Here is a 72,089-nt window from a genome sequence, read left to right as displayed (position 1 = left end):
GCTGAGCCGAAACGTACGCATACTGTTTGGAATGTGAAGAGAAATAATAAATTCTATTGAATTTACGCCCCAGGATCGGCGTCTTGACCCTTACTGCCCTGACTTCTCATTTATATATGTATATATATATGTATATATATATATATATATATATATATATATAAAAGCAAATGTCCCGACTGACTCATAAACGCCCAACGCAAACCCCTAAAATTAGAAACAGGAAATTCGGGGAGTATATTTTTCCGTTTAAGCTAGTGCTTTATAAAGTTCTTACTTTTTTGTGCATTTCCGGTATTTTTCAAATGTGTAACTTTGTTTAAAAATTTTGGTACTTTTGGCATACTGTCTAATATACTTAATAGCATGTGCTGGGATTAGAAAATATGCTGAAGACAGACTTGATGAGTATAACTTTATTATAATGCAAGTATATTACTGAAAAGACTCTTGTAAGCGATAACAAGCGTAACACAAGAGAGTAACAACACACAAGAGAGAGAGAGGTCTGTAAACTTTATGGCGTAAAAAGAACTACGGCATTTCAGTGCTGACAACACGCTTACACCAATATGTGTGTTACCAATATAATAAGTCTAACAAACTAATTAAGTGAATAATAATAATTTGAATGTAAATGAATTAATTCAACACTCCTCCTCATTCAAATTTCCATCAGACTGCAAGTCTCTCGTAATTTTACGATTCGATTGGCTGACAATGGTTTCGTCAATAGATCAGCAACCATGTTTTCTGTTGGGCAATAAACACATTTGATAGTTCCCTTGTCTACATGATCCTTGACAAAATATGCATGCACATCAATGTGCTTTGAACGATTTGACAGCTTCTCTTCTTTGATTAATTTCAAGCAGCTCTGATTATCCTCATAGATGGTTGTTGGGTCCTCTTCCGGCTGCTTAAAGTCTCTCAATAATCGACGAATCCATAGCGCTTCACTGCCTGCCTCTGATAGTGCAATATATTCAGCTTCCATGGATGATTTAGCAACACAAGTTTGTCTCTTGCTACACCAGCTGATCACTCCATCAAAATACTTAAAAACGTAGCCGGTAGTCGACTTGCGTTGTTGCAACGCGACGTCTTCTGCCCAATTTGCATCGGCATAGCCGACGAGGCCAGTATTACAATTGATGCCACCAAGCATCAACGAAAGGTCTGCTGTACCCTTGAGATATCGAAGAATACGCTTTAGTTCATTCCAATCTTCCTGTGTTGGTTTTGTCACCTTTTGTGCCAAGATTGTCACACTCGCTGATATGTCTGGTCTTGTATTCACAGCGATGTAAAGCAAACAACCAACTAATTTACGATAATTTTCGTTATCTATAAGTAACTCAGAATTTCCACCTTTGCCGTATGACACGCTGATTGGAACATTCGAAGTTTTTGCTTCCATCATACCGAAATCTTTGATGAATTTCATGATGTACCGCTTGTGATTGAGTGCGAAGTTTCCATTGGTGTCCCGTTTAATTTGCAAACCAAGATAATTACGGACATCTCCAAGATTTTTTATTTTGAATTTTGCGCTTAAAATCTTCTCGCATTCTTCTAACATATTATCATCTTCGCTGGCAACAATCAAATCATCGACGTAGATTAGTATGTAACAGATCTTACCTTTATTATACTTAATATACAGGCATGGATCATTTTTGCTTTGTATGTAACCCGCAGCTGTAAGAGTTTGATGAATTTCCTGATTCCACACTCTAGCGGATTGTCTCAAGCCGTATATACTCCTCCTCAAGAGACAAACCTGATGTTCTCTTCCTTCTTCTGTGAAGCCGGGGGGTTGTTTCATGTAGATTGTTTCACTTAATTTTCCGTTTAGAAACGCTGTCTTAGCATCGAGATGAATAACTTTCATTTGCTTTCTGGCTGCAACGGTGAATAAGATCCTGTATGTTGCATGTTTTACTACTGGAGCAAACACTTTATCATACTCGATTCCATATTTTTGGGAGAAACCTTGTGCAACCAGTCGTGCTTTGAATATTTCATTTTCTCCATATGATTTTATTTTATATACCCATTTGCATCCAATTGCACGACGATCCTTCGGTAGGTCTACAAGCTCCCACGTTTCGTTTTCCTTAAGTGACTTAATTTCATTCTTCATTGCTTGAATCCAATCATTCTTTTGTTCGGAACTGATTGCTTGATTGTATGTTTTTGGCTCGACTTTTTCTTCCTTGATGACGTTGATTCTTTTTTCAGTGTAACGACATGGTGGTACCCCTAAATTCGATCTTGTAGACCGACGAAGTTCTGGTATTCTGATTTCATTTTCATTGTTAACAGGGACGTGTTCATTAATATCTCGTTGAGCTATCGGTGATTGCTGAAGATCTCTAAATGCATCACTCGTTGCTGGATCGTTTTCTTCTATTGTTTCGTCTTCATCGGCACTGTAGAATTCATCTTCAGGTAGATGCGTAATTGTGACTTCATTCTCCTCCTTAAACTGATCTTGATTAATCTTCCAATCGCTGTCCTTGTAGACGAATTTGGCATCTCGACTTATGACTACTTTTGCACTTGATGGAACGTAGCACCTATATGCTTTTGAGATCGCATCATAGCCAACAAAAATTGCCTCGGTTGCTTTCGAATCAAGTTTCCTCCTCTTTTCATTAGGTACGTGTACGTAACATTTCGATCCAAATCGTTTGAAAGAATTTAGATTAGGTTTAGTACCATACCAATTTTCAAACGGTGTTCGTACAATGTCCCTGGCTGGCAAACGATTTTGTATGTAATTTGCCATTACGACTGCTTCGCCCCAAAATTTATTTTCCAGCTTAGCTTCCAAGATCATGCATCTTGCCATCTCGAGGAGAGTCCTGTTTTTACGCTCGGCCGCGCCATTCTGCTGTGGACTATACGGTGCCGTTCTTTGATATTGAATGCCTTCTTGATCCAAAAACTTGATGAATTCGACACTCATGTACTCTCCTCCTCTATCTGTGCGAATTAATTTTGGTTTACGATTAAACATCGTCTTGCACATCTCCACGAATTCTCTAAATCTACCAAAAACTTCCAATTTTTCTTTAATAAGGTAGACAGCAGTAAATTTAGAATAGTCATCAATAAAGGTGAGAACGTACCTTTTACCAGATGGTGTCGCTGTCTGCATGGGCCCACAGACATCAGAATGAATCAAGTCTAACTTTTCTTTTGCTCGATTATTCGAACTGGGAAATTTCATCCTGCTCATCTTACCTTTAAGACATACCTCGCAGTTTAATATATTGTTACATTCCTTGCTGCATTCGTCAAAATGAATACCGTTGACAAGATCGCTTGATGGCAATGTCTTCACTAGCTGGATGTCTCTATGACCAAGAATACTATGCCATTTGTGAACGCAGTTCTTCATTGGTTCCGGATCCGGATTACTTATTGCATATATTACATTTGGTGTTTTCAGCTTGTATAGATTTCCACAAGGTTCTCCTAATGCAACTTGTACTCCGTCGCATGCACGAACGATACAGCATTCATCATTGTGGAAAGTCACCGTATAGCCCATTTTGTTTAAACGTCGTACAGAAATAAAATTTCCTTGTATATCTGGTACATACAATACATTTTTAATCGTAACCTCAACAATGTCACCAGATTTATTCATAAATTTTGCATCGACTGTTCCTTTACCGACTGCAGTTACTTTATAACCATTTGCTACGTAGATGCTTTCGGAATGCTTTTTCATGTCGGTAAAAATTTCACGTCTACTCACTATGTGATTAGTTGCTCCACTATCAACCAACCAGCCGTCACTATTAAACGTCATTGCTGCGAATAAATGTTGAGCACTGCCGCTAGCTTCTGCCGAATTTACCTGTTGCTGAATCTTACTTTGTTGTTCTTGACTCTTTTTCTCTTTATGCGCAAGTAACTTACGGCAATCCTTTTTCCAGTGGCCTTTGCGCTTGCAGAAAAGACATTTCGACTTGCTCACGTCAAATGCTTCACCTTTTGCATTTGATGATCCTTTGGTTGACGAACTGATCCTTAATACAGCCTCAGTATTATTATCACGGCTTCGTTCGAGACGTTTTCTATATTCCGCAATCACAGCCGAGCAAACAACACTTGATGTTAATTCATCTTTGCGATTCTCTAAAGTTGTAACTAATACATCATAGCTTTCAGGTAGTGAACTGAGAATTGTGACACACAAAATTAATTCCGGCTTTAAATCATCTCCATAAGCTATGAAGCGTTGAAATAATTCCGTCATTTTAGTTACGTGAGATTCTACATTACCGCCTTCGTCTAATCGTGTTGTCATGAGCTGTCGCAGGATGCTCACTTTGCTGTTCGGCGTGTCCTTTTCGTGAAAATCTTGCAAGTTCTTCCATGCACTTTTCGCTGTATCGCAACTTCTGATGTGTTGAATCTGGTCGTCCTCAATGTTCAATGCAATTGCAGTGTGTGCCTTTTCATCCTTTTGCGTCCAGTCTTGTGTAACCGGATTTAGCGCATCTGCTGTAATTACTGTCCAAACGCCCTTCTCGATTAATAACATCTTCATCTTGTATCGCCAGTTAAAATAATTTCCATTATTCAACTTCGTTATAATATACTTCGATTCCGACGTCATCGTCTTTATGCAGTCTGTCGTTTTATAGGTTAAGTCAATTCACTTGAACTCTTTCAGTCTTCAAAGCACTACTTTCGAGGGACTGGGCCCATAACCTAATAGCATGTGCTGGGATTAGAAAATATGCTGAAGACAGGCTTGATGAGTATAACTTTATTATAATGCAAGTATATTACTGAAAAGACTCTTGTAAGCGATAACAAGCGTAACACAAGAGAGTAACAACACACAAGAGAGAGAGAGGTCTGTAAACTTTATGGCGTAAAAAGAACTACGGCATTTCAGTGCTGACAACACGCTTACACCAATATGTGTGTTACCAATATAATAAGTCTAACAAACTAATTAAGTGAATAATAATAATTTGAATGTAAATGAATTAATTCAACAATACTAGTGTCATCTGACAGTTCATTGCTGCTCGCTGAGGAGTTCATATCTTTTTTAGCTCTATTTTTTCTTGTTCTCTTGCGAGATCATCTTTCTCGGTATTTGATGTAAGATCAGACTCTTCTTCGGCTCGTTTACACTTTTGTCTTGCCACGTCATAAGTCACTGCAACAAAATAACATAATGGGAATAAAAACATGTACCATTGTCCTATAATTATTAATAGACATCAACAAACATTAATATTGCATGTGTAAAACAAATAATAATACACATATATTTCAGAAACAAATATAATATTACTTACTATATGTCCCATATATTTTTCGAATAGAATATTTTGACCATGTAGATTCCGGCTCCTCCATACGTTTAACTGCTTTGTCGTATCTAGCAGTACTAGTGTAAATAGGCCAAAAAGCTTCCTTCAGATCTTGAGTCAACCATTTGTATGGAACTACTGAGAGTCCATCTTCAAATTCAACGACTGCGTACATCTTCAACGTGCCAGCGATTCTGTCTCAATACATATTACATTTTGCTATGTATCAATGGAAAAACTGCATATTTGTCATTTTCATACGGCAACTTCACATATTTTCTAACAACATTTTTTAATGGCCACCATTTCAATTCTGAGCATGAGTGCACACTATAAATTTCAAGTAATGATGATGGACAAGGAATATTATATAAGTCGTTTCTTTCTAAAAATTCGCGACCTATAATGACTGGAACATTTCGCTTTGAACAGTGTGCTATATTTTCTATACATACAATGGCACCACAATTTAAGCCGCAACAACTATCCGCGAGTGTCCCAGCTTTCAATGTAATTCCGTTATACTTCACTATTTTATATTGTGGATTGTTACAATTGGAAACAAGTGGACCATCATAATGCAAATTTGTTAAATTTGGGTGTACCAAAGCAGAACGTGATGAAAGAGAAGTTGATAGTGATAAATCCGAGTTTATTTCTTCTTCAAAATATCTCCGCACAACTTGTTGTAAAGGTCTTTCTGTTTTCCTAATATATTTCTTCAATGTTTTCATATAATTTTCAAATTTAAATGCAGTAAAGTTGTCAAGCGGTCCAAATCTTTTAACGATATCAACAAGATGCACAAAACTGTGAATATTATGTGACATATTCTCAGTACCATATAGTTTCTTAAATGTTTCAATAAAGAAAAATATCAAATCTTGCGCATAATTTATGTATTGATTTAAATCTGGTGAAGAACGAATGCGAATAACCATGTAGCGTCATAAAATTGATATATACGTTTTTCTTTAATATCGATTTAAAAGCCAGTGGACCCGTGTATAATAATATCAGTCGATATTCTGTAGCTTTCCATAATTTCACACAATTCAGTGTTCGTGGCTTTCTTGCAAATTCTACAGGTATTGCAGGTTTCAACAGTGTTGTTAAATGTGTAGAAATTTCTTCAACAGCTCTATTTTGTAGCCGATAATCCAATTTCCCAGAAAGCCATAAATATATTATTTTGCGCATAATACCTAAGAACACCAAGTGCATAGGATCTAACGGAACATTGGTAACAGGCTTAAAATGTGGTATTTCTAACAAACTGCAGGTGATATCTGGCTTGTGATAATTATCGTCAGTCTTTCGAATGAAATTGTTATCTGTTCTAGGTGGTGCATTGATTTGTGGGAAACATATTCGGTTTCCTACATATTCTCCTTCTGTTTGACACTTAGTACAGCTGGAATAACCGGAATGTCCTTTTACACACATAACAAATGCTTTCGCTGGAGTATCACAAATTAAAGCCTCAAGCCTGCAATTTATATTACGACCATTAATGGTAATACCGTTTTCGCACATATCTTTAGCCTCGTCAACAAATTGCTTCAAAAAATCATTGGCATTTGTCGATTTTTCATATCCATAATAAAGTCCAATTACAAATACATTATCATATGGAAGAACTGAACCTAATATGGGCCAGAACTGTTGTGATGACGATTTCGACAGTGGTAATCCATCAACATTGATAGTTATTTTCACACAATCAATATTATCCTTTGCGGATGTCAATATATTTAATACAGATTTAAGTAATCCAAAATGGTGATATATTCCCGGAGTTACTGTGCGTATCTCTTGTTCTCTCGGTATTCTTAAAAGTAATCGTGCATCTGTCGACAATTTTGAAAAACAAGAGTGTTGTTTTAATATTTGAAGTAATGCTCTCAGAGCAGTATGTGAGACTTGATGCTCTGTAGCCCAGACAGCAAGGATATCTTTAAAATCGCTATCTCTTGTATTTTCAGATGCCACATAAGGTATTGAGTCACAAGAAATGTTTATAGGAGATTGTTCTGAATCCGATTCGTTTAACTGTCGACATTCGTCATCTTCATATGCTGCACATATATTATTCTCATTTTGTTCATTAATAGTGCCATTTTCAATTGCATGCGTTTCTGTACGTTTATGTATCGTATGTGAATATATTCTAGAATCATTATTTAAATATTTTGATTTTTTATCATTATCACTATGTGATGATACAGTTGTAAGAAACTATCATATACTCGTATAAGTTCTGATTCTTGTGCAGCTAATTGACGCAAGCGACTTTTTGATACACATGCAATGTCTTTTCTGGGCAAATTTCGTTTCATTATCTGTTAAATAATGTTATATTAATCATTATTTGAAGACGGAGACAGAGGGAGAGTATTAATACTTTCAGAGTTTTATATCTTATTTTTAGTTGATATTATTATACTGTTTTATAATTTTCATATTATATTGTACATAATATATTATTAATTAGTATAAATTCTATTAAAATTATGCATTATTATTTTAAATAACGTAACGATAAAAGTATTAAAATTAAAAAATATGTACAAATGTAATATTTTAAAAATGTTTTTTTAAGGATGTTCTGAAGGCACCGTCCCAATCAAAAGTATGCAAAAAATATTTAAAACATTGATATTAATTCTCCAGGGATACAAAGACAAAAAATGTATACAAATAGCAAATCTAATAGAACGTAAAAGACATAAATTCAGTAACTGTAAGGCTGATTCTACGATCAGTCGTATGTCGAAATCGAATGTCGGAACGATTTTCCAAATTTTAATTTAATAAACAAATATGATCCTCGTTATAAAACATATAAAATTCGTTATCTCTTCAGACTGGATTAATCGCACAACCTGGTCCAAATCCCGGGTAAATAACTTAAATGTTTTGACCCCAAAACGGACGAATTAACTTAATTTCGACAGAACGTGACATATGACACACGACTGATTGTACAACCGACCTAAATAACTGTTACTACTATTTCTTTTCCAAAGAAATGTAGAAAAAAATGTTTGTAAATTGTTTCAAATGTTATATTTTTGTTTTTGTTGATGATCTACTTGTATGTAAAATTTCATTATATTAGTAACATTTTTTACCCAAATTACACAGTGCAGTCAAAATGATATCATTTTGACGTCATATTGACCCAATATTACATCATTTTTTTGTCAACATGATGTCATTTTCTCTCTAAATCTGAATCAGTGGATATCACTGCCAATCAGTGCAAAGTATGCTAAATCAATGCCACTGGATAATCAGTGACAATCAGTGATTATTTAAACTGAAAAAATCAATAAATTTATCGTGTATTTATTAATGACTATTGCGTATTTATTACGATTTAAGAATGTATTTATTAATACACTGATCAATAAGAACTTTTCAATGATTACCAGTAACTTTTCATTGACTTTTAGGTTACAAAAATCACTGATTTATCAGTGCAAAGTATGCCACTGGATAATCAGTGACTATAATATTCACTGATTCAGATTTAGAGAGTTGACTGTGATGTACTTACTTGGGTAATGTTTTCGATTTTGGGTACACTTTTTTCCGTAACGCCACGAGGTTATAACGTGTTAAAACTTGGATAATTCATAAATTTACAACGCCGGTCGTCGACTCTAAAAAATATATATTAACAACAGTGACATTAATTTGTGCCGATTCTCGCTCGATTCACTATTTACGAATTATGATAATAAACTTACCAATATTTTCCGTTCTTTACAAATGTTTCTTGTCCTCGCTTGCGTGCACGTACACTAACAACTTCGACAACTCCACAAGATTCTTCTTCTTTTTTGTGTAACTCCACACAAGATGTCCGACCGCCGACGTCCGACTTAGGGACCCTCAAGAGAGGGATCGGACAACGCAGTGCAGGATGCGGCTTGGCTGCCGCCATTAGAAGGAGACTTCCTGTTAGGGCCTCTTTCGGCCAATCACGGTTAGAGCTAACCGAAAGGTTAGTCCATTGGAATTCTAGAAAGATGAACGAAACATGTTTTTAAAAATATTAATGAAGCAGAATCGCAATATTAATGGTAAATAATTTTATTTCTTTACGAAAAAGATATAGTTGTCGGAATTAGAAAGTGAATAGGAATTTTAATGTAATACAAATGCATTTAAATACTGCCGCGTTAGTTAAATACACTGCCTGTATCCCTATAATGGCGGCGGATTGTCCGATCCCTCTCTTGAGGGTCCCTAGTCCGACTTGTTCGTGGCTTCGTGCGCTTCGTGCCCGCTCGACTCTCATCGGGGCGGACTTCGGCTCGCCTATGCGCGCGCATCAACACGCCGCCTTCGGACTTAGCCGCGATTCGACGTCGTCCGTGAAAGCAACACGCCGCGCCGGACTATTCTGATCCGTATATTAATGTATATATTCTGAGTAGTATACAAGAATGGACGGAAAATAATATACTACTGTGAGATATTACTAGTACATCCTGAGAATTTACGAAAAATAATGTACTACTGTGAGATATTACAAGTACATCCTGAGAATTTACAAAAAATAATGTACTGCTAGAGATGTTATAGAAATGTTCCAGGTATATTATATACGGTACGTACATCTACAGTACGAGTACAGAACATTCGAATGATATCATGTGCTGTATGGGTGAGCGTTGTCAAAAGAATTTCTAACAACTTAGTAACACAGCTTAGATCCGTCTTAAAAAAAAAGAATACAACTTTGCTTATGATTTACGTATAATTCATATATACTTATATGGCTCGAAGGAGACTAACAATTGGATAAACTAAAATTGAGCGCTGTCAAAACAATTTCTAACAACTTAGTAACACAGCTTAGATCCGTCTTAAAAAAAAGCGTACAATTTTGCTTACGATTTACGTATAAATTCATATATACTTATATAGCTCGAAGGAGATCAACAATTGATAAACTATAAATGAGCGCTGTCAAAACAATTTAGTAACACAGCGTTATTGATAGCGTAAAAATTACATTTAATATTGTAATTAATGTACGCATCAAAACATACCTATGCTAAAGATGATTACTGTGGCAGCATTTAGTCTTGTTTTTGTACTATTATTGCATTAAAATATTGCACATTTCATTACTATGCAGTGATAAAATTCATTCATTCTGTGTCTTCTTCTGCGTTATTTGCATTATCATGTTCTCGTTGCCTGTCGAGACGTTCTTTAGCATGGGCTAAACAGATCTTGATTGGAGCTGAGATCTGGTTATCAGAAGCATCTGGATGTGTTTTTCGTAGCACAGCTATGAAATAAAATATATTTATAATAGAACATTTTATAATAGAATTTATAATATAAATATGAAAATTGCTTGTAATTAAGTAACTTACTCATAACAACTTTGCATAAATTTAAAGAAGAAAAGCTTTGTTTCTTTTTGGCTCCAAACCAACTATTTTACAGCTAGTTCGTTTGACAAAATATTTTACAGCTAGTTCGTTTGACAAAATAAGTTTTATTATTCGAACAGAAGTGCTTCTCATTAAATCACTGCAAATACGTGTCAATTGCTTAATCTGTAATAAAGTCCAATATTATTAATAATTATAATAATTAGTTAGATTTAAAACTATTGTCCTTTCTATCTTAAAAAATACTTTTACATTAAATACCAACTTCAATTTACCATTTCGTCTCAAAAACTTGTGTCATTTTGTAACTTCCGTTCTAAAATATCCAATTCGTGTTGTTCTTTCAACGGGAAATCTTTCAACGTATCAATGTTTTCTTTTTCTTTCTTGTCGAACAAATCAAGTGACAATTTTTCTGATATTTGCTTGACGCTCTTCTTGATATCTCGTATCGCTATTTCCAAGTGTATGATTTTCGAAATCATAAAGTGCCTGAAATTTTCTGTAAGAGAAATATTTCGAATCATATTTATGTAAAAGTTTTGAATCATATTTATGTTAAATACAAAAATTTTGAAATATTAAACATAAAGACAAAAAAAATATCAAACACTAAATAGTAATATTTAAAAACGATTTAAGTGTTCATGTATGTTGGGTAGATTAGGTACTAAGTATTTAGAGTTACATAAAATTGAAAAAGAAAATTATATCCATACTCACTTTCTCATGATTAATCTGTGGAGGTGCTACCTGTGTTTGAAGATTAGTCGGAACTGTTAATTTCCGTTCTTCGTGGACTACATGTCCAAATTCTTGAGATTCTATAACAGTAACATAATGTAATCAATTTACATTGTCAATTCTAAATTTAGAATTTATAATAATAAAAATAATATTGTGCAATATATAATTAAATTGTTAATGTAACAAATTTAAGACTAAATTTAGTTAAAATATTATTGCATACTAATTTTTAATACAATAACTTAGTACTACTCAATAAAACAGGAATCAACACAATGTGCAATATTTTGATCAATTTTCAGCTGGAATCCATGTATTGCTATTGTCCTTACCTCTATACCTCTATACTTTTTGAACAATCCAAATGCTGTTCAATACTGAGCATTCGTACATAATATCAGATAACATTATGTATGTGTACTGACATCTAATAATTTGTAACAAACCGCTTCCGCGCGACCCCCCCGACGGACCGGTCACCGTCCGCAAAACGCCGGCCGAACATCCGCCGAGCGTCACACAAGGCGCTACGCGCCGATAAACGACTTTAAACGCGCCAATACGAGCAGCGAGGCATCCGCGCGTCGCGGCTGCCGCGCCGCGCACGCGCACCGGCCCCAAACCGGCACGCGCTAGCAACGTGCTCACGCGCCTCCGTCCGCCCACCACGCAACCGATCTCGAGCGGCGGGGACGCTGGCTCCGACACGAACCGAACCGCCACCGAACGTTCCCGACGTCTCGAGATGCGGGTATAAAAGCGCCGGAGCAGCAAGATGCTGGGCTTCTTCTCCGCCGACTGCTCGGACCGCTACTCCGCCGACTAGTCTCCGAAGAAGTCTCCCGAGGTAGTCCTGGGGTCAAGAGTCTTGGCCTCTGTCGAGCGTTCTCGACGGCTACCGCTTTCGCACCCGTCTCTCCTCGCCGAAGCTGGGCTCAAGTGTCTTGGGCTCAGGCAAGCGTACTTGCCCGACCGGCTTTCCTCGACACCGACCCGATCCTACCGCGGCGGCTACAGAAAAACGGGGTAAAGCGTCTTTGCCTCCGTCGAGCGTACTCGACGTAGCCGTCGCATCCTGCCTGCGAGCAAGATCACAACACAACCGCCGCGGATTTAAAGAGCCGCTCAGCCGAGCGACGTCCCGCGCCCCGCTACCGTGCCGGCGACCGCGAAAAGCCGAGCACGCGACCTCGCAAGGCCGAAAAACACGGGGCCGCCCGCGCGCCGAAAACAAACGCCGACCGCGCAAACCACGCACCTGCCGTGGGAAGAAGCGGCAACCGCGCCGACGACGTTCCCCGCGCCGAACCCGTTGCCCGACGGTAATCCTCGATCACCGCGATCAAAATCGTCACCTCCCCGCGCGCGATACGGCCGACGACGTATCGGCGGTGACGCACCCTCTGTACATATTAGCTGTAAGACATTTGTATTCGTCACTCAATAAAACCTGTACCTATTTTACACGTTCAACCACACGAGTCTAATTCTCTCTTAACCCGGATCGTGCCCTGGAATTCCCGACGAGCTACGTCCGTGCGCGATATCTATCCAAGAAAAACGGGTTGTTACATGGCGCCCGAACAGGGACCGTTGCCGTCCGGAGAGAATTAGACCCGCGTTGGCCATGCCGAGAAGCTGGATCTACCGAATAGACCGTACCGCGCTAGAGTCGCACCTCGAAACTCTCAGGCTGAACACAACCGGGAACGTGGACGATCTCCGCCGCGGCTTACGGGAATACGCGACCGCGCATCCCGAATATCAGCCCGCGAACATGCCGCCTCCGGAGGACCACACCGAGATCCGCATCGAGATACCGGACCCGCCACTCGCTGGCGGGGGGCACGCGTCCGACGCCAAGCAAATGAACCAGATACGGAAGTGGGGATGCCACTTCGAAGGGAAAGACCCCATCGCGTTCCTTGAGCGGGTCGACGAACTACAGCGAGAGTACGGGTTCTCCGACGCACAGTTATTGCGCGGTCTCCCCGAACTGCTGCGCGGGGAAGCGCTCCTGTGGTACCGCAACAATCGCGACTCCTGGGACGACTGGCAGGCGTTCACCGGCGAATTCCGGGAATATTACTTACCACGGCGGTACGTCGCCAAATTAAAACGGGACATTCAGGCGCGAAAACAAGGTACCGACGAGCTGTACCGCAAGTACGCGACGGAGCTCCTCACCATGATGAGACGCGCAGGCGGGTACGAAAAGGAGGAGCAGCTCGACCTGCTGTACGAAAACCTCCAACCGCGGTACAAGTTGTACGTCCGCCGCGACGGCCTCCGCCGAACAACCGACCTGCTCCGTCAGGCGGAGGAATTCGAGGAAATCAGCGCGCAGTGCCGCGATCGCGGCGTCGCCCCCAAGCCAACCGCCACCAACACCGCCGCGACCACGTACGACAAGAACGAATGCTGCTGGCGCTGCAAGCAGCGCGGGCACACCCGGTTCGACTGCCGTCGCATCGCGAAAAAATTCTGTTCCCAGTGCGGGAAAGACGGCGTCTACACACGCGACTGCCACCCGCCGCCGGGAAACGCCACCAGGGCCGGGGAGGCCCCTGCCGCACCCCGGTCCTCCGAGTAATATTTAAACCGCGACCGTACATCTACCTCAGCATCGACCAGCACGAGCTCGAGGTCCTCCTGGACTCGGGCTCGGAAGCCTCCTTCGTGAGCCCGGCTACCGCAAACCGTCTACGACGCCGAGGGCGAGAGATACGACCCGTCACCGGCCAGGTCTACGTGGCGGACGGGTCGAGCGTACCGATTGGGGGATGCATCGTGCTACCGATCGTCATCAACAACCGAGCAATTTCGCACGAGTTCCAAATATTACCCGGACTCGACACCGACGTACTTTTCGGCGTCGATATCATGGCTCGGGCCCAAATCGCCATCCCGCCGCCACCGAAACACGCCGCGAGGGCACGCACTCCTCCGCACGCAACCCTCCCGATACGACCCGCGGCCGAAGGGGAGGGAGAACAGGAACGCCTGCAAGCCTTCCTCGCCGACGAACTCCCACGATTCGAAGCCGTACACGGACCGACCGACCGGCTGCAACACACGATACGCGTCAGAAATCATCCGCCGATTAAGCAACGGTACCGTCCTCGGAATCCGGCGATGCAGGCCATCATCGACCGCGAGGTCGACGAAATGCTTCGTAACGGAATCATCGAGCCGTCGCAAAGCGCGTGGAGCTCACCTATCGTGATCGTGAGAAAAAAAGACGGCAAACCACGCTTTTGCATCGATTTCCGCAGGGTAAACGATGTGACCGAACGTGACGCGTATCCGCTGCCACAAATCGCCGCGACGCTGGATAAACTTCGCGGCGCGCAGTACCTGACCACGCTCGACCTGGAGAGCGGCTACTGGCAGGTGCCGCTAGCACCGGAAAGCCGACCGATTACCGCGTTCACGGTGCCCGGACGCGGACTAATGCAGTTCCGCGTAATGCCCTTCGGACTGCATTCCGCGCCCGCCACGTTCCAACGGTTACTAGACGGCATACTAGGCCCGGAGTTAGAGCCTAGCGTGTTCGTCTACCTAGACGACATTATCGTCGTTAGCCGAACCTTCGACGAGCACCTCGACACCCTGCGAGAAGTCTTTTCGCGACTAAGGTCCGCCCAACTCCGGCTTAACCCCGCGAAATGCCGGTTCTGTACGACAACAATCAAGTATCTCGGACACGTCGTGGACCGCGAGGGCATACGAACCGACCCGGAAAAGACCAACACGATCGTAGAGTGGCCGGTGCCGCACACCGTGCGGCAAGTACGCCAATTCCTCGGCATCGCCTCGTGGTACCGCCGATTCATACGCGACTTCGCGACCCTCGCCGCCCCGCTAACCGCACTCACTCGCAAAAACGCCGCCTGGAGGTGGGGAACCTCGGAGCAGGAGGCGTTTGACGCCCTGAAGAGAACGCTCACGACCGCGCCGGTATTGGCCTGCCCGGATTTCGAGAGACAATTCGTCTTACAAACGGACGCGAGTACGACCGGCCTGGGGGCCGTACTCACACAATACTTCCCCGAGGGCGAGCGCGTGATCGCATATGCCAGTCGTACCCTGAATCCCGCCGAACGAAACTACAGCGCGACGGAGCTGGAGTGTCTCGCGATACTGTGGGGAATACGCCGAATGAGGGATTACCTCGAGGGCTATCGCTTTAAGGTCGTGACCGATCACCAGTCACTACGCTGGCTACAAAAACTCGATTCGCCCACCGGCCGACTCGGACGGTGGGCATTCGAGTTACGACAATACGACTTCGACGTTCAGTACCGCAAAGGAGCGTTGAACAAGGTAGCCGATGCCTTGTCCCGCCGACACGCCGTCAACGTCATCGCGGAGCCCCGATGCCCGTGGTACCGGAAATGGTGGAGAACCGCACGCAACACGCCGCACGACGCCCCCGACTTCCGCATCGAAGACGGGAAATTATACAAACACATGCTACATACCCTCGACTTGTCCGAAACGCCGAGCGACGCACAATGGAAAGAGTGCGTCCCCCGTGAAGGACGCTCCGAGATCCTGCGGCGGTATCACGACGAGCCGACCGCCGGACATCTCGGGATCGCCAAGACGATCTCGCGCATCGCCGCACAGTACCACTGGCCCGGAATGTTCCGCGACATAGCCCAATACGTGCGGCGGTGCGAGACATGCCTGGCTCACAAAGCGGAGCAGCGCCGACCCGCCGGACTGCTCCACCCGACCGTAATTACGCGACCGTGGCAACAAGTTGCCATCGACCTCATAGGGCCGTTACCACGATCCTCCCGGGGCCACACGTGGCTCCTCACTATGCAAGACCGGTTCACCAAATGGCTCGAGATGCGTGCTCTCCGCCGCGCCACCGCACAAAACGTGACCGCCGCCCTCACGGAAGCTATCGTGCTCCGCCACGGATGCCCCGACGAAATCCTCTCCGACAACGGGACCCAGCTGCGTTCGGCCTCACTGACCCAGCTTCTGCAGAAACTGCAGATCCGCCACCGATTAACGCCGGCGTACGCCCCGCACTGTAATCCGGTCGAACGCACGAATCGGTCCGTAAAAACAATGATCAGCCTGTACGTAAAAAAGGACCACCGCAAGTGGGACGCATACCTCGCTGAACTACAGTTCGCTTACAATACCGCAGTGCACGAAGCAACGGGGCATACGCCGGCGTTCCTAAACCACGGCCGCGAACTACGACGTCCGGGAGAACGCGCGGCATCGAACGACGCAGAGGCGCCGCACGCGCTGCAACGACGCCTACGCGAGGCGTACGAAGTCGTGCGCATAAAGCTTGCCCGAGCGTTTCAAAGGCAAGAACGATACTATAATCTGCGCCGCCGGAATTGGCGACCGCGGCTAGGCGAATGGGTATGGAAACGCGACCGCCCGTTGTCGCGGCGCGCGGATGCCTTCAACGCAAAACTCGCGCCAAAATACATTGGCCCGCTAGAAATCCGGAAAATCATCTCACCCGTTATAGTCGACCTCCGGAGCAAAAGGGGGAAGTGGTACCGACACACGCACATCCAAGATCTGAAGCCAGCCCCCACTCCACGAGCCGACGGTGACACCGACACCGAGGATGAAAACAATGCGGCCGAAGATGACAACACCGATCTGGGGGAAGGACGTCCGCCCGAATTTGAACATAACGGCCCAGGCATCGCAGAGCTCACTTTGACGCGAGCCATGGCAAGCGACGCAGCATCCGACGATATCCTGAGCATCATCCGGGACTTCCTGGGCGAACCCGTGGCCGAATACGACCCGGAGCGACCCGGCATGGACGAAGCCGGACCAAGCCGGTCACGGCCAGCCTCCGGAACTGGACCCAGCCAGTCCACCGAGCCGAGGGAACAGCCGCGGAAACCAGCCGCTATAGCCGGTGTCAGACGGGGCCGGCTACGACAGCCGTCCGACCGCCAGACGCAGACCAAGATCTCCTGGCTCACAACGACACCACCGCCGCCAATACCGCGGCCGATAGCGACACGACCGGAAAAGCCACAGCCGTCCCTCAACCCGATCCGATTGATGGGGCCGCTGCCGCCACCACCTGTGCCAGTGGAAGTCGCACCGGGCATCACGGTAGAGGTACCGTACTTCGCCATCCACTCCGGCCGCGAGTACAAGGCCAGACTCGGAGCTCGACGGTGGCACTTGCGCTTCGACCGGGCCGGACGACTCCGATCATGTCGAGAGAAGTCCTACGACACTCCCCGCACACCGGGAAAATGAATAGTATGTCTCTAATTTCAGGCATTCTTAGGAAGGGGGTGGTGTAACAAACCGCTTCCGCGCGACCCCCCCGACGGACCGGTCACCGTCCGCAAAACGCCGGCCGAACATCCGCCGAGCGTCACACAAGGCGCTACGCGCCGATAAACGACTTTAAACGCGCCAATACGAGCAGCGAGGCATCCGCGCGTCGCGGCTGCCGCGCCGCGCACGCGCACCGGCCCCAAACCGGCACGCGCTAGCAACGTGCTCACGCGCCTCCGTCCGCCCACCACGCAACCGATCTCGAGCGGCGGGGACGCTGGCTCCGACACGAACCGAACCGCCACCGAACGTTCCCGACGTCTCGAGATGCGGGTATAAAAGCGCCGGAGCAGCAAGATGCTGGGCTTCTTCTCCGCCGACTGCTCGGACCGCTACTCCGCCGACTAGTCTCCGAAGAAGTCTCCCGAGGTAGTCCTGGGGTCAAGAGTCTTGGCCTCTGTCGAGCGTTCTCGACGGCTACCGCTTTCGCACCCGTCTCTCCTCGCCGAAGCTGGGCTCAAGTGTCTTGGGCTCAGGCAAGCGTACTTGCCCGACCGGCTTTCCTCGACACCGACCCGATCCTACCGCGGCGGCTACAGAAAAACGGGGTAAAGCGTCTTTGCCTCCGTCGAGCGTACTCGACGTAGCCGTCGCATCCTGCCTGCGAGCAAGATCACAACACAACCGCCGCGGATTTAAAGAGCCGCTCAGCCGAGCGACGTCCCGCGCCCCGCTACCGTGCCGGCGACCGCGAAAAGCCGAGCACGCGACCTCGCAAGGCCGAAAAACACGGGGCCGCCCGCGCGCCGAAAACAAACGCCGACCGCGCAAACCACGCACCTGCCGTGGGAAGAAGCGGCAACCGCGCCGACGACGTTCCCCGCGCCGAACCCGTTGCCCGACGGTAATCCTCGATCACCGCGATCAAAATCGTCACCTCCCCGCGCGCGATACGGCCGACGACGTATCGGCGGTGACGCACCCTCTGTACATATTAGCTGTAAGACATTTGTATTCGTCACTCAATAAAACCTGTACCTATTTTACACGTTCAACCACACGAGTCTAATTCTCTCTTAACCCGGATCGTGCCCTGGAATTCCCGACGAGCTACGTCCGTGCGCGATATCTATCCAAGAAAAACGGGTTGTTACAAATTCTGTATCGAGAGACTATTTGAACTGTTCATGGGATAATGAGGTAAAGGGAATAGCAGTACACAAAACCGATCTGGAAATTAGTCAAAATGTGTTACGACCGTATTCATAGTTCTTCCTTGAGAAATGAGGATTCCTTGTTATTGTCTGTCTTTGTCTCACGTACTACGTTTTACCCTATGCAAAACAAAGATAGATAAGAAATCCTCATTTCTTAAGAAGGGACTATGAATACAAGTATAACTCGTAACAAGTACAGAGTCCTGCTGGGGCATCGCACGATTGGACATCATCACTCATAGTGGCCGATGCGTAGAGTTTTTCCACTGATTAAGCGCTGTGAGTGGTGGTGTCTAATCGTGCTGTGTCCAAACGGGTGTTACCCGTCCTGCAGTGTAAAATATAAAATTTAAAAAATCATTAAATTGAATGTATAATAGACAAAACTTGCTTACACACCTTGAGAATCACATGTTGTTGGAATTTCATTATTGTCATTTGAGAATGCTTCGTGGAATATATATGTTGGACTGAGTGTTTCTGAAAATAACAAAAGATGTTACAATTTTTTAGCATCGATGTAGTTGTATATTACGTTGTCTTGAAATATTTACGTACCTAAGTTAGTTTTGCGGTTTAAAGGAGTTATGGTATTCATATAGCCATCAAAGACAACATCGCTGATCTCTTATAATTCTAAAAAAGTCCAATGTGCTGTTATTTCCATATTTTATTTATATACCTAATACATTTTCAGATCAATAAATCTTGTAACAAAATGCAAGCAGTAAACATGTTAGTATGATAAATTATTTAATCCTTGTTAATGTTAAACAATTCCTAAATAATTTGTTGAGAAACACTGTATCATCTATGATGCAAAATGTAAATATTTAAAAATGTTACTGTTTCCTTTAATGTTACATATATCTCAATTATAATTTTTATTATAATTGCATGAAAGTTCATTGAACTTAAAAAATGAGAATAAAATTGTTATATATATTTACAAACTTAACACTATAATAATATAAAGCGTATAAAAAATTAATGTTAAAAATTTATTTCTATTTTAACTCTATGAACAAAATGTTTGTTTTGTTTAACAAAATTAATTCCATATTTTTGAAAGTACATACAAAGAATATGTGAAAAAGTATTTATTCCTTCAATAGAAGTGGCAAAAAAACAAAAATGTGCGTGTGTTGAATATTTCAGCGTGACTATATATACGAGGTGTGATCAAAAAGTAAGGTGACTTTTTGAATTTCGCGCGCTCTGTACACTCTAATTTCAAAATTTTTTTTTTTTTGTGTTAGTACACTCGTCACGATCATATGTTCACAGTTTTGACTATATAGCATGTGTTGTTTTTATGTGAGAGGCATAAAGGTTAGACTCGTGTTTGCGTGCTCGGCGATTTTTTGCTGTTGAAAATAATGGAGCAGAGAGTTTGTATTAATTTTTGCGTAAAAAATGGTATTAAGTGTTCAAAAACTCTTAAAATGTTGACAGTGGCGTACGGTGAGTCAACTTTGAGCAAAAAAAAATGTTTATAAGTGGTATAAGTTATTCCAAGAGGGTCGAGAAAATGTTAACGATGAACCTCGCTCTGGACGCCCCAGCACGTCAAAAACCGACGAAAATGTTCAGGAAGTGAAAGAAATTGTGTTGAAAAATCGTCGAATCACGATTAGAGAAATAGCTGATAATCTTAACATATCGTTTGGCTCATGCCAATCAATTTTAACGGATGTTTTGGGTATGACACGTGTGTCAGCGAAATTCGTCGTTACTAGTGAGTACTTTTTTAGCCAAAAACAATACTGTGTAGCCAACAACAACAATACAATCATCATACCTCAGCCACCGTATTCACCAGACTTGGTCTCCTGCGACTTTTTCCTCTTCCCAAAATTGAAAAGGCCTATGAAAGGACGAAGATTTGCGACGATTGAGGAGATTAAGGCTGCATCGCTGGAGGAGCTCAAGGCAATACCCAAAGTGCATTTCAGAAATGTTTTGACGACTGGAAAAAGCGCTGGCACAAATTCATTGTATCAGAGGGGGATTATTTTGAAGGGGATAACATAATTTTGGATGAATAAATGAATATTTTTTTATAAAAATGAAAAGTCACCTTACTTTTTGATCACACCTCGTATGACTGTATGCATGTTCAATGCAAGAGTGATCTGACAAATATTGTACGTTTTTTTATTTTTTTTGCTACACAAATCCAAATTGTAAAAATAAAAAATGAATCTTACTGGAATATTTTGTCGCAGATTTTTCATTTTCATTTTGAATGATAGAAATCGGATGATTTATTTGTTTTAAAAAGCTGTCATTGTCATTGTCCTGAACATCTGCAATGCACATAAATATAGTAAAATAAAATATGAACTTTTTTTGTATTATTGTAATTCTTTCTAAATATGCTCTTACCTTTTCGTGTAAATCTCTCAACTTTTCTCTTTTTTGATACAATTGACACTTTCTTAGTTGGAATTTGTGGAAGTTCTGAAATAAAACTGTCATCTGATTCATTGTTGCAACTCGATGACGAGTCCATTTTTTTTGCAGCTCTGACTTTCTTGGATCTTTTTAACATTTCTTCTTTTTTTGCACCAGAATTAAGGTCGGACGTGTACTCTACTTCTTTCAATTTTTTTCTTGCTACTGTATACTGAACTGCAACAAAATATTTAAAATACAAACGTACTGCTAAACTATATCTGTATAGAATAGTAGTAGTAGTAGTAGTAGTAATTGATTTATTCGTTCCTTTTTAGGTTACAAATCTTTCTTACTCTATACTTAATTCTAATCTTATACACTATTCTTATCTCTACTTCTTAAACTTATCATAATCCTATCCTATCTTCCCCTATCGCTCTCCTTATATAAACACACGGGACCTCCGTTTTCGTCGCCAGTATCGTGCCTCTACAATTCCTCCTTACTCGAATCTACATATTTACATATTTACATTTTCATCCTCCCCTCTAGGCAGCACTCACTCACTCACTCTCCCCCCCCCCTACAATCCCTACCTCCGATCCACCCCCTTCCCTAAATCTCTCTAATTTCGTCACCCATTCCTTCCCCCCCCTGCTGCTTTCCGCCCATCCTTTCTTTAGATATTCCGGAATCCCTTCTCCTTTCACTTTCTTAAACCATCTATTATACCTCGATCCAGCAATTCTGTCCCATCTCTCCCTCCTTTGCTCTTCTCTATCTTTCTCCTTAAAGTCAAATCTCCCCTCTTCTCTTCTCTCTTCCACTTCCTTCATCCCCGCACCCCTTTCTTTAAAAAATTCTTTCCTCTCCTTCTCCCACCCGACACCTATCCCTCCTTTATTATTCTCCCCCTCATTTCCTCCCAACGCCTCCTCGCTAGCTCACTTCCTCTCCCATCCGCCAGCCTCTTTTCAAATCCCCATGCCTTTCTGCCCACCCTTGTTCTCAATTTCTCCCGTTGCAGCTCCTCCCTGATCATGTATCCTGGCGTCCCCCAACTTACCCCCAGTAGCCATCTTAAATACTTTTCTTGCACCTATTCCACTCGCTCCCTTTCCCTCCAACCCCACACTTCCACCCCATATGCCATCACTGTCCATACCAAAGTATCAAACATCCATACCCGCTTCCCCTAATCTCTCCCAAACTTTCTCTTTCCTATACCCCATACTTGTCCCATTGCAGCTATTCCCCTCTTTACCCTATCCCTCACTTGCTCCCCCTGTCCCCCGTTTCTCTGGAATATGTACCCCAGGTACTTGTAACTTCTAATTTCCTCCACCTCTCTTCCCTCCCATCTCCACCTTACCTTCTTCCTTCTTTCCCCTCCCTTTTCGAATCTCATTATTTTTGATTTTTCCCCATTCACCACCAGTCCCTTTCCCCTCATATACCTTTCCAACCTTGCCATCATCGCCCTTATCCCATCCTCATCCTCAGCCAATAGGACTATGTCGTCAGCGTATGCTAACGTGTACACCTTCCCCCCCCCCCCCTTACCCCTCCCCATAATCCCTTCCTCATGTTCTCTTCCAAGTCTGCCGTCACTAAATTAAATAGCCCTGGACTTAACGGGCACCCTTGTTTGACCCCCCTCCCCGTCCAAAAAACTTCGCTTACTTCCCCTCCCACCCTCACCCTGCTTTTGGTCTCCCTCATCATCTCCTCACACCTCCATTCGATCCTCTCGCTAATTTCCCTCTCCCTCATCGCCCTTCCCAACACCCCTCTGTCCACAGAATCAAATGCGGCTTTCAAGTCATCAAAGAAGACCACCAATTTGCCTCTCTCCCTGCTAAGCTGCCTGTTCACCAAGTAGTTCAGCACATATATATTGTCCATTGTCCCCATTCCTTTCCTAAACCCCGTTTGATTCTGTGGCACTTTATTTCCCTCTTCCACCTCCCCCTCCACCCTATCTGCTACTATCGTTGCATATACCTTATATAATGATGGCATCAACGTCACTCCCTATAGTCCTCTACCCTTTCCCTCTCACCCTTCTTCCTTATCGGGACTATCATGCCCTCACTCCAGTCCTCGATCCACTCCTCACTCTTCCATACTCTATCGCATATCTTCCATATCGCTTCCTCTAATCTTTCTCCTCCGTACCTCCACACCTCGCTCGGAATCTCGTTCCCCCCTGCTGCCTTCCCCTCTCTTATCTTTCCTATCGCTCTTCTTATCTTCTCCCTTGAGAGCTCCTCTACTTTTCTTTCGTCCTCTCTCTTTTCTCTTCTTGTCCTTCTTACTACTCTCTTTTCCACTCCTCCCAACAGTCCCTTAAAATACTCCACCCAATCCTCCATCCCAATCACCCCCTCATTCACATCCCTCCTTTTCCTTCTCTCTCTATTTATCATCTCCCACACCTGCCCTTCTGATCTCGCCCTTTTTGCTACTTCTGCCCACCTCTCTCTTTCTTCCTCTTTTTTCCTCTGACACAATTTGTTATGCTTTCTTTTCGCTTCTCTATACCGCTCTCCCCCCCCTTTTCTCCTCCACTCCCTCAGCTCTTTTCTCACCCTTCTTTTACTCTCCTTGCATTCCGAGTCCCACCATCCTCCCTTCTTTCCTCTCTCCTCCTTCTGTCCCCCTCTCAGTATCCCCTGTACCTCCTCCTTCAATTCCTCCCAGTCCATACTGTCTCGGTCCCCCTTCTTCTCCCATACCTCCTCCATTCTCTCCCCAAATTCCTTCTTTCCTTCCTTTGTACACCTCCATTTCCTCTTCCCCCTCCCCTCTTTCCTCCTCCTCTCCCCCCTTTCCTTAATCCCTACCACCAGTGGAAAATGATCAGATTCCACCCTGTCCTCCACCTTTACTCCCACCACCCTATCCCAAACCTCCTCCCCCCCATCACATAGTCCAGCACCGAGTCCCCTCGTCACCCTGAATATGTCCATTCCCCTTCTTCATCCCCCTTCCCGCAACCATTAAATATATACCAACCCATCTCCTCCAACTTACTTACCAAAAATCTTCTCTCCGCATTCACCTTTTTGTCTTTCGATCTTCTCCTCTCTTCCTCTTTTCTCTCATTTCTCCCCTCCCACCATCCTCCCATTTCCCCGGTTCTCGCATTGAAATCTCTTCCTATCATTGATCGCACCCCCTCCTCCTTTTCTTCTGCCCAATTTTCAATTATCTGCCACTTTTCCTTTAAGTCCCCATTGCTATAAACCCCCACTATTCTCTATATCTCCTCTCCCACTCGTACTTTTCCTACTATCAGGCCCTCCATTAGCTCTCCGTTTTCCACTCCTATTACCTCTATCTCTTTCCTTATCCCATCAACATCCCTCCCATCGCCCTCCCCTTCTTATTCCTTCTCCCTGTCAATTGCACCTCCAACCTATACCCCCCGGGCAGCCTCTCTTTTATTCGCTCCCACCCTCTTTTCTCTAGCCACGTCTCCAATAAAATCACTATATCCCATTCCGCAATAGCTCTCCAATACTCCACTTCCTTGTTTCCTACCCCCGCCACATTCCAGAACCTCACTTTCATCTCTCTACTCCTACCCTCCTCCTCCTCTCTCCCTCTCTCTCCTGCATCTCTCCTCCAATGCCATCCCTTTGTTTCCCCTTCTCCTATCCCCCTTCCACTCCTTCCTAAGCCCACTCTCTTGTTTCCCCCGCGTTTTCCTTCCTATTTTCATCCCTTTGTTTCTCCACCTTTTTTTTATCCCTTCCTCCTCTTCATCCCAGAACCACCATTTCCCATTTACCAATGCCTTATTCTCTCCTATCCAAACCTTTGCTCCCTTCCTTTCCTCTGCCCTTACCATCTCTCTAAACTTCCACCTGTTCTGCCTTTCCTTCACGTTAGATCATCTCCTATCCAAATATCTCTCCCTTTTAGCCCTCTCTTTTTCCTCATAATTTCCTTCCTGTCATCTTCCGATCCTAGCTTGACCACCACCAGGCCACCTTAATCTCCCCTTCCCGCCCTTACCTCCCTCACCTCCTCCACCTTTACCTCCGCTCCTATCTCTCTAAATATTTCCCCAATTCTCCCCCCCCCACGCCTCCCTCCTCCCCTTAACACCTTTCACCACGTTCTTCCTCCTCCTCAATCTTTCTTCCCTTTCCCCTGTTCTTTCCAGTTTTCTCACCCTTTCTTCTATCTCCGTCCTTCCTGTATCTCCTCTTCCTCTCTCTTCCTCTCCTCCGCATTCCAATCTTTTCAATCTTCTCTCTAGCTCCTCTATCTTTTCCCTTCTCCCCTCCTGCCCTTGTCCTTTCTCCCATTTTTTCTCCAACTCTCCTATCCTCTTTTCCATCCTCTCCTTTTCCTCCCCCCAAGCCTCCTCCCTCTTACTCATATTTTCCAACTCTACCATTAATACTGTCATCCTATCCTCCATTCTCTCCTCCATCCTCTCCCATTTTCCCTTGAGTTCTTCCATCCATTTCTTTACCATTCCCATCATCATTAACCCTTCTCCCTCCTTACACGGTGATCTCGGCGTCTTTTTACTTTTGCTGAACAATTCCAGCTCTTCCTCCCTTCCTGTTTGACTTATCTTCTCTTTCCCTCCCTTCTCCTCCAATTCCCTCTTCCTTTTCCACAAATCCAGTACACCTACACTCCCCGTACGTTCCCTTCCCCCTCTTCCTCCCCTTCCGCTCCTCCCTGCCCCTGTTTCCTCTTTCTCTATCTTCCCACTTTACCTTTCCTTCTTGTCCTTTTCCTACGTTTTCGCTCCGAGTCTCCTCTCTATATCGCCTCGCACACTCTGCTGTTGCGTACGCGCCTCTCTCTTTCCGCCGCAGCGCAACGCGCGCCACTCTACACTCTTTCCTATTCCGCGCCTGTGCGTTCGCGCTCTTCTCTTCCCCTTCTGCCTCCCACCTCTCTTCACCACCCTAGCGCTTACCTCTCTTCCTAACCTCTCACTCTCACTCAGATTATCTCTCGCTCTCTTTCTCTCTCTCTCTCTCAATCACTCACCCCGTTCGTACCCCGTTCACTCCACCACTCTATTCCACTTGCACTACCTCCTCGCCCACCTCACTTCTCCAACTCTCTCACTCCGCTCACTCTCTGTCTTCTATAATGCACACCGATACTTGCACGCTTCTATCCCCACTTGCTCCAAAAACGGAAGTCCAACTATATCTGTATGGAATAACAATATAAATAAAGTAAATGTGCACACAAATAATACATTAAATAAAACGTTGTTTACAGTATGTCCCAAAAATCTTTTTGATTGGATGAGTGGCCCATGTACGTTCCGGATCTATCATCATCTTCACAGCTTTATAATATGTCTTATTATTTGTAAAATTCGGCCAGACGGCATTTTGTAGATCTTTACTTAACCAATTATTAGGCACAATCTGAACTTCGTCCATAAATTCTACGATTGCGTAATGTGTTTTTTCTGTCATTCTGTGTTAATAAACATACAAATTAGGTAGTTGTATGTATCAACGGAAAAACTGCACATTTATCATTTTCGCAAAATAATTTGACATATTTGGTAACGACATCTTGTAATGGACACGATTGTAAATTTGAATGTGAGTGCACGATGTAAATACCAAGCAATGAAGATTGACAAGGAACTTGATATAAATCTTCTTTTTCCAAATTATGTCCATAATAAGTGGAATATTTTGCTTCGTACAGTATGCAATATTTTGTATTGATACAATGGTGCCACACTTTAATCCGCAACAATTATCTGCCAGTGATCCACCTTTAATAGTCATTCCGTGATATTTAACAGTTTTGTATTGCGGACTGCTGCTGTTGTCTACGAGCGGACCGTCAAAATGTAAATCCAAGAAAATAGGACGGTTTCTAACCAGCGGTAAAGAAATGTTCATTGATAATGATAAATTGGAACAGTTTATGTTTTGCTCAATATATCGTCGGATAACTTGCTGCAAAGGTTTGTCATATTTTCTAATATATTTCTTTAAAATTTGCATATAATTTTCAAACTTGAACGCACTACAATTGTCAATCGGTCCAAATTTTTTCACGTCGTTAACGAGATGAACAAGACTATGGACATTGTGTGACATATTTTTAAGTCCATACAGTTTTTTAAAAGTTTTTATGAAAAAAAGAATCAACTCTTGTGCATACGTAAGATGCTCCATTAAATCTGATGAAATCAAAATTCTAACAATCACGTGCAGTGTTAGGAAGTTGAAATACACATTCTTCTTCAATATGGATTTGAAAGCCAATGGACCAGTATACAGGGTGTTTCAGATCACCCGTACACCCCTTTTCTCTTCGCAGGATTAGGACCAATCAAAAATATGTTCAGACGAAAGTTGTAGGGTTTCAAAAGATCTATTCAATGATCTTATCAGTTTGACCTTGGATGGCGTCGCCAAGGTCAGATCAAAATCACATTAAGTTTTTTAAATGGAACACCCTATTTTTGATTCCAGAATCTAATAGCTGGTGTCAAGACCTTTCGAAAACACTATAAGAATGTTTATTTTCGTTGAATACTTTCCGAGTTGTGCGGCTTGGAAGTTACACTACCGCCAGCATCAGCATTACTCAAGATGTACCATGTGGTGGTTACTTAGTCGGATTTAATCTTGTGTGTGGGTGTGTGCATACGTGCATGCGTATGTGTATGGGGGAGGAAAAGGGGAGTCAAAGTTTTATGTACTCTGCTTTTGTTTATTAACTGGATTGATTATGTTTGATGATCAATCATGTCCAGATTGACTGTATGCATTTTCCCGTGCTTAGCATTATCCAGAATGAACGACGTGGACGTGACGAGAATTTCATCCCATTGGGGTGCTTGATTCACGTGAGTCCCCTTGCCTCTCACGTTTGGGGTGCTTGATTCACGTGAGTCCCCTTGCCTCTCACGTTTGGGGTGCTTGATTCACGTGAGTCCCCTTGCCTCTCACGTTTGGGGTGTTTGATTCACGTGAGTCCCCTTGCCTCTCACGTTTGGGGTGCTTGATTCACGTGAGTCCCCTTGCCTCTCACGTTCGGGAATGAATGAGTGTATGTTTTGTTAAGCGACTAAATGTTCAAAGTGAGCACCATTCTCTGCGATGCAAGCATCAACTCTATTTTGAAAATCATTGGTTGCTCGAAGAATTTCCTCGGCACGTAAGGATCGAATTGCTTCACTTATTCTACGAATCATATTATCCCTCGTAGTCGGACGTTCATGATAGACCAAGTTTTTTATCTTTCCCCAGAAATAATAATCAAGGACGGTGAGATCTGGTGATCGGGGTGGATAATTGATTGATTGACCGTATTTGCCTATCCACTTGTCGGGGAACATAGTATTTAATGCCGCACGAGCAACTCTCGATGTATGAGACGGACATGCATCTTGTTGGAACCACATGTTCAGGCGCAATTGCAGAGGAATATTTTCTAGTAAGACAGGAAGATCTGTCATTATCAAGGCGGAATATCTATCACCGTTTAGATTTTCGTCAAAGAAAACAGGACCTATGATTTGACTTCCAATAATTCCACACCAAACATTGACTTTCCAAATGGTTTGATGATCTACTTCTCTCAACCAGTGAGGATTATTTTGTGCCCAATAACGAGAGTTCCAAGTATTAACAGATCCATCACTTTTAAGTGTACATTCGTCAGAAAATAAAATTTTCAATTGGAAATCAAGTGGTTGCTGTCTTATAAAGTTGCAAAATACAAGTCTCTGTCTAATATCGTTATAATTCAACGCTTGATGAACAAACATTCTGTAAGGGTGAAATTTGTTATTTTTTAGAATGCGCCAAACACTGATTTTACTAACACCAGAATCTTGTTCTCGTCGTCTTAAAGAATCATAAGGGTTCAATTCTGTCGATGCAAGAATTTCCACTGTTCTTTCATCCATAATCGGACGACGAATTTGTGTACCTTATGTTGAGGCTGAACGACACCTTTAATTTTGATTCGTTTAGCCAAACGTGAAAAAACATTTCGCGAGTGAGGAGTCCGATCAGGATAACGTTCCCGCCACAATCTTTCCGCTGCAATGAATGTACCTCGACACTCACCTAAAATTAGCAGCATATCATATGCTTCTTCATTGGAATAGGACATGGCTAAATAAACCTAGACTAATAAAGAGGGTCGGATTTTTGTTGCGCGATTGATACTGATATGACGGTTATTGAAGACGTAGGTGACAAGTTTGAGAGAGTTATTGTCACTCGTGTTGAGTTGAGTCACAATAGCGTTGTGGTGAATACATCTCTACTACATCCTATGCAAATAACAATATGTATAAAATCACGAGTTAGACATCGTTACGCAGAAAGCCGCGCTCGTTATTGCTCGTGTGCTACCGTTAAAGTAATAATGTAATTACATAATATTATGACATACATATGTATGTGACTATCTACGGTCGCGACAGCTAACTTTCACGATTTTTCATGATCTGTTTTTGTTGGCCCGGCTCGCGTGTTTACTTTCTTTGTGTCGGCTGCACGGCTTTCTGCGTAACGCGTGATTTTATATTGTTATTTACATGGTGTTGGCGATAGTGTAACTTTCAAGCCGCACAACTCGGAAAGTAGTCAACGAAAATAAACTTTCTTGTTGTGTTTTGGAAAGGTCTTGACACCAGCTATTAGATTCTGGAATCAAAAATAGGGTGTTTCATTTAAAAAACTTAATGTGATTTCGATCTGACCTTGGCGACGCCATCCAAGGTCAAACTGATAAGATCATTGAATAGATCTTTTGAAACCCTACAACTTTCGTCTGAACATATTTTTGATTGGTCCTAATCCTGCGAAGAGAAAAGGGTGGTCTGAAACACCCTGTATAGTAAGATCAATCGAAATTCCGTAGCCTTCCATAACTTGACACAATCCAGCTTTCGTGGCTTTCTTGCGAATTCCACTGGAATTCCACTGTTTCAACTGTGTTACTAAATTGTTAGAAATTGTTTCAAGAGCTCTCCATTGCAGTCTATAATGAAGGTCTCCCTCCAACCATAAGTATATTAATTTGCGCATAATTCCCAAGCATATTAGGTGCATATAATCTAAGGGAACATTTGTGACTGGTTTAAAAGAGGGTACTTCTAGCAAAGAACATGTCACATTTTGCTTGTGATATTGTTGATCAGTCTTTCGAATAAAATCATCGTTTGTTCGCAGCGGTGCATCTACTTCTGGAAAACATAATCGATTTTCAATATAATCTCCTTCTGTTTTGCATTTGGTACAACTTGAATATCCAGAGTGACTTTTTACACAGAACGAATGATTTTGCCGGAGTGTCGCAAATTAATGCTTCAAGTCTGCACGGAATATTATGATCATTGAATTCAATTTACATTGGCTGTTTTTGGTTTCTGGTGTCCGTAATAAAGTCCAATAAGAAAAATGTTATTAAATGGAATGACCGAACCTAATATTGGCCAAAATTGTTGTAGCAATAACTTGGACAGTGGCAATCCATCAATATTTATTGTAATTTTTACACAATTAATGTCATCTTTTGTTGCAGCTAATATCTTCAATACAGATTGTCGCACTCCAAAATAATGGTAGCTTCCTGGCGGAACTGTACGTATTTCTTGATTCCTTTGATTTTGTAAAAACGTTCTTGATAAAAGCGTCTAATGATAAATTCGAAAAACAAGAATGACTTGCTAATAAGTGTAATAAAGATGTTACAGCAACATGTGTGATCTGGTATTTGACAGCCCCCAATGCTAGATCATTTGTAAAAGTACTTTTATCATCTATAGTTGTGCCACTATTGTCGGATACATTAAATATTGAAGAAGTTGATGATTGCGAATCAGACGTATCATAATGAAATTGTCTGTCTGTATCATTATTTGAGATTTCATCAGACATGTCATTAATATTTTCATTCACAGTGTGAAAATTATTTTTTATATTGTTATCAATTTGAACGCCAATATCTATTGTGGAAACATTCTGTACATTTTCCGTATATTTATCATTATTATTAATGTACGATGTTTCATGTGATGTTGAATTCAAGAAACTATCACAAATTAAATTCGATTCTAATTTTATTCTTCTATCCAATTGCCATTTTGAGATATACACAATATCTTTTCTTTGTCTCTTTCGATTCATTTTTGTTAAAAGACAATATGTACTTTTATATTATATAAGTGTCTACATCCAAATATTGTAAACGCTGATATTTTATGTTGGTAGACAAAATGCAGTACAAATAACAGAAAAACAAAACAAAAGTGCAAAGTAAAGACAAAAAAGACTTGAGAAAATGCATTAAATATCACTTTAACGTGCACCTTTAAACATGCACATTTTTTAAGAGTTTTGAGTAACATATTTTTATGTACATTTAATTATAATTACAGTTAATATTTGTTCAATTTTTAAAATCTTTGAAACCTTTTAACTGTGTTAGTTTTATAAGCAGCCCAATTAAATTAAAAAAATAGCGTTTTTAATAAAAAATAAATATTAATATTAATATTTATACTTTAATGTAAAATGTAAATAAACTGATTTATACGAAACTTTCTTATGCGTACAAAAGTTGTATACGTAACATAGAATTTATGTTTAACATATTTTTCATTATTAACTCAATTTCTTTGTATTTTGTTATTATAAACAAGAAATCAATAATATTCCATAAAATCTTTGTATCATTTGCAAATGTTTCTCGTACTTTCTTAAAGTAAAAAAGGAAGTACGTACAGTCGCTTTCATTATAGTTGCGACACTTTTTTTTAGATGCATTTCTGAACGCGCAACTATAACGAGAGATGAGAACGACTGCAGTTGTGGAGGTTAGCGCGAAATGTCAAATGTTGATATACAAGGTGTCACAAAGAAAATTTGGACACCTTGGAGGAAATATAAGATAAGTATACTCGCAAATATTTTTCAAAAGAGTGTATAAAAAAATATTCGCACATTTTTCGTATAGGATCGGCTTTGGTCTAATTGAGCTTTATATATTCGTCATTACAGCAACGATGAGCTGAGATGCTTAGATGTAGTTAAATAAATTATAACTACAATAAATATAAAAAATTAAAATTTTAAATATTTGTTACAGTTATAATTACAATTTATTTAACTACATCTAAGCATCTCAGATCATCGTTGTTGTAACAACGAATTTATAAAGCTCAATTAGACCAAAGTCGATACGGAAAATGTGTTATTTATTAATTAAAGCTAACTTTTTCTTATTTTTAGAAGAAGTAGAAGACACAAGGATGATATTGAAAGAAAGGTAAATAAGATTTTAGTTTAATTACATAAGACGTAAGAAAATTTTGTAATAAATATACAATTTATTATTTGCATAGGTATGACTTTAATTCTGGTCCATTGATGCAACAAGCACGCAACATTTTGAAACAGATGGATGGTAAAGTGATGAAGAATGAATTTGATATTCAAATTCTTGATTTATTGGCGAGTTCTTGGCCAGACAGACCACCAGTTGAGAAAAGCTGGAACTATTGAAGGTAATATTATTTTAAAGTATGCGGCTCTTTATATTTTATTATAATATTTATCTATTGCATTATTTCTTAAAATGATATGAAGACTGGTTTATTAGAAGAAGGGAAAGTTACCTTACTCACGAAAATGTCTTTGGAAGAAGGGAAGCCAGATCCTGTCACATAGAGAATAAAATATTTGTTGCACCACCGAACTTATGACGAGTGATTTATTTATTCCAATTATATTTGCACCCATTGCTTGTGCAATAGCATTGAAAATATTACATTCTCCATGGAGGTAAAAAATGATTATTTCAGTGTAATCTTTAGCTTTATATATATATTTATATATATATATATATATATATATATTTGTTTTTTTTTTCCTAACTTAATACATGCGTTGTTTCTAGGTGAATTAATTTGGCATCAACAATGTGCGAGATTTAATACCAAATGGACGTAATACAGTTATTGTTACGGAAAAGACCAAACTTGAATATATTAGCCTTATGTGTCAAATGAAAATGACTGGAGCAATTTGTAAGCAGTAAGTAAATTTTCCAAAATTAAGTAGAAAGATATTGTTTGCTTTAACTATTTGTTTAATTACGTTTTCACATTCTACTTTATTTTTATATTTTAAATCTTTCTAACTACAGGTCTATTCTTGGAAGGATTTTATGATATTATGCTTAAACGACCAATTTTCATATTTAATGAACAAGAACTTGAACTATTGATCAGTGGCTTGCCTACTGTAAATATCTTAAAGGAGGATCTTAAAGCAAATATTGAGTATCATAAATACACTGCTACGTTTTTATAGGTACATTTTGATATTTTGTATTAGCTCAAGTTTGAAAGATTTGAATTATACCATCTTTTTTCCACTCACAGATTCAATGGTTCTGCTGCATTGCGAGGTTTTAATCAAGCGGATTGTTCGAAGTTCTTACAATTCATCACTGGTACATCTAAAGTGCCGTTACAAGGTTTTGCGTTATAAGGCATGAACGGCATACAAAAGTTCCAAATTCACAGAGAAGACAAGTTGACAGACAGGCTTTTATTTGCACATATTTGGTAAATATATGAAAAAAGAAATTGTTTTAATACCTTGTCATATGTGTATATAAGTTAAAATTAAATTGATATAAAATTACAAGACTAAAATTGTATTTTTTAATTGCAGTTTCAATCAACTGGATTTGCCAGTGTACGAGACGTTTGATAAACTCTGAACAAATCTACTCAAGGCGACTTACGAATGCACCAAAGAATTTGGATTTGCATAATCTTACCAGAATTTGCTCCTATACAATTTCGATTTCCTGCGTTCAATCGATGATATTCTAGAGACAAAACTTATGGTTGGATCTTTACAGCCAATGATAACATTCCGGACGTGCAATGGCCTATTGCTTGCAAAATTTTTAACGTTCTTACAAAAATTGTTATACGCAATGCTATATGTAAAACTATCTTGTGAACGTAGCGAATCACAGTGCTCTAATTGCTATAATATGTATTATTACACTTATACGACTTTATATATACGAAATATATATTTTCATTTTATCATACACATTAACTCTCATGTAATTAATGGACAATAATTTATTCGTTAATATATACGCTAATAAATACGCTGATTTTAAAATGCAGTATATTACATTTCTTTTCATCCTTTTTATTTCTTACAATAAATTAATTAACTATTACAGTTATGTGTATGAATCTTATCTTTAAAAGAAATCGGAGCTACCTTGTGCATCAAAGTGACTTTGGAAGAAGAGAAGCAAGATCCTGCAAACACAAATATTAAATTACATGGTTCCTATTTATGAATCATGTATGATGAATTAATAGGTAGAAAATGATAATCTTTTTTTAAAGATTTATTCTTTATTTATAAAAATGTAACTGTCAAAAAATTCAAATGCATGTATAATTCAATGTATATTTTATAATTTTTTTTTAATTTATCAAAATAGAGCTTATAATTAAATAGACGTTAATTACTTCAATAACACATCAATGGATTAATGTTAGTATTATTACTAAATAGATTATTAATATCTATTTAATCTATAAATCTTTAAAAAAAGGTTATCATTTTCTACCTATTAATTCATCATACATGATTCATAAATAGGAACCATGTAATTTAATATTTGTGTTTGCAGGATCTTGCTTCTCTTCTTCCAAAGTCACTTTGATGCACAAGGTAGCTCCGATTTCTTTTAAAGATAAGATTCATACACATAACTGTAATAGTTAATTAATTTATTGTAAGAAATAAAAAGGATGAAAAGAAATGTAATATACTGCATTTTAAAATCAGCGTATTTATTAGCGTATATATTAACGAATAAATTATTGTCCATTAATTACATGAGAGTTAATGTGTATGATAAAATGAAAATATATATTTCGTATATATAAAGTCGTATAAGTGTAATAATACATATTATAGCAATTAGAGCACTGTGATTCGCTACGTTCACAAGATAGTTTTACATATAGCATTGCGTATAACAATTTTTGTAAGTACGTTAAAAATTTTGCAAGCAATAGGCCATTGCACGTCCGGAATGTTATCACTGGCTGTAAAGATCCAACCATAAGTTTGGTCTCTAGAATATCATCGATTGAACGCAGGAAATCGAAATTGTACAGGAGCAAATTCTGGTAAGCTTATGCAAATCCAAATTCTTTGGTGCATTCGTAAGTCGCCTTGAGTAGATTTGTTCAGAGTTTATCAAACGTCTCGTACACTGGCAAATCCAGTTGATTAAAACTGCAATTAAAAAATACAATTTTAGTCTTGTAATTTTATATCAATTTAATTTTAACTTATACACACATATGACAAGGTATTAAAACAATTTCTTTTTTCATATATTAATCAAATATGTGCAAATGAAAGCCTGTCTGTCAACTTGTCTTCTCTGTGAATTTGGAACTTTTGTATGCCGTTCATGCCTTCTAACGCAGCAAAACATTGTAACGGCACTTTAGATGTACCAGTGATAAATTGTAAGAACTTCGAACAATCCGCTTGATTAAAACCTCGCAATGCACCAGAACCATTGAATCTGTGAGTGGAAAAAAGATGGTATAATTCAAGTCTTTCAAACTTGAGCTAATACAAAATATCAAAATGTACCTATAAAGACGTAGCAGTGTATTTATGATACACATCAATATTTGCTTTAAGATCCTCCTTTAAGATATTTACAGTAAGCAAGCCACCGATCAATAGTTCAAGTTCTTGTTCATTAAATATGAAAATTGGTCGTTTAAGCATAATATCATAAAATCCTTCCAAGAATAGACCTGCAGTCAGGAAGATTTAAAATATAAAAATAACGTAGAACGTGAAAACATAATTAAACAAATAGTTAAAACAAACAATATATTTCTACTTAATTTTGGAAAATTTACTTACTGCTTACAAATTGCTCCAGTCATTTTCATTTGACACATAAGCCTAATATATTCAAGTTTGGTCTTTTCCATAACAATAACTGTATTACGTCCATTTGGTATTAAATTTCGCACATTGTTGACGCCAAATTAATTCACCTAGAAACAACACATGTATTAAGTTAGAAAAAAAAAAATATATATATATCGACTAATTGAGCTTTATAAATTCGTTGTTACAACAACGATGATCTGAGATGCTTAGATGTAGTTAAATAAATTATAATTATAACTGTAACAAATATTTAAAATTTTAATTTTTTATATTTATTGTAGTTATAATTTATTTAACTACATCTAAGCATCTCAGCTCATCGTTGCTGTAATAACGAATATATAAAGCTCAATTAGACCAAAACCGATCAAATACGGAAAATGTGCGAATATTTTTTGAAAAAGTCTATTTGAAAAATATTTGCGAGTATACTTATCTTATATTTCCTCCAAGGTACCCAAATTTTCTTTGTGACACCTTGTATACCAACGTTTGACATTTCGCGCTAACCTCCGCAACTACAGTGGTTCTCATCTCTTGTTATAGTTGCGCGTTCAGAAATGCATCCAAAAAAAGTGTCGCAACTATAATGAAAACGACTGTACATGTCACGCTAATTCTATACCCACATAGAACTAAAACCTCCAATGGACGTCTGATGGACGTTTGCCGTGGACGTACGGACCTTCCAGTGGACGTCCCATGAACATCCAATGTACGGCCACTAGACATCCACAGTTCCGCATTGCGCACGTCCATTGGACGTCCATTAGACGTTAACAACGGATGTCCATTAGACGTTACGTGGATCATTAATAAAGGGTTCATAGAGCCTTAGTGGATGACAAACCGATGTCACGTGGATTATTAGTAGAGGCTTTATGGAGTCTCAGCAGATGTTACTTAGATTATTAATGGACGTGTACCGTGGAAGTTCGGACCTTCAGTGGACATCTAATGGACGGTAAAAAAAATTTTTTTTTAAACAAATTTTATTATTTTTATAGCTTAATCTGTATTCACTGTTTCACATATAACATTTTAATTTACTAATTACAATTACGTACTATTTTATAAATTTTTGAAACGCATCGGCGCCGGCGGGATTCGAACCTAAGATCTTCGGAACGATAACCTAGTATCTTAACACTGAGCTAAACGTACACTTGTGAGATTATTAATAAAAAGTTATATTTGAAGTAAAGCTGATTTGAACAAGAAAAAACTGGCGTCTTGGGTATCGCGCGAACACTCTTATTAACCTTTTGTTTATTTAGCCTTAGATATTTTTAATATAAATTATATAAATAATTAAAACTTGTTTCTGCCCATGGCCAAATCAGTCAAAAAACAACAATTAGAAATAGTATCAAAGCATGAAAAAACATTAATGACGTAAAAAGCCCGTTGCCAAAGTTAATTTTGCAATTAGTTGTTATAAACAAATTGTCAAAACTGACTGTAGAGGAGAACTGATTGCGCCAATCGATTCACCGAGAAAAATTACTAAAAAAACATATATGACGCTTTTTTAATTGTCATAGTTGTTATAATTGTTATAAACAAATTAGTTGCATAATTGTTTTAATAAAGAGATAATGATCAAATTCCGTACAGAGAGCGCATGATATACGTAATATAACATTTTATCCTTGTTTAACTTCTAATGATCAACAAGGATAACGTCATGCGCATTATATGCTTTACGGAATCTATCTGACTTCTATGATAAAAGTAAAATTTCATGAAGCTATAGAAATTTTATGGACTTCTAATGGACGTCCATCTGACTTCCATGATGGAAGTAAAATCCTATGAAGCTATAGAGGTTTAATGGACTTCTAATGGACGTCCATCTGACTTCTATGATGGAAATAAAATCCCATGGAGCTATGGAGGTTGGATGGATGTCTAATGGAGATCTATCTGACTTCTATGATAGAAGTAAAATCCCATGGAGCTATGGAGGTTGGATGGATGTCTAATGGAGATCTATCTGACTTCCATGATGGAAGTAAAATCCCATGGAGCTATGGAGGTTGAATGGATGTCTAATGGAGATCTATCTGACTTCCATAATGGAAGTAAAATCCCATGGAGCTATGGAGGTTTTATAGACTTCTAATGGACGTCTATCTAACTTCCATGATGGAAGTAAAATCTCATGGAGCTATGGAGGTTTCATGAACTTCTAATGGATGTCCATCTGACTGCTATGATGAAAATAAAATCCCATGGAGCTATAGAGGTTGGATGGATGTCTAATGGAGATCTATTTGACTTCCATGATGGAAGTAAAATTCCATGGAGCTATGGAGATTTCATGGATTTCTAATGGACGTCCATCTAACTTCCATGATGGAAGTAAAATCCCATGGAGCTATGGAGGTTTCATGGACTTCTAATAGACGTCCATCTGACTTCCACCATGGAGATAGACGTTCCATGGAGGTATGGAAGGGCGATGGACATCCACTGGAGGTCAATTTCTATGTAGGTATGCAAATGAAACAATAGTGGTAGTTCAAGTACTTACTTTTTCCAATTTAGCTTCGCAATGATGCCGTAACACAAACTTCAAACCGTCCGTCTTCCTTTTGAAAAGCAATGTAGAGATTTAGATAACGTAGAAATTTTAAAATCAGTCGGAGGACATACAAAGATTCAGACCCCGGAAAAATGTTTAAATCAGAATCGTAGCGCTTCGTACGAAATAGTACAATAATTAAATGACTATTACTGCAACAAAATAAGAAATATATGTAAGACAGACGATGAATTACTGCAATGAATTTCAAATAGCGTGAAAAGAGAGGAAATATCTTTGACGATAGTAGTATAGTAAGGCGGATTCTAACTCAGGGATCTGAGGGGGGTGCGGGGGCAGGGGGGGGGAATTACACGACACGTTTTTGCCGTACTGACCGTGATGATGTCACGTGGGGGGAGTGGGAGGAACATTTCACGGCATGTATTTTGTCGTGCTAACCACACCTTGAAGGGAGGGGGTGATGCCACATGCCTACTCGCTCGCACGCCAATGTTCTTTTTACCGTGCTAACTGCGTTTTGGAGGGGAGTGATGTCACCTCGATTTGTGCGGGGGCAGGGGGAATTTCACGGCACGCGTCTTTACCGTATTGACCGTGATGATGTCTCGTGGAGGGGAGCGGGAGGAACATTTCACGGCATGTATTTTGTCGTACTAACCACACCTTGAAGGGAGGGGGTGATGCCACCTCGTGGCGTTACCGTAGATGATATCACTTAAGCACTGCGCTCTCACTCCTTCCCTGTATGCCTTCTTGCTCGCACGCCAACGCTCTCAATCGTCATCTTTGAGGAGGGGTGATGCCACCTTGCGATGCTAATTATAGCATAGGTGATGGAAGCGCACATGCATTTTCTTTCTCACTCCTTCCCATATATTGCGCTCATCTTTGGTACAGCAGACGCTGCGATGTGGTGTGGCGATGCATCATCCCCCCCCCCATACGCACGTTTTATTCTCGCTTGCTTGCTCATGCTCTCCCACGGCTTATCTTATACTTCGCAAGCCAATGTTCTCAATCGCACGCGTTCTTATTTCTAAGGTGTTCTCAGGAATGGAAGAGAATAGGGAAAATAATAATAATAATTTGTTTGAATGTAATATATTTTTTTTCATTTTATTTATTTTAAAAAGAATATATAAAAATGATTTTATTAACATATTATTTATTAAAATCATTTATTTTATTTTTTACATACACAAATAATTAAATATTTAAAAATTATAAGAAAATTGAAAAAATTATTAAAAAATAAGAGACTAAAAAATTATATAAAAAATTATATAAAAAATTATATGAAAAAATATATAAGATTTCGATAACACAAGAGATACATTTTATCAAGAGATATGGCAGTGTCTCACACCAAGTGACCGTTGCATATTAAATACTTTATACTATTATATATAACATGATCGCACTATTAAACGTGTATCATACGTCTATTAAACTGATATCAAAGATCTATTATACGTCTATGTCTACGTCTACCATACGTCTATCGTACATCGTACGTCTATCATACTACTACATTGTACTACTGACGTTTGAGTGTAGTACGTTAGACGTTTCATAATAGTATGGTTGACGGACGCGTTCTTATTTCTACGATGTTCTCAGGAATGGAAGAGAATAGGGAAAATAATAATAATTTGCTTGAATGTAATATATTTATTCTTTTTATTTTATTTATTTTAAAAGAAATACATAAAAATGGTTTTATTAAAACGTTAGTAAAAATTATTTATTTATTTATTTATTTTTAATATACACAAATAATTTTATTTGTCTTTATTAGATAAATTTTGCTTCTTATTTATTTTTAATAAGTATACAAATAATTTTAGTTATTTTCATTAAATAAATTATTTAAATGAAAAGTATCCGGTTCGCCATAATAGTAGTAAAACCACCATCCATGTAAAGTTGATTCGCACCATAAGAAGTCCAGTTCATCTCGTAGTTTTTTTCGTTCCTTTTCAATTTTTATTTTTTTTTTGTATATTTATGAAACCTACTACCTCGAGATTTTCGATTCGTAGGTATTCGTGGCATTCGTCACAGTTCATTGTGGCTGACTGACTGACTGACTGACTGAGTGACAAATTGATGCGAGCAGAGTCCATTTATTTTTACAATCAAAATGTACGTGATTTATCTTCAAAACGCTGATACCTCATTGTTCTCATAGTAAAATGAGAACACCTCTAAGCAATTTTTTATTTTAACATGCACATGCAGCTTAAATTTTCGATAACATAAGAGATACGTTTTATCAAGAGGTATGGCAGTATCTCACACCAAGTGGCCGTTACATATTAAATATTTTACACTATAATATATAACATGATCGCACTACTGAACGTGTATCATAGGTCTATTAAACTGATATCAAACATCTATTATACGTCTACGTCTACCATACGTCTATCGTACATCGATCATACGTCTGTCGTATGTCTACCATACGTCTACCATACGTCTGTCGTACGTCTACAATACGTCTATCGTACATCGTACGTATATCATACTACTACATTGTACTACTGACGTTCGAGTGTAGTAAGTTAGACGTTTCATAATAGTATGGTTGACGACAAGCTTAATCCCGTGCACGCGGGGTGTTACTTCGAATTGCCGCTGTCGGTAAGTGACAAGCGTGCAATAATTAATGTACATTCGAAGGACAATGCTTGCTTCGCGTGGTCCATGGTGGCTGCTCTGTACCCCGCCGAAAATCATGCAAACCGAGTGTCATCTTACCCGCATTATTCGACTGTTTTGAAGTTTGACGATATACAATTTCCAATGAAAGTAAAAGACATTGGAAAATTTGAACGTTTAAACGACGTATCGGTAAATATGTACACTACCGAATTGGACAGAAAAGAAAAGATAGAATATGTTGTACCATTACGACTGACCGAAGATAAGAAGGAGAAACACGTCAATCTCTTCTACGTGGAAGATAAACACGACGTCACCCACGGTCACTTTGCGTGGATTAAGAACCTGTCGCGCCTGGTCAGCTCACAGCTGAGCAAAAAAAGAACAAGAAATTCATTTGCGATCGGTAAATGTAATACATAAAAAAACATTTTCACACATTTAATTATTGTTTAGTAAAAAATAAATTTCTTTTATTACAGTTGTCTGCATTACTTTCACTTAGAGAAAAAATTGCAGTCGCACGAAACGGAGTGCAAGAAAGTAAACGACTGCGCCATCATACTGCCGAGAGAATACCAGAAATGGCTAGACTTCGACTCATACAACAAGGAGTGCGTACCATTTGTAATTTACGCCGATTTGGAGTGTATACTGAAGAAGATGGAGAATGAAACAGAGAACACTGGGGCGGCCGGTTGCCACCATAATGGCGACTCTCGTCGTAAATGTGGTGCCACTCTGCACATTACGACAACTTGGGGTGGCTCCCTGATCGAGGGTTGTACTATTTGTACATTTCTCGACAGCAAATGGTTGCGTTCTCTTGCCCAGTGAGAACGCATACACGCATAACATTTCGAAGGAGTGAAGTATTCGTGGCATTCGTCACAGTTCATTGTGGCTGACTGACTGACTGACTGAGTGACAGATTGATGCGAGCAGAGTCTATTTATTTTTACAATCAAAATGTACGTGATTTATCTTCGAAACGTTGATACCTCATTGTTCTCATAGTAAAATGAGAACACCTCTAAGCAATTTTTTATTTTAGCATGCACATGCAGCTTAAATTTTCGATAACACAAGAGATACGTTTTATCAAGAGGTATGGCAGTGTCTCACACCAAGTGGCCGTTGCATATTAAATACTTTATACTATAATATATAACATGATCGTACTATTAAACGTGTATCATAGGTCTATTAAACTGATATCAAACATCTATTATACGTATACGTCTACGTCTACCATACGTCTATCGTACATCGACCATACGTCTGTTGTACGTCTACCATACGTCTATCATACTACTACATTGTACTACTGACGTTCGAGTGTAGTACGTTAGACGTTTCATAATAGTATGGTTGACGATAAGCTTAATCCCATGCACGCGGGGTGTTACTTCGAATAACCGCTGTCGGTAAGTGACAAGCGTGCAATAATTAATGTACATTCGAAAGACAATGCTTACTTCGCGTGGTCCATGGTGGCTGCCCTGTACCCCGCCGAAAATCATGCAACCCGAGTGTCATCTTACTCGCATTATTCGACTGTTTTGAAGTTTGACGATATACAATTTCCAAGAAAAGTAAAAGACATTGGGAAATTTGAACGTTTGAACGACGTATCGGTAAATGTGTACACTACCGAATTGGACAGAAAAGAAAAGATAGAATACGTTGTACCGTTACAACTGACCGAAGATAAAAAGGAGAAACACGTCAATCTCTTCTACGTGGAAGATATACACGACGTCACCCACGGTCACTTTGCGTGGATTAAGAACCTGTCGCGCCTGGTAAGCTCACAGCTGAGCAAAAAAAAGAACAAGAAATTCATTTGCGATCGGTAAGTGTAATATATAAAAAACATTTTCACACATTTAATTATTGTTTAGTAAAAAAATAACATTTTTTTATTACAGTTGCCTGCATTACTTTCACTTAGAGGAAAAATTGCAGTCGCACGAAACGGAGTGCAAGAAAGTAAATGACTGCGCCATCATACTACCGAGAGAGGACCAGAAATGGCCAGAATTCGACTCACACAACAACAAGGAGCGCGTACCATTTTTAATTTACGCCGATTTGGAGAGTATACTGAAGAAGATGGAGAACGAAACAGAGAACACGTCGAGTTTCGCGTATCAACACCACGAGGTATACAGCATAGCTTACTATGTTAAATGCTCGTTCGACGACGCGTTATCGATGTATCGTTTTCGCCGCGATAAGGACTGCGTCGCGTGGTTCGCGAAAGAATTAGAAAATCTTGCGTACGATATGAAAGCACGAATATCTGCCAACGTTCCAATGGAACAATTAACTATACAGCAGAAAGAAGTATTTTTAAACGCGACGAACTGTCATATATGCGAAAAACCATTTATATCAAATAAGGGCCTTACCCGTAACGAGTGGTCGCTAACGATCAGTATTGCATCAGTCGCTTGAACAGTTTTTGGCATCGCTCTTGAATTACGTACAATGGCAAGCGAAGCATCCGGACGTTTTCCTTATCGAGAAAATTTTGAGGAAGAAAGGAAATAAAGTCTACGTTAAATGGCTGGGATTCGATGGATCGCATTCGTGGATAAATAAAAGAGGCGTTATTTGATTTATATACATACTCGTAGATAACGATTAATTTGCAATTCTCGCTGTAAACGTCAATAGTTTCGTTTCTGATGAAGATCCACGCTTGTTTTACGTTAAAATGCGTCGAACAAGCGTGGATCTTCATCAGAAACATAACTATTGAAGTTCCCAGCGCGAATTGCAAACGAATCGTTATCTATGCGATATCTCACGTGTTTTACCATAAAATGCTTCAAACAAGCGTTGATCTGCATCAGAAACATAACTATTGAAGTTCCCAGCGCGAATTGCAAATGAATCGTTATCTATGCGATATCTCACGTGTTTTACGTTAAAAAGCGTCGAACAAACGTTGATCTGCATCAGAAACATAACTATTGAAGTTCCCAGTGCGAATTGCAAACGAATCGCTATCTATGCGATATCTCACGTGTTTTACGTTAAAAAGCGTCAAACAAGCGTTGATCTGCATCAGAAACGAAACTATTGAAGTTCCCTGCGCGAATTGCAAATGAATCGTTATCTATGCGATATCTCACGTGTTTTACGTTAAAATGCGTCGAACAAGCGTTGATCTGCATCAGAAACATAACTATTGAAGTTCCCAGCGCGAATTGCAAACGAATCGCTATCTATGCGATATCTCACGTGTTTTACGTTAAAATGCTTCAAACAAGCGTTGATCTGCATCAGAAACGAAACTATTGAAGTTCCCAGCGCGAATTGCAAATGAATCGCTATCTATGCGATATCTCACGTGTTTTACGTTAAAATGCGTCGAACAAGCGTTGATCTGCATCAGAAACATAACTATTGAAGTTCCCAGCGCGAATTGCAAACGAATCGCTATCTATGCGATATCTCACGTGTTTTACGTTAAAAAGCGTCAAACAAGCGTTGATCTGCATCAGAAACGAAACTATTGAAGTTCCCAGCGCGAATTGCAAACGAATCGCTATCTATGCGATATCTCACGTGTTTTACGTTAAAAAGCGTCCAACAAGCGTTGATCTGCATCAGAAACGAAACTATTGAAGTTCCCAGCGCGAATTGCAAATGAATCGTTATCTATGCGATATCTCACGTGTTTTACGTTAAAATGCGTCGAACAAGCGTGGATCTGCATCAGAAACATAACTATTGAAGTTCCCAGCGCGAATTGCAAACGAATCGCTATCTATGCGATATCTCACGTGTTTTACGTTAAAAAGCGTCAAACAAGCGTTGATCTGCATCAGAAACGAAACTATTGAAGTTCCCTGCGCGAATTGCAAATGAATCGCTATCTATGCGATATCTCACGTGTTTTACGTTAAAATGCGTCGAACAAGCGTGGATCTTCATCAGAAACATAACTATTGAAGTTCCCAGCGCGAATTGCAAACGAATCGCTATCTATGCGATATCTCACGTGTTTTACGTTAAAAAGCGTCGAACAAGCGTTGATCTGCATCAGAAACATTACTATTGAAGATCCCAGCGCGAATTGCAAACGAATCGCTATCTATGCGATATCTCACGTGTTTTACGTTAAAAAGCGTCAAACAAGCGTTGATCTGCATCAGAAACGAAACTATTGAAGTTCCCTGCGCGAATTGCAAATGAATCGTTATCTATGCGTTATCTTACGTGTTTTACGTTATAAAGCGCCGAACAATCGTTGATCTGCATCAGAAACATAACTATTGATGTTCCAAGCACGTATTGCAAATGAATCGTTATCTATGCAATAACTTTCGTGTTTTACGCTAAAAAGCGTCAAACAAGCGTTGATCTTCATCAGAAACGAAACTATTGAAGTTCCCTGCCCGAATTGCAAATGAATCGTTATCTATGCGATATCTCACTTGTTTTACGTTAAAAAACGTCAAACAAGCGTGGATCTGCATCAGAAACGAAACTATTGAAGATCCCAGCGCGAATTGCAAACGAATCGCTATCTATGCAATATCACACTTGTTTTACGTTAAAAAGCGTCAAACAAACGTTGATCTGCATCAGAAACATAACTATTGAAGTTCCCAGTGCGAATTGCAAACGAATCGCTATCTATGCGAAATCTCACGTGTTTTACGTTAAAAAGCGTCGAACAAGCGTCGTTCTGCATCAGAAACATAACTATTGAAGTTCCCTGCGCGAATTGCATATGAATCGTTATCTATGCGATATCTTACGTGTTTTACGTTACAAAGCGTCAAACAAGCGTGGATCTGCATCAGAAACGAAACTATTGAATTTCCAAGCGCGAAATGCAAATGTATCGCTATCTATGCGATATCTCACGTGTTTTACGTTAAAAAGCGTCGAACAAGCGTTGATCTGCATCAGAAACATAACTATTGAAGTTCCCAGTGCGAATTACAAACGAATCGCTATCTATGCGATATCTCACGTGCTTTACGTTAAAAAGCGTCGAACAAGCGTCGTTCTGCATCAGAAACATAACTATTGAAGTTCCCTGCGCGAATTGCAAATGAATCGTTATCTATGCGATATCTTACGTGTTTTACGTTAAAAAGCTTCAAACAAGCGTGGATCTGCATCAGAAACGAAACTATTGAAGTTCCCAGCGCGAATTGCAAACGAATCGCTATCTATGCGGTATCTCACGTGTTTTACGTTAAAAAGCGTCAAACAAGCGTTGATCAGCATCAGAAACATAACTATAGAAGATCTCAGCGCGAATTGCAAACGAATCGCTATCTATGCGATATCTCACGTATTTTACGTTAAAAAGCGTCAAACAAGCGTGGATCTTCATCAGAAACGAAACTATTGACATTTACAGCGAGAATTGCAAATTAATCGTTATCTATGCGGTATCCCACGTGTTTTACGTTAAACAGCGTCAAACAAGCGTTGATCTGCATCAGAAACGAAACTATTGAAGTTCCCTGCGCGAATTGCAAATGAATCGTTATCTATGCGATAACTCACGTGTTTTACGTTAAAATGCGTAGAACAAGCGTGGATCTTCATCAGAAACATAACTATTGAAGTTCCCAGCGCGAATTGCAAATGAATCGTTATCTATGTGATATCTCACGTGTTTTACGTTAAAACACGTCAAACAAGCGGTGATCTGCGTAAGAAACGAAACTATTAAAGTTCCCCGCTCGAATTGCAAATGAATCGTTATCTATGCGATATCTCACGTGTTTTACGTTAAAAAGCGTCGAACAAGCGTTGATCTGCATCAGAAACATAACTATTGAAGTTCCCAGCCCGAATTGCAAACGAATCGTTATCTATGCGATATCTCACGTGTTTTACCATAAAATGCTTCAAACAAGCGTTGATCTGCATCAGAAACGAAACTATTGAAGTTCCCAGCGCGAATTGCAAATGAATCGTTATCTATGCGATATCTCACGTGTTTTACGTTAAAAAGCGTCGAACAAGCGTTGATCTGCATCAGAAACATAACTATTGAAGTTCCCAGCGCGAATTGCAAACGAATCGCTATCTATGCGATATCTCACGTGTTTTACGTTAAAAAGCGTCAAACAAGCGTTGATCTGCATCAGAAACGAAACTATTGAAGTTCCCTGCGCGAATTGCAAATGAATCGTTATCTATGCGATATCTCACGTGTTTTACGTTAAAATGCGTCGAACAAGCGTGGATCTTCATCAGAAACATAACTATTGAAGTTCCCAGCGCGAATTGCAAACGAATCGTTATCTATGCGATATCTCACGTGTTTTACGTTAAAAAGCGTCAAACAAGCGTTGATCTGCATCAGAAACGAAACTATTGAAGTTCCCAGCGCGAATTGCAAATGAATCGTTATCTATGCGATATCTCACGTATTTTACGTTAAAAAGCGTCGAACAAACGTTGATCTGCATCAGAAACATAACTATTGAAGTTCCCAGCGCGAATTGCAAATGAATCGTTATCTATGCGATATCTTACGTGTTTTACGTTAAGAAGCGTCAAACAAGCGTGGATCTGCATCAGAAACGAAACTATTGAAGTTCCCTGCGCGAATTGCAAATGAATCGTTATCTATGCGATAACTCACGTGTTTTACGTTAAAATGCGTCGAACAAGCGTGGATCTTCATCAGAAACATAACTATTGAAGTTCCCAGCGCGAATTGCAAACGAATCGCTATCTATGCGATATCTCACGTGTTTTACGTTAAAATGCTTCAAACAAGGATTGATCTGCATCAGAAACGTAACTATTGAATTTCCCAGCGTGAATTGCAAATGAATCGTTATCTATGCGATATCTCACGTGTTTTACGTTAAAATGCGTCAAACAAGCGTGGATCTGCATCAGAAACGATACTATTGAAGTTCCCTGCGCGAATTGCAAATGAATCGTTATCTATGCGATATCTCACGTGTTTTACGTTAAAAAGCGTCGAACAAGCGTTGATCTGCATCAGAAACATAACTATTGAAGATCCCAGCGCGAATTGCAAACGAATCGCTATCTATGCGATATCTCACGTGTTTTACGTTAAAAAGCGTCAAACAAGCGTGGATCTGCATCAGAAACGAAACTATTGACGTTTACAGCGAGAATTGCAAATTAATCGTTATCTATGCGATATCTCACGTGTTTTACGTTAAAAAGCGTCAAACAAGCGTTGATCTGCATCAGAAACGAAACTATTGAAGTTCCCAGCGCTAATTGCAAATGAATCGTTATCTATGCGATATCTCACGTGTTTTACGTTAAAAAGCGTCGAACAAGCGTTGATCTGCATCAGAAACATAACTATTGAAGTTCCCAGCGCGAATTGCAAACGAATCGCTATCTATGCGATATCTCACGTGTTTTACGTTAAAAAGCGTCGAACAAGCGTCGTTCTGCATCAGAAACATAACTATTGAAGTTCCCAGCGCGAATTGCAAACGAATCGCTATCTATGCGATATCTCACGTGTTTTACGTTAAAAAGCGTCGAACAAGCGTTGATCTGCATCAGAAACATAACTATTGAAGATCCCAGCGCGAATTGCAAACGAATCGCTATCTATGCGATATCTCACGTGTTTTACGTTAAAAAGCGTCAAACAAGCGTTGATCTGCATCAGAAACGAAACTATTGAAGTTCCCAGCGCGAATTGCAAATGAATCGTTATCTATGCGATATCTCACGTGTTTTACGTTAAAAAGCGTCGAACAAACGTTGATCTGCATCAGAAACATAACTATTGAAGTTCCCAGCCCGAATTGCAAACGAATCGCTATCTATGCGATATCTCACGTGTTTTACGTTAAAAAGCGTCAAACAAGCGTGGATCTTCATCAGAAACGAAACTATTGAAGTTCCCAGCGCGAATTGCAAATGAATCGTTATCTATGCGATATCTCACGTGTTTTACGTTAAAAAGCGTCAAACAAGCGTTGATCTGCATCAGAAACGAAACTATTGAAGTTCCCTGCGCGAATTGCAAATGAATCGTTATCTATGCGATATCTCACGTGTTTTACGTTAAAAAGCGTCAAACAAGCGTGGATCTGCATCAGAAACGAAACTATTGAAGTTCCCAGCGCGAATTGCAAATGAATCGTTATCTATGCGATATCTCACGTGTTTTACGTTAAAAAGCGTCGAACAAACGTTGATCTGCATCAGAAACATAACTATTGAAGTTCCCAGCGCGAATTGCAAACGAATCGCTATCTATGCGATATCTCACGTGTTTTACGTTAAATAGCGTCGAACAAGCGTGGATCTTCATCAGAAACGAAACTATTGAAGTTCCCAGCGCGAATTGCAAATGAATCGTTATCTATGCGATATCTCACGTGTTTTACGTTAAAAAGCGTCAAACAAGCGTTGATCTGCATCAGAAACGTAACTATTGAATTTCCCAGCGTGAATTGCAAATGAATCGTTATCTATGCGATATCTCACGTGTTTTACGTTAAAAAGCGTCGAACAAACGTTGATCTGCATCAGAAACATAACTATTGAAGTTCCCAGTGCGAATTGCAAACGAATCGCTATCTATGCGATATCTCACGTGTTTTACGTTAAAAAGCGTCGAACAAGCGTCGTTCTGCATCAGAAACATAACTATTGAAGTTCCCAGCGCGAATTGCAAACGAATCGCTATCTATGCGATATCTCACGTGTTTTACGTTAAATAGCGTCGAACAAGCGTTGATCTGCATCAGAAACATAACTATTGAAGATCCCAGCGCGAATTGCAAACGAATCGCTATCTATGCGATATCTCACGTGTTTTACGTTAAAAAGCGTCAAACAAGCGTGGATCTTCATCAGAAACGAAACTATTGACGTTTACAGAGAGAATTGCAAATTAATCGTTATCTATGCGATATCTCACGTGTTTTACGTTAAAAAGCGTCAAACAAGCGTTGATCGGCATCAGAAACGAAACTATTGAAGTTCCCTGCGCGAATTGCAAATGAATCGTTATCTATGCGATAACTCACGTGTTTTACGTTAAAATGCGTCGAACAAGCGTGGATCTTCATCAGAAACATAACTATTGAAGTTCCCAGCGCGAATTGCAAACGAATCGTTATCTATGCGATATCTTTCGTGTTTTACGTTTAAAAGCGTCAAACAAGCGTTGATCTTCATCAGAAACGAAACTATTGAAGTTCCCAGCGCGAATTGCAAACGAATCGCTATCTATGCGATATCTCACGTGTTTTACGTTAAAAAGCGTCGAACAAGCGTTGATCTGCATCAGAAACATAACTATTGAAGATCCCAGCGCGAATTGCAAACGAATCGCTATCTATGCGATATCTCACGTGTTTTACGTTAAAAAGCGTCAAACAAGCGTTGATCTGCATCAGAAACGAAACTATTGAAGTTCCCAGCGCGAATTGCAAATGAATCGTTATCTATGCGATATCTCAGGTGTTTTACGTTAAAAAGCGTCGAACAAACGTTGATCTGCATCAGAAACTGAACTATTGAAGTTCCTAGCACAAATTGCAAGTGAATCGTTATCTATGCGATATCTTACGTCTTTTACGTTAAGAAGCGCCAAACAAGCGTGGATCTGCATCAGAAACGAAACTATTGAAGTTCCCTGCGCGAATTGCAAACGAATCGCTATCTATGCGATATCTCACGTGTTTTACGTTAAAAAGCGTCGAACAAGCGTTGATCTGCATCAGAAACATAACTATTGAAGATCCCAGCGCGAATTGCAAACGAATCGCTATCTATGCGATATCTCACGTGTTTTACGTTAAAAAGCGTCAAACAAGCGTGGATCTTCATCAGAAACGAAACTATTGACGTTTACAGCGAGAATTGCAAATTAATCGTTATCTATGCGATATCTCACGTGTTTTACGTTAAAAAGCGTCAAACAAGCGTTGATCTGCATCAGAAACGAAACTATTGAAGTTTCCTGCGCGAATTGCAAATGAATCTTTATCTATGCGATACCTCACGTGTTTTACGTTAAAAAGCGTCAAACAAGCGTGGATCTGCATCAGAAACGAAACTATTGAAGTTCCCAGCGCGAAATGCAAACGAATCGCTATCTATGCGATATCTCACGTGTTTTACGTTAAAAAGCGTCGAACGAGCGTTGATCTGCATCAGAAACAGAACTATTGAAGATCCCAGCGCGAATTGCAAACGAATCGCTATCTATGCGATATCTCACGTGTTTTACGTTAAATAGCGTCGAACAAGCGTTGATCTGCATCAGAAACATAACTATTGAAGATCCCAGCGCGAATTGCAAACGAATCGCTATCTATGCGATATCTCACGTGTTTTACGTTAAAAAGCGTCAAACAAGCGTGGATCTTCATCAGAAACGAAACTATTGAAGTTTCCAGCGCGAATTGCAAATTAATCGTTATCTATGCGATATCTCACGTGTTTTACGTTAAAAAGCGTCAAACAAGCGTTGATCGGCATCAGAAACGAAACTATTGAAGTTCCCAGCGCGAATTGCAAACGAATCGCTATCTATGCGATATCTCACGTGTTTTACGTTAAAAAGCGTCGAACAAGCGTTGATCTGCATCAGAAACATAACTATTGAAGATCCCAGCGCGAATTGCAAATGAATCGCTATCTATGCGATATCTCACGTGTTTTACGTTAAAAAGCGTCAAACAAGCGTTGATCTGCATCAGAAACGAAACTATTGAATTTCCCAGCGCGAATTGCAAATGAATCGTTATCTATGCGATATCTCACGTGTTTTACGTTAAAAAGCGTCGAACAAACGTTGATCTGCATCAGAAACTTAACTATTGAAGTTCCAAGCACAAATTGCAAGTGAATCGTTATCTATGCGATATCTTACGTGTTTTACGTTAAGAAGCGCCAAACAAGCGTGGATCTGCATCAGAAACGAAACTATTGAAGTTCCCTGCGCGAATTGCAAACGAATCGCTATCTATGCGATATCTCACGTGTTTTACGTTAAAAAGCGTCGAACAAGCGTTGATCTGCATCAGAAACATAACTATTGAAGATCCCAGCGCGAATTGCAAACGAATCGCTATCTATGCGATATCTCACGTGTTTTACGTTAAAAAGCGTCAAACAAGCGTTGATCTGCATCAGAAACGAAACTATTGAAGTTCCCAGCGCGAATTGCAAATGAATCGTTATCTATGCGATATCTCAGGTGTTTTACGTTAAAAAGCGTCGAACAAACGTTGATCTGCATCAGAAACTGAACTATTGAAGTTCCTAGCACAAATTGCAAGTGAATCGTTATCTATGCGATATCTTACGTCTTTTACGTTAAGAAGCGCCAAACAAGCGTGGATCTGCATCAGAAACGAAACTATTGAAGTTCCCTGCGCGAATTGCAAACGAATCGCTATCTATGTAATATCTCACGTGTTTTACGTTAAAAAGCGTCGAACAAGCGTTGATCTGCATCAGAAACATAACTATGGAAGATCCCAGCGCGAATTGCAAACGAATCGCTATCTATGCGATATCTCACGTGTTTTACGTTAAAAAGCGTCAAACAAGCGTGGATCTTCATCAGAAACGAAACTATTGACGTTTACAGCGAGAATTGCAAATTAATCGTTATCTATGTGATATCTCACGTGTTTTACGTTAAAAAGCGTCAAACAAGCGTTGATCTGCATCAGAAACGAAACTATTGAAGTTTCCTGCGCGAATTGCAAATGAATCGTTATCTATGCGATATCTCACGTGTTTTACGTTAAAAAGCGTCAAACAAGCGTGGATCTGCATCAGAAACGAAACTATTGAAGTTCCCAGCGCGAATTGCAAACGAATCGCTATCTATGCGATATCTCACGTGTTTTACGTTAAAAAGCGTCGAACGAGCGTTGATCTGCATCAGAAACAGAACTATTGAAGATCCCAGCGCGAATTGCAAACGAATCGCTATCTATGCGATATCTCACGTGTTTTACGTTAAATAGCGTCGAACAAGCGTTGATCTGCATCAGAAACATAACTATTGAAGATCCCAGCGGGAATTGCAAACGAATCGCTATCTATGCGATATCTCACGTGTTTTACGTTAAAAAGCGTCAAACAAGCGTGGATCTTCATCAGAAACGAAACTATTGACGTTTACAGAGAGAATTGCAAATTAATCGTTATCTATGCGATATCTCACGTGTTTTACGTTAAAAAGCGTCAAACAAGCGTTGATCGGCATCAGAAACGAAACTATTGAAGTTCCCAGCGCGAATTGCAAACGAATCGCTATCAATGCGATATCTGACGTGTTTTACGTTAAAAATCATCTAACAAGCGTTGATCTGCATCAGAAACATAACTATTGAAGATCCCAGCGCGAATTGCAAATGAATCGCTATCTATGCGATATCTCACGTGTTTTACGTTAAAAAGCGTCAAACAAGCGTTGATCTGCATCAGAAACGAAACTATTGAAGTTCCCAGCGCGAATTGCAAATGAATCGTTATCTATGCGATATCTCAGGTGTTTTACGTTAAAAAGCGTCGAACAAACGTTGATCTGCATCAGAAACTGAACTATTGAAGTTCCAAGCACAAATTGCAAATGAATCGTTATCTATGCGATATCTTACGTGTTTTACGTTAAGAAGCGCCAAACAAGCGTGGATCTGCATCAGAAACGAAACTATTGAAGTTCCCTGCGCGAATTGCAAACGAATCGCTATCTATGTGATATCTCACGTGTTTTACGTTAAAAAGCGTCGAACAAGCGTTGATCTGCATCAGAAACATAACTATTGAAGATCCCAGCGCGAATTGCAAACGAATCGCTATCTATGCGATATCTCACGTGTTTTACGTTAAAAAGCGTCAAACAAGCGTTGATCTGCATCAGAAACGAAACTATTGAAGTTCCCAGCGCGAATTGCAAATGAATCGTTATCTATGCGATATCTCAGGTGTTTTACGTTAAAAAGCGTCGAACAAACGTTGATCTGCATCAGAAACATAACTATTGAAGTTCCAAGCACAAATTGCAAATGAATCGTTATCTATGCGATATCTTACGTGTTTTACGTTAAGAAGCGCCAAACAAGCGTGGATCTGCATCAGAAACGAAACTATTGAAGTTCCCTGCGCGAATTGCAAATGAATCTTTATCTATGCGATATCTCACGTGTTTTACGTTAAAAAGCGTCAAACAAGCGTGGATCTTCATCAGAAACGAAACTATTGACGTTTACAGCGAGAATTGCAAATTAATCGTTATCTATGCGATATCTCACGTGTTTTACGTTAAAAAGCGTCAAACAAGCGTTGATCTGCATCAGAAACGAAACTATTGAAGTTCCCTGCGCGAATTGCAAATGAATCGTTATCTATGCGATAACTCACGTGTTTTACGTTAAAATGCGTCGAACAAGCGTGGATCTTCATCAGAAACATAACTATTGAAGTTCCCAGCGCGAATTGCAAACGAATCGTTATCTATGCGATATCTCACTTGTTTTACGTTTAAAAGCGTCAAACAAGCGTTTATCTTCATCAGAAACGAAACTATTGAAGTTCCCTGCGCGAATTGCAAACGAATCGCTATTTATGCGATATCTCACGTGTTTTACGTTAAAAAGCGTCAAACAAGCGTTGATCTGCATCAGAAACGAAACTATTGAAGTTCCCAGCGCGAATTGCAAATGAATCGTTATCTATGCGATATCTCACGTATTTTACGTTAAAAAGCGTCGAACAAGCGTTGATCTGCATCAGAAACATAACTATTGAAGTTCCAAGCACAAATTGCAAATGAATCGTTATCTATGCGATATCTTACGTGTTTTACGTTAAAAAGCTTCAAACAAGCGTGGAACTGCATCAGAAACGAAACTATTGAAGTTCCCAGCGCGAATTGCAATGAAACGCTATCTATGCGATATCTCACGTGTTTTACGTTAAAAAGCGTCGAACAAGCGTTGATCTGCATCAGAAACATAACTATTGAAGATCCCAGCGCGAATTGCAAACGAATCGCTATCTATGCGATATCTCACGTGTTTTACGTTAAAAAGCGTCAAACAAGCGTGGATCTTCATCAGAAACGAAACTATTGACGTTTACATAGAGAATTGCAAATTAATCGTTATCTATTCGATATCTCACGTGTTTTACGTTAAAAAGCGTCAAACAAGCCATGATCGGCATCAGAAACGAAACTATTGAAGTTCCCTGCGCGAATTGCAAATGAATCGTTATCTATGCGATAACTCACGTGTTTTACGTTAAAATGCGTCGAACAAGCGTGGATCTTCATCAGAAACATAACTATTGAAGTTCACAGCGCGAATTGCAAACGAATCGTTATCTATGCGATATCTTTCTTGTTTTACGTTTAAAAGCGTCAAACAAGCGTTGATCTTCATCAGAAACTAAACTATTGAAGTTCCCTGCGCGAATTGCAAACGAATAGCTATCTATGCGATATCTCACGTGTTTTACGTTAAAAATCGTCGAACCAGCGTTGATCTGCATCAGAAACATAACTATAGAACATCCCAGCGCGAATTGCAAACGAATCGCTATCTATGCGATATCTCACGTGTTTTACGTTAAAAAGTGGCAAACAAGCGTGGATCTTCATCAGAAACGAAACTATTGACGTTTACAGCGAGAATTGCAAATTAATCGTTATCTATGCGATATCTCACGTGTTTTACGTTAAAAAGCGTTAATCAAGCGTTGACCTGCATCAGAAACGAAACTATTGAATTTCCCTGCGCGAATTGCAAATGAATCGTTATCTATGCGATAACTCACGTGTTTTACGTTAAAATGCGTCGAACAAGCGTGGATCTTCATCAGAAACACAACTATTGAAGTTCCAGGCGCGAATTGCAAACGAATCGCTATCTATGCGATATCTCACGTGTTTTACGTTAAAATGCTTCAAACAAGGGTTGATCTGCTTCAGAAACGTAACTATTGAATTTCCCAGCGCGAATTCCAAACTAATCGCTATCTATGCGATATCTCACGTGTTTTACGTTAAAAAGCGTCAAACAAGGGTGGATCTTCATCAGAAACGAAACTATTGACGTTTACAGAGAGAATAGAAAATTAATCGTTATCTATGCGATATCTCACGTGTTTTACGTTAAAAAGCGTCAAACAAGCGTTGATCGGCATCAGAAACGAAACTATTGAAGTTCCCTGCGCGAATTGCAAATGAATTGTTATCTATGCGATAACTCACGTGTTTTACGTTAAAATGCGTCGAACAAGCGTGGATCTTCATCAGAAACATAACTATTGAAGTTCCCAGCGCGAATTGCAAACGAATCGTTATCTATGCAATATCTTTCGTGTTTTACGTTTAAAAGCGTCAAACAAGCGTTGATCTTCATCAGAAACGAAACTATTGAAGTTCCCAGCGCGAATTGCAAACGAATCGCTATCTATGCGATATCTGACGTGTTTTACGTTAAAAAGCGTCTAACAAGCGTTGATCTGCATCAGAAACATGACTATTGAAGATCCCAGCGCGAATTGCAAACGAATCGCTATCTATGCGATATCTCACGTGTTTTACGTTATAAAGCGTCAAACAAGCGTTGATCTGCATCAGAAACGAAACTATTGAAGTTCCCAGCGCGAATTGCAAATGAATCGTTATCTATGCGATATCTCAGGTGTTTTACGTTAAAAAGCGTCGAACAAACGTTGATCTGCATCAGAAACATAACTATTGAAGTTCCAAGCACAAATTGCAAATGAATCGTTATCTATGCGATATCTTACGTGTTTTACGTTAAGAAGCGCCAAACAAGCGTGGATCTGCATCAGAAACGAAACTATTGAAGTTCCCTGCGCGAATTGCAAACGAATCGCTATCTATGCGATATCTCACGTGTTTTACGTTAAAAAGCGTCGAACAAGCGTTGATCTGCATCAGAAACATAACTATTGAAGATCCCAGCGCGAATTGCAAACGAATCGCTATCTATGCGATATCTCACGTGTTTTACGTTAAAAAGTGTCAAACAAGCGTGGATCTTCATCAGAAACGAAACTATTGACGTTTACAGCGAGAATTGCAAATTAATCGTTATCTATGCGATATCTCACGTGTTTTACATTAAAAACCGTCAAACAAGCGTTGATCTGCATCAGAAACGAAACTATTGAGTTTCCCTGCGCGAATTGCAAATGAATCGTTATCTATGCGATAACTCACGTGTTTTACGTTAAAATGCGTCGAACAAGCGTGGATCTTCATCAGAAACACAACTATTGAAGTTCCAAGCGCGAATTGCAAACGAATCGCTATCTATGCGATATCTCACGTGTTTTACGTTAAAATGCTTCAAACAAGGGTTGATCTGCATCAGAAACGTAACTATTGAATTTCCCAGCGCGAATTGCAAACTAATCGCTATCTATGCGATATCTCACGTGTTTTACGTTAAAATGCGTCGAACAAGCGTGGATCTTCATCAGAAACGAAACTATTGACGTTTACAGAGAGAATTGCAAATTAATCGTTATCTATGCGATATCTCACGTGTTTTACGTTAAAAAGCGTCAAACAAGCGTTGATCGGCATCAGAAACGAAACTATTGAAGTTCCCTGCGCGAATAGCAAATGAATTGTTATCTATGCGATAACTCACGTGTTTTACGTTAAAATGCGTCGAACAAGCGTGGATCTTCATCAGAAACATAACTATTGAAGTTCCCAGCGCGAATTGCAAACGAATCGCTATCTATGCGATATCACACGTGTTTTACGTTAAAATGCTTCAAACAAGGGTTGATCTGCATCAGAAACGTAACTATTGAATTTCCCAGCGTGAATTGCAAATGAATCGTTATCTATGCGATATCTCACGTGTTTTACGTTAAAAAGCGTCGAACAAACGTTGATCTGCATCAGAAACATAACTATTGAAGTACCCAGGGCGAATTGCAAACGAATTGCTATCTATGCGATATCTCACGTGTTTTACGTTAAATAGCGTCGAACAAGCGTTCATCTGCATCAGAAACATAACTATTGAAGATCCCAGCGGGAATTGCAAACGAATTGCTATCTATGCGATATCTCACGTGTTTTACGTTAAAAAGCGTCAAACAAGCGTGGATCTTCATCAGAAACGAAACTATTGACGTTTACAGAGAGAATTGCAAATTAATCGTTATCTATGCGATATCTCACGTATTTTATGTTAAAAAGCGTCAAACAAGCGTTGATCGGCATCAGAAACGAAACTATTGAAGTTCCCTGCGCGAATTGCAAATGAATCGTTATCTATGCGATAACTCACGTGTTTTACGTTAAAATGCGTCGAACAAGCGTGGATCTTCATCAGAAACATAACTATTGAAGTTCCCAGCGCGAATTGCAAACGAATCGTTATCTATGCAATATCTTTCGTGTTTTACGTTTAAAAGCGTCAAACAAGCGTTGATCTTCATCAGAAACGAAACTATTGAAGTTCCCAGCGCGAATTGCAAACGAATCGCTATCTATGCGATATCTGACGTGTTTTACGTTAAAAAGCGTCTAACAAGCGTTGATCTGCATCAGAAACATGACTATTGAAGATCCCAGCGCGAATTGCAAACGAATCGCTATCTATGCGATATCTCACGTGTTTTACGTTAAAAAGCGTCAAACAAGCGTTGATCTGCATCAGAAACGAAACTATTGAAGTTCCCAGCGCGAATTGCAAATGAATCGTTATCTATGCGATATCTCAGGTGTTTTAAGTTAAAAAGCGTCGAACAAACGTTGATCTGCATCAGAAACATAACTATTGAAGTTCCAAGCACAAATTGCAAGTGAATCGTTATCTATGCGATATCTTACGTGTTTTACGTTAAGAAGCGCCAAACAAGCGTGGATCTGCATCAGAAACGAAACTATTTAAGTTCCCTGCGCGAATTGCAAATGAATCTTTATCTATGCGATATCTCAAGTGTTTTACGTTAAAAAGCGTCGAACAAGCGTTGATCTGCATCAGAAACATAACTATTGAAGATCCCAGCGCGAATTGCAAACGAATCGCTATCTATGCGATATCACACGTGTTTTACGTTAAAAAGCGTCAAACAAGCGTGGATCTTCATCAGAAACGAAACTATTGTCGTTTACAGCGAGAATTGCAAATTAATCGTTATCTATGCGATATCTCACGTGTTTTACGTTAAAAAGCGTCAAACAAGCGTTGATCTGCATCAGAAACGAAACTATTGAAGTTTCCTGCGCGAATTGCAAATGAATCTTTATCTATGCGATACCTCACGTGTTTTACGTTAAAAAGCGTCAAACAAGCGTGGATCTGCATCAGAAACGAAACTATTGAAGTTCCCAGCGCGAAATGCAAACGAATCGCTATCTATGCGATATCTCACGTGTTTTACGTTAAAAAGCGTCGAACGAGCGTTGATCTGCATCAGAAACAGAACTATTGAAGATCCCAGCGCGAATTGCAAACGAATCGCTATCTATGCGATATCTCACGTGTTTTACGTTAAAAAGCGTCGAACAAGCGTTGATCTGCATCAGAAACATAACTATTGAAGATCCCAGCGCGAATTGCAAACGAATCGCTATCTATGCGATATCTCACGTGTTTTACGTTAAAAAGCGTCAAACAAGCGTGGATCTTCATCAGAAACGAAACTATTGACGTTTACAGAGAGAATTGCAAATTAATCGTTATCTATGCGATATCTCACGTGTTTTACGTTAAAAAGCGTCAAACAAGCGTTGATCTGCATCAGAAACGAAACTATTGAATATCCCAGCGTGAATTGCAAATGAATCGTTATCTATGCGATATCTCACGTGTTTTACGTTAAAAAGCGTCGAACAAACGTTGATCTGCATCAGAAACATAACTATTGAAGTTCCCAGTGCGAATTGCAAACGAATCGCTATCTATGCAATATCTCACGTGTTTTACGTTAAAAAGCGTCGAACAAGCGTCGTTCTGCATCATAAACATAACTATTGAAGTTCCCAGCGCGAATTGCAAACGAATCGCTATCTATGCGATATCTCACGTGTTTTACGTTAAATAGCGTCGAACAAGCGTTGATCTGCATCAGAAACATAACTATTGAAGATCCCAGCGGGAATTGCAAACGAATCGCTATCTATGCGATATCTCACGTGTTTTACGTTAAAAAGCGTCAAACAAGCGTGGATCTTCATCAGAAACGAAACTGTTGACGTTTACAGAGAGAATTGCAAATTAATCGTTATCTATGCGATATCTCACGTATTTTACGTTAAAAAGCGTCAAACAAGCGTTGATCGGCATCAGATACGAAACTATTGTAGTTCCCTGCGCGAATTGCAAATGAATCGTTTTCTATGCGATAACTCACGTGTTTTACGTTAAAATGCGTCGAACAAGCGTGGATCTACATCAGAAACATAACTATTGAAGTTCCCAGCGCGAATTGCAAACGAATCGTTATCTATGCGATATCTTTCGTGTTTTACGTTTAAAAGCGTCAAACAAGTGTTGATCTTCATCAGAAACGAAACTATTGAAGTTCCCAGCGCGAATTGCAAACGAATCGCTATCAATGCGATATCTGACGTGTTTTACGTTAAAAATCATCTAACAAGCGTTGATCTGCATCAGAAACATAACTATTGAAGATCCCAGCGCGAATTGCAAATGAATCGCTATCTATGCGATATCTCACGTGTTTTACGTTAAAAAGCGTCAAACAAGCGTTGATCTGCATCAGAAACGAAACTATTGAAGTTCCCAGCGCGAATTGCAAATGAATCGTTATCTATGCGATATCTCAGGTGTTTTACGTTAAAAAGCGTCGAACAAACGTTGATCTGCATCAGAAACTGAACTATTGAAGTTCCAAGCACAAATTGCAAATGAATCGTTATCTATGCGATATCTTACGAGTTTTACGTTAAGAAGCGCCAAACAAGCGTGGATCTGCATCAGAAACGAAACTATTGAAGTTCCCTGCGCGAATTGCAAACGAATCGCTATCTATGTGATATCTCACGTGTTTTACGTTAAAAAGCGTCGAACAAGCGTTGATCTGCATCAGAAACATAACTATTGACGATCCCAGCGCGAATTGCAAACGAATCGCTATCTATGCGATATCTCACGTGTTTTACGTTAAAAAGCGTCAAACAAGCGTGGATCTTCATCAGAAACGAAACTATTGACGTTTACAGAGAGAATTGCAAATTAATCGTTATCTATGCGATATCTCACGTGTTTTACGTTAAAAAGCGTCAAACAAGCGTTGATCGGCATCAGAAACGAAACTATTGAAGTTCCCTGCGCGAATTGCAAATGAATCGTTTTCTATGCGATAACTCACGTGTTTTACGTTAAAATGCGTCGAACAAGCGTGGATCTTCATCAGAAACATAACTATTGAAGTTCCCAGCGCGAATTGCAAACGAATCGTTATCTATGCGATATCTTTCGTGTTTTACGTTTAAAAGCGTCAAACAAGCGTTGATCTTCATCAGAAACGAAACTATTGAAGTTCCCAGCGCGAATTGCAAACGAATCGCTATCTATGCGATATCTCACGTGTTTTACGTTAAAAATCGTCGAACAAGCGTTGATCTGCATCAGAAACATAACTATTGAAGATCCCAGCGCGAATTGCAAATGAATCGCTATCTATGCGATATCTCACGTGTTTTACGTTTAAAAGCGTCAAACAAGCGTTGATCTGCATCAGAAACGAAACTATTGAAGTTCCCAGCGCGAATTGCAAATGAATCGTTATCTATGCGATATCTCAGGTGTTTTACGTTAAAAAGCGTCGAACAAACGTTGATCTGCATCAGAAACTGAACTATTGAAGTTCCAAGCACAAATTGCAAGTGAATCGTTATCTATGCGATATCTTACGTGTTTTACGTTAAGAAGCGCCAAACAAGCGTGGATCTGCATCAGAAACGAAACTATTAAAGTTCCCTGCGCGAATTGCAAATGAATCATTATCTATGCGATATCTCACGTGTTTTACGTTAAAAAGCGTCAAACAAGCGTGGATCTTCATCAGAAACGAAACTATTGACGTTTACAGCGAGAATTGCAAATTATTCGTTATCTATGCGATATCTCACGTGTTTTACGTTAAAAAGCGTCAAACAAGCGTTGATCTGCATCAGAAACGAAACTATTGAAGTTCCCTGCGCGAATTGCAAATGAATCGTTATCTATGCGATAACTCACGTGTTTTACGTTAAAATGCGTCGAACAATCGTGGATCTTCATCAGAAACATAACTATTGAAGTTCCCAGCGCGAATTGCAAACGAATCGTTATCTATGCGATATCTTTCTTGTTTTACGTTCAAAAGCGTCAAACAAGCGTTGATCTTCATCAGAAACGAAACTATTGAAGTTCTCAGCGCGAATTGCAAACGAATCGCTATCTATGCGATATCTCACGTGTTTTACGTTAAAAAGCGTCAAACAAGCGTTGATCTGCATCAGAAACGAAACTATTGAAGTTCCCAGCGCGAATTGCAAATGAATCGTTATCTATGCGATATCTCACGTATTTTACGTTAAAAAGCGTCGAACAAACGTTGATCTGCATCAGAAACATAACTATTGAAGTTCCAAGCACAAATTGCAAATAAATCGTTATCTATGCGATATCTTACGTGTTTTACGTTAAAAAGCTTCAAACAAGCGTGGATCTGCATCAGAAACGAAACTATTGAAGTTCCCAGCGCGAATTGCAATGAATCGCTATCTATGCGATATCTCACGTGTTTTACGTTAAATAGCGTCGAACAAGCGTTGATCTGCATCAGAAACATAACTATTGAAGATCCCAGCGCGAATTGCAAACGAATCGCTATCTATGCGATATCTCACGTGTTTTACGTTAAAAAGCGGCAAACAAGCGTGGATCTTCATCAGAAACGAAACTATTGACGTTTACATAGAGAATTGCAAATTAATCGTTATCTATTCGATATCTCACGTGTTTTACGTTAAAAAGCGTCAAACAAGCCATGATCGGCATCAGAAACGAAACTATTGAAGTTCCCTGCGCGAATTGCAAATGAATCGTTATCTATGCGATAACTCACGTGTTTTACGTTAAAATGCGTCGAACAAGCGTGGATCTTCATCAGAAACATAACTATTGAAGTTCACAGCGCGAATTGCAAACGAATCGTTATCTATGCGATATCTTTCTTGTTTTACGTTTAAAAGCGTCAAACAAGCGTTGATCTTCATCAGAAACTAAACTATTGAAGTTCCCTGCGCGAATTGCAAACGAATAGCTATCTATGCGATATCTCACGTGTTTTACGTTAAAAATCGTCGAACCAGCGTTGATCTGCATCAGAAACATAACCATAGAACATCCCAGCGCGAATTGCAAACGAATCGCTATCTATGCGATATCTCACGTGTTTTACGTTAAAAAGTGGCAAACAAGCGTGGATCTTCATCAGAAACGAAACTATTGACGTTTACAGCGAGAATTGCAAATTAATCGTTATCTATGCGATATCTCACGTGTTTTACGTTAAAAAGCGTTAATCAAGCGTTGACCTGCATCAGAAACGAAACTATTGAATTTCCCTGCGCGAATTGCAAATGAATCGTTATCTATGCGATAACTCACGTGTTTTACGTTAAAATGCGTCGAACAAGCGTGGATCTTCATCAGAAACACAACTATTGAAGTTCCAGGCGCGAATTGCAAACGAATCGCTATCTATGCGATATCTCACGTGTTTTACGTTAAAATGCTTCAAACAAGGGTTGATCTGCTTCAGAAACGTAACTATTGAATTTCCCAGCGCGAATTCCAAACTAATCGCTATCTATGCGATATCTCACGTGTTTTACGTTAAAAAGCGTCAAACAAGCGAGGATCTTCATCAGAAACGAAACTATTGACGTTTACAGAGAGAATTGAAAATTAATCGTTATCTATGCGATATCTCACGTGTTTTACGTTAAAAAGCGTCAAACAAGCGTTGATCGGCATCAGAAACGAAACTATTGAAGTTCCCTGCGCGAATTGCAAATGAATTGTTATCTATGCGATAACTCACGTGTTTTACGTTAAAATGCGTCGAACAAGCGTGGATCTTCATCAGAAACATAACTATTGAAGTTCCCAGCGCGAATTGCAAACGAATCGTTATCTATGCAATATCTTTCGTGTTTTACGTTTAAAAGCGTCAAACATGCGTTGATCTTCATCAGAAACGAAACAATTGAAGTTCCCAGCGCGAATTGCAAACGAATCGCTATCTATGCGATATCTGACGTGTTTTACGTTAAAAAGCGTCTAACAAGCGTTGATCTGCATCAGAAACATGACTATTGAAGATCCCAGCGCGAATTGCAAACGAATCGCTATCTATGCGATATCTCACGTGTTTTACGTTAAAAAGCGTCAAACAAGCGTTGATCTGCATCAGAAACGAAACTATTGAAGTTCCCAGCGCGAATTGCAAATGAATCGTTATCTATGCGAAATCTCAGGTGTTTTACGTTAAAAAGCGTCGAACAAACGTTGATCTGCATCAGAAACATAACTATTGAAGTTTCAAGCACAAATTGCAAGTGAATCGTTATCTATGCGATATCTTACGTGTTTTACGTTAAGAAGCGCCAAACAAGCGTGGATCTGCATCAGAAACGAAACTATTGAAGTTCCCTGCGCGAATTGCAAACGAATCGCTATCTATGTGATATCTCACGTGTTTTACGTTAAAAAGCGTCGAACAAGCGTTGATCTGCATCAGAAACATAACTATTGACGATCCCAGCGCGAATTGCAAACGAATCGCTATCTATGCGATATCTCACGTGTTTTACGTTAAAAAGCGTCAAACAAGCGTTGATCTGCATCAGAAACGAAACTATTGATGTTCCCAGCGCGAATTGCAAATGAATCGTTATCTATGCGAGATCTCAGGTGTTTTACTTTAAAAAGCGTCGAACAAACGTTGATCTGCAACAGAAACATAACTATTGAAGTTCCAAGCACAAATTGCAAATGAATCGTTATCTATGCGATATCTTACGTGTTTTACGTTAAGAAGCGCCAAACAAGCGTGGATCTGCATCAGAAACGAAACTATTTAAGTTCCCTGCGCGAATTGCAAATGAATCTTTATCTATGCGATATCTCAAGTGTTTTACGTTAAAAAGCGTCGAACAAGCGTTGATCTGCATCAGAAACATAACTATTGAAGATCCCAGCGCGAATTGCAAACGAATAGCTATCTATGCGATATCTCACGTGTTTTACGTTAAAAAGCGTCGAACAAGCGTTGATCTGCATCAGAAACATAACTATAGAACATCCCAGCGCGAATTGCAAACGAATCGCTATCTATGCGATATCTCACGTGTTTTACGTTAAAAAGCGTCAAACAAGCGTGGATCTTCATCAGAAACGAAACTATTGACGTTTACAGCGAGAATTGCAAATTAATCGTTATCTATGCGATATCTCACGTGTTTTACGTTAAAAAGCGTTATACAAGCGTTGACCTGCATCAGAAACGAAACTATTGAATTTCCCTGCGCGAATTGCAAATGAATCGTTATCTATGCGATAACTCACGTGTTTTACGTTAAAATGCGTCGAACAAGCGTGGATCTTCATCAGAAACACAACTATTGAAGTTCCAAGCGCGAATTGCAAACGAATCGCTATCTATGCGATATCTCACGTGTTTTACGTTAAAATGCTTCAAACAAGGGTTGATCTGCATCAGAAACGTAACTATTGAATTTCCCAGCGCGAATTCCAAACTAATCGCTATCTATGCGATATCTCACGTGTTTTACGTTAAAATGCGTCAAACAAGGGTGGATCTTCATCAGAAACGAAACTATTGACGTTTACAGAGAGAATTGAAAATTAATCGTTATCTATGCGATATCTCACGTGTTTTACGTTTAAAAGCGTCAAACAAGCGTTGATCGGCATCAGAAACGATACTATTGAAGTTCCCTGCGCGAATTGCAAATGAATCGTTATCTATGCGATAACTCACGTGTTTTACGTTAAAATGCGTCGAACAAGCGTGGATCTTCATCAGAAACATAACTATTGAAGTTCCCAGCGCGAAATGCAAACGAATCGCTATCTATGCGATATCTCACGTGTTTTACGTTAAAATGCTTCAAACAAGGGTTGATCTGCATCAGAAACGTAACTATTGAATTTCCAGCGCGAATTGCAAATGAATCGTTATCTATGCGATATCTCACGTGTTTTACGTTAAAAAGCGTCGAACAAACGTTGATCTGCATCAGAAACATAACTATTGAAGTACCCAGGGCGAATTGCAAACGAATTGCTATCTATGCGATATCTCACGTGTATTACGTTAAATAGCGTCAAACAAGCGTTGATCTGCATCAGAAACCTAACTATTGAAGATCCCAGCGCGAATTGCAAACGAATCGCTATCTATGCGATATCTCACGTGTTTTACGTTAAAAAGCGTCAAACAAGCGTGGATCTTCATCAGAAACGAAACTATTGACGTTTACAGCGAGAATTGCAAATTAATCGTTATCTATGCGATATCTCACGTGTTTTATGTTAAAAAGCGTCAAACAAGCGTTGATCGGCATCAGAAACGAAACTATTGAAGTTCCCTGCGCGAATTGCAAATGAATCGTTATCTATGCGATAACTCACGTGTTTTACGTTAAAATGCGTCGAACAAGCGTGGATCTTCATCAGAAACATAACTATTGAAGTTCCCAGCGCGAATTGCAAACGAATCGTTATCTATGCAATATCTTTCGTGTTTTACGTTTAAAAGCGTCAAACATGCGTTGATCTTCATCAGAAACGAAACTATTGAAGTTCCCAGCGCGAATTGCAAACGAATCGCTATCTATGCGATATCTGACGTGTTTTACGTTAAAAAGCGTCTAACAAGCGTTTAACTGCATCAGAAACATGACTATTGAAGATCCCAGCGCGAATTGCAAACGAATCGCTATCTATGCGATATCTCACGTGTTTTACGTTATAAAGCGTCAAACAAGCGTTGATCTGCATCAGAAACGAAACTATTGAAGTTCCCAGCGCGAATTGCAAATGAATCGTTATCTATGCGAAATCTCAGGTGTTTTACGTTAAAAAGCGTCGAACAAACGTTGATCTGCATCAGAAACATAACTATTGAAGTTCCAAGCACAAATTGCAAGTGAATCGTTATCTATGCGATATCTTACGTGTTTTACGTTAAGAAGCGCCAAACAAGCGTGGATCTGCATCAGAAACGAAACTATTTAAGTTCACTGCGCGAATTGCAAATGAAACTTTATCTATGCGATATCTCAAGTGTTTTACGTTAAAAAGCGTCGAACAAGCGTTGATCTGCATCAGAAACATAACTATTGAAGATCCCAGCGCGAATTGCAAACGAATCGCTATCTATGCGATATTACACGTGTTTTACGTTAAAAAGCGTCAAACAAGCGTGGATCTTCATCAGAAACGAAACTATTGACGTTTACAGCGAGAATTGCAAATTAATCGTTATCTATGCGATATCTCACGTGTTTTACGTTAAAAAGCGTCAAACAAGCGTTGATCTGCATCAGAAACGAAACTATTGAAGTTTCCTGCGCGAATTGCAAATGAATCTTTATCTATGCGATACCTCACGTGTTTTACGTTAAAAAGCGTCAAACAAGCGTGGATCTGCATCAGAAACGAAACTATTGAAGTTCCCAGCGCGAAATGCAAACGAATCGCTATCTATGCGATATCTCACGTGTTTTACGTTAAAAAGCGTCGAACGAGCGTTGATCTGCATCAGAAACGGAACTATTGAAGTTCCCAGCGCGAATTGCAAACGAATCGCTATCTATGCGATATCTCACGTGTTTTACGTTAAATAGCGTCGAACAAGCGTTGATCTGCATCAGAAACATAACTATTGAAGATCCCAGCGCGAATTGCAAACGAATCGCTATCTATGCGATATCTCACGTGTTTTACGTTAAAAAGCGTCAAACAAGCGTGGATCTTCATCAGAAACGAAACTATTGACGTTTACAGCGAGAATTGCAAATTAATCGTTATCTATGCGATATCTCACGTGTTTTACGTTAAAAAGCGTCGAACAAGCGTCGTTCTGCATCATAAACATAACTATTGAAGTTCCCAGCGCGAATTGCAAACGAATCGCTATCTATGCGATATCTCACGTGTTTTACGTTAAATAGCGTCGAACAAGCGTTGATCTGCATCAGAAACATAACTATTGAAGATCCCAGCGCGAATTGCAAACGAATCGCTATCTATGCGATATCTCACGTGTTTTACGTTAAAAAGCGTCAAACAAGCGTGGATCTTCATCAGAAACGAAACTATTGACGTTTACAGAGAGAATTGCAAATTAATCGTTATCTATGCGATATCTCACGTGTTTTACGTTAAAAAGCGTCAAACAAGCGTTGATCGGCATCAGAAACGAAACTATTGTAGTTCCCTGCGCGAATTGCAAATGAATCGTTTTCTATGCGATAACTCACGTGTTTTACGTTAAAATGCGTCGAACAAGCGTGGATCTACATCAGAAACATAACTATTGAAGTTCCCAGCGCGAATTGCAAACGAATCGTTATCTATGCGATATCTTTCGTGTTTTACGTTCAAAAGCGTCAAACAAGCGTTGATCTTCATCAGAAACGAAACTATTGAAGTTCCCAGCGCGAATTGCAAACGAATCGCTATCAATGCGATATCTGACGTGTTTTACGTTAAAAATCATCTAACAAGCGTTGATCTGCATCAGAAACATAACTATTGAAGATCCCAGCGCGAATTGCAAATGAATCGCTATCTATGCGATATCTCACGTGTTTTACGTTAAAAAGCGTCAAACAAGCGTTGATCTGCATCAGAAACGAAACTATTGAAGTTCCCAGCGCGAATTGCAAATGAATCGTTATCTATGCGATATCTCAGGTGTTTTAAGTTAAAAAGCGTCGAACAAACGTTGATCTGCATCAGAAACATAACTATTGAAGTTCCAAGCACAAATTGCAATTGAATCGTTATCTATGCGATATCTTACGAGTTTTACGTTAAGAAGCGCCAAACAAGCGTGGATCTGCATCAGAAACGAAACTATTGAAGTTCCCTGCGCGAATTGCAAACGAATCGCTATCTATGTGATGTCTCACGTGTTTTACGTTAAAAAGCGTCGAACAAGCGTTGATCTGCATCAGAAACATAACTATTGTAGATCCCAGCGCGAATTGCAAACGAATCGCTATCTATGCGATATCTCACGTGTTTAACGTTAAAAAGCGTCAAACAAGCGTGGATCTTCATCAGAAACGAAACTATTGACGTTTACAGAGAGAATTGCAAATTAATCGTTATCTATGCGATATCTCACGTGTTTTACGTTAAAAAGCGTCAAACAAACGTTGATCGGCATCAGAAACGAAACTATTGTAGTTCCCTGCGCGAATTGCAAATGAATCGTTTTCTATGCGATAACTCACGTGTTTTACGTTAAAATGCGTCGAACAAGCGTGGATCTTCATCAGAAACATAACTATTGAAGTTCCCAGCGCGAATTGCAAACGAATCGTTATCTATACGATATCTTTCGTGTTTTACGTTCAAAAGCGTCAAACAAGCGTTGATCTTCATCAGAAACGAAACTATTGAAGTTCCCAGCGCGAATTGCAAACGAATCGCTATCTATGCGATATCTGACGTGTTTTACGTTAAAAATCATCTAACAAGCGTTGATCTGCATCAGAAATATAACTATTGAAGATCCCAGCGCGAATTGCAAATGAATCGCTATCTATGCGATATCTCACGTGTTTTACGTTAAAAAGCGTCAAACAAGCGTTGATCTGCATCAGAAACGAAACTATTGAAGTTCCCAGCGCGAATTGCAAATGAATCGTTATCTATGCGATATCTCAGGTGTTTTACGTTAAAAAGCGTCGATCAAACGTTGATCTGCATCAGAAACTGAACTATTGAAGTTCCAAGCACAAATTGCAAGTGAATCGTTATCTATGCGATATCTTACGTGTTTTACGTTAAGAAGCGCCAAACAAGCGTGGATCTGCATCAGAAACGAAACTATTGAAGTTCCCTGCGCGAATTGCAAACGAATCGCTATCTTTGTGATGTCTCACGTGTTTTACGTTAAAAAGCGTCGAACAAGCGTTGATCTGCATCAGAAACATAACTATTGAAGATCCCAGCGCGAATTGCAAACGAATCGCTGTCTATGCGATATCTCACGTGTTTTACGTTAAAAAGCGTCAAACAAGCGTTGATCTGCATCAGAAACGAAACTATTGAAGTTCCCAGCGCGAATTGCAAATGAATCGTTATCTATGCGATATCTCAGGTGTTTTACGTTAAAAAGCGTCGAACAAACGTTGATCTGCATCAGAAACATAACTATTGAAGTTCCAAGCACAAATTGCAAATGAATCGTTATCTATGCGATATCTTACGTGTTTTACGTTAAGAAGCGCCAAACAAGCGTGGATCTGCATCAGAAACGAAACTATTGAAGTTCCCTGCGCGAATTGCAAATGAATCTTTATCTATGCGATATCTCACGTGTTTTACGTTAAAAAGCGTCAAACAAGCGTGGATCTTCATCAGAAACGAAACTATTGACGTTTACAGCGAGAATTGCAAATTAATCGTTATCTATGCGATATCTCACGTGTTTTACGTTAAAAAGCGTCAAACAAGCGTTGATCTGCATCAGAAACGAAACTATTGAAGTTCCCTGCGCGAATTGCAAATGAATCTTTATCAATGCGATATCTCACGTGTTTTACGTTAAAAAGCGTCAAACAAGCGTGGATCTGCATCAGAAACGAAACTATTGAAGTTCCCAGCGCGAAATGCAAACGAATCGCTATCTATGCGATATCTCACGTGTTTTACGTTAAAAAGCGTCGAACAAGCGTTGATCTGCATCAGAAACAGAACTATTGAAGATCCCAGCGCGAATTGCATACGAATCGCTATCTAAGCGATATCTCACGTGTTTTACGTTAAAATGCGTCAAACAAGCGTTGATCTGCATCAGAAACGAAACTATTGAAGTTCCCTGCGCGAATTGCAAATGAATCGTTATCTATGCGATAACTCACGTGTTTTACGTTAAAATGCGTCGAACAATCGTGGATCTTCATCAGAAACATAACTATTGAAGTTCCCAGCGCGAATTGCAAACGAATCGTTATCTATGCGATATCTTTCGTGTTTTACGTTTAAAAGCGTCAAACAAGCGTTGATCTTCATCAGAAACGAAACTATTGAAATTCCCAGCGCGAATTGCAAACGAATCGCTATTTATGCGATATCTCTCGTGTTTTACGTTAAAAAGCGTCAAACAAGCGTTGATCTGCATCAGAAACG

The 72,089-nt window shown here is 39.9% G+C and overlaps 3 protein-coding genes and 2 pseudogenes across 4 annotated transcripts; 1 reads left to right on the top strand and 4 right to left on the bottom strand.

Annotated features, from left to right (window-relative positions):
• Window positions 1–5,648, bottom strand: part of LOC120358879 — an 11,392-nt pseudogene extending 5,744 nt beyond the window's left edge.
• A 500-nt stretch (window positions 5,649–6,148) lies between these two features.
• Window positions 6,149–7,795, bottom strand: LOC113004041. The gene is made up of 2 exons (XM_039454016.1): window positions 7,578–7,795; window positions 6,149–7,521 (listed from the first exon to the last, which is right to left on the bottom strand). Exons 1-2 carry the CDS (start codon window positions 7,688–7,690, stop codon window positions 6,213–6,215), a joined length of 1,422 nt encoding a protein of 473 aa, XP_039309950.1. The 5' UTR covers window positions 7,691–7,795; the 3' UTR covers window positions 6,149–6,212.
• A 13,291-nt stretch (window positions 7,796–21,086) lies between these two features.
• On the bottom strand, window positions 21,087–26,891 carry LOC120358880. The gene is made up of 2 exons (XM_039454552.1): window positions 26,687–26,891; window positions 21,087–21,660 (listed from the first exon to the last, which is right to left on the bottom strand). Exons 1-2 carry the CDS (start codon window positions 26,889–26,891, stop codon window positions 21,320–21,322), a joined length of 546 nt encoding a protein of 181 aa, XP_039310486.1. The 3' UTR covers window positions 21,087–21,319.
• A 6,580-nt stretch (window positions 26,892–33,471) lies between these two features.
• LOC120358761 lies at window positions 33,472–35,386 on the top strand (annotated as a pseudogene).
• LOC113002722 (E3 ubiquitin-protein ligase HUWE1-like) lies at window positions 34,617–36,511 on the bottom strand. Of its 2 annotated transcripts, none has more exons than XM_039454550.1 (2): window positions 36,399–36,493; window positions 34,617–36,045 (listed from the first exon to the last, which is right to left on the bottom strand). In XM_039454550.1, exons 1-2 carry the CDS (start codon window positions 36,467–36,469, stop codon window positions 35,856–35,858), a joined length of 261 nt encoding a protein of 86 aa, XP_039310484.1. In that variant the 5' UTR covers window positions 36,470–36,493; the 3' UTR covers window positions 34,617–35,855. The 2 variants fall into 2 exon arrangements, 1 of the variants encoding a protein (XP_039310484.1); XR_005575762.1 differs by lacking the exon at window positions 34,617–36,045 and adding an exon at window positions 36,151–36,286 and having other exon boundaries at window positions 36,399–36,511.
• Window positions 36,512–72,089: the final 35,578 nt, after the last annotated feature.

This window comes from Solenopsis invicta, chromosome 10, assembly GCF_016802725.1.
Source record: "Solenopsis invicta isolate M01_SB chromosome 10, UNIL_Sinv_3.0, whole genome shotgun sequence".
In the NCBI taxonomy this organism is placed as follows: Eukaryota; Metazoa; Arthropoda; class Insecta; order Hymenoptera; family Formicidae; genus Solenopsis; species Solenopsis invicta.
Note: the sequence above shows the minus strand (reverse complement) of the source record. Positions and strands in the feature narration are given on the sequence as shown.

Bases quoted from the DNA above. Each gene is read 5' to 3' on its own strand.
- LOC113002722 (XM_039454550.1), bottom strand. From the start codon at position 36,469: ATGGAAAAGACCAAACTTGAATATATTAGGCTTATGTGTCAAATGAAA. The intron at 36,046-36,398 runs GTAAGTAAATTT...TTCCACTCACAG, and splicing joins ACTGGAGCAATTTGTAAGCA to ATTCAATGGTTCTGGTGCAT.
- LOC113004041 (XM_039454016.1), bottom strand. From the start codon at position 7,690: ATGAAACGAAATTTGCCCAGAAAAGACATTGCATGTGTATCAAAAAGT. The intron at 7,522-7,577 runs GTATCATCACAT...TAATGATTCTAG, and splicing joins TATGATAGTTTCTTACAACT to AATATATTCACATACGATAC.
- LOC120358880 (XM_039454552.1), bottom strand. From the start codon at position 26,891: ATGACAGAAAAAACACATTACGCAATCGTAGAATTTATGGACGAAGTT. The intron at 21,661-26,686 runs GTAAACAACGTT...ATTTTGTTGCAG, and splicing joins AAAGATTTTTGGGACATACT to TTCAGTATACAGTAGCAAGA.